General features: G+C 52.5%; 1 protein-coding gene across 1 annotated transcript; it reads left to right on the top strand.

Moving 5' to 3' along the window:
* Nucleotides 1–19,747: 19,747 nt before the first annotated feature.
* Nucleotides 19,748–62,797, top strand: PTGS1 (prostaglandin-endoperoxide synthase 1; the record flags this gene model as incomplete). Its single annotated transcript, XM_080708898.1, has 21 exons — nucleotides 19,748–19,769; nucleotides 20,151–20,205; nucleotides 21,596–21,665; nucleotides 21,910–21,930; nucleotides 29,159–29,433; nucleotides 33,590–33,643; nucleotides 34,693–34,847; nucleotides 35,231–35,309; nucleotides 37,557–37,695; nucleotides 37,782–37,842; nucleotides 38,283–38,316; nucleotides 38,622–38,818; nucleotides 45,276–45,392; nucleotides 45,725–45,865; nucleotides 46,062–46,205; nucleotides 48,354–48,535; nucleotides 48,645–48,728; nucleotides 50,891–51,137; nucleotides 52,841–53,127; nucleotides 60,055–60,202; nucleotides 62,442–62,797. 21 exons carry the CDS (start codon nucleotides 19,748–19,750, stop codon nucleotides 62,795–62,797), a joined length of 2,868 nt encoding a protein of 955 aa, XP_080565024.1.
* Nucleotides 62,798–70,215: the final 7,418 nt, after the last annotated feature.

Below are 70,215 nucleotides of genomic sequence, written 5' to 3'. Positions count from 1 at the left end.
TTTTTATATTCAGTATTAACTAAGTGATTTGGTGTCTCCACCCTCTGCAGACTAGGAGCTAAAGATGAGCCATAGAAGGCTAGTTTCTACATAGAGGTTCGGTTTTCATTGAACAAATGAGTTCATGATTCTTGTCTCCTATTCCATTTTCTGGACCCACCTTTAACCTGTCCTGTGCCGTTAAGTTAGATCAACCTGAAACGCGGCCCCTGTCATCTCTTCCACTCGGAAGCCTTCGGCGGTCACCCACTGCCTAGGGAACTATGTGACCGTCGCCCTGGCACTGGGTGACTTCTGCAGCGTGGACCTGAGGTATCTAACCGCTGCAGCTCTCACAGCCACCCTGATTCCATCGGTGCCAAAGCTAAGCGGAATTATCTGCAGCTCTTGCCTACCTCCAAGCCTTGCCCACCCGCAAGCCTTGCCCACCCCCAAGCCTTGCCCACCCCAAGCCTTTCCCACCCCCAAGCTTTGCCCACCTCCAAGCCTTTCCCACCTCCAAGCCTTGCCCACCTGTAAGCCTTTCCCACCCCCAAGCCTTGTCCACCTCCAAGCCTTGCCCACCTGCAAGCTTTTCCCACCTTCCAGCCTTTCCCACCTCCAAGCCTTGCCCACCCCAAGCCTTGCCCACCTGCAAGCCTTGCCTGCCTCCTTTCCTTAGTTTGTTGTTGTCTGCCTAGTATGTGGCCCCCTAAATCTCTGTCCCATCCAAGAGGCAAAAATTATATCTCACAGCCCCTTAGTCTCTATCCTCCCTTGCAGCAACTCATTCATCCGTTTCTCGGTGTTTCCCTGCTCCCTAGACCTGCGCTCGCCTCATGAGCACCTCCGCCTGTAAGTGCTGTAGGCGCCCTGCACTTGGTGGCCCTTCTGCTTCCTTCTCAGGAACAGCATCAGCCCACCCAGGAGCCAGTCCAGGACATTGGGAGCCACTGGCATTGGACCCAGGGGTGTTTTATCTCTCCCAGCCCTTTTACTTTTTAATTTGAAACAGGATCTGGCTTAGTTGCTGAGGGCTTTACTAAAGTTGCCAAGGCTGGCCTTGAACCTACGGTCCTTCTGTCTCAGCCTCCCAACTACTAGGATTACAGACATGTGCAGCCAGCTTGGGAGCCACTTTTATCTCTCACCTCCATCCAAGAAGTTAATCCAGTATTGCCAATTCTCCCTGTAAAGCACGTTTCCTTTCTGGTGGTACTTACTGGGGAAGAGACAAGGCAAAGTCCCAGGCGGGGCTTGCCTGGCTCAGTGCTGGGCCCTGCCTCAGAGGTGGATGCCACTCACCCTAGATAGCCTTGTGTAAGTTCCTGGCCAGGAAGTGCCCCACTCATTAGAGTGTGGTGGTACACGTCTGCAATCCCAGTATGTGGGAGGTTGGGATAGGGTTGTAGGTTCAAGGCCAGCCTCAGCAATTTAGGCTGTAGCAATTTAACAGATCCTGTTTCAAAAAACAAATGTTAAAAGGGCTGGGGTATTAGGAAGTAGAATGCCCTGGGTTCAATCTCTAGTAACAACAAAAAAAAAGTGCCCTGGCCCTCTAACTCGTGCCTCCCCAGCAGCACAGAGCTGGGACTGAGCAGGCTGGAGGAAATACCTGTGGATTTTCAAGGGCCTGCCAGGCCTCCAGGACAAACGAAGCCACATTTGCATGTATGAACTCATTCCTCCGATTCCTCTCACCTGCTTGCTCAGGTCTCCCTCAAGGGGTCGTCTCCTAAGGGTCTCCTAAGGGCCCCATGGTGTCCACAGCCCCTGGCTTCAAGCCTCCTCCCCACCCAGGCTCCTGGCGGCAGGCACACAGAGCCAGAGGTGGGGGGTTGAGTGCTGCCCCTGGAGTCAGTGTCTGAGACTAGGTGCTGGCTCCTGGGCGCAGGACGCCAGAGCGGGCCAGGTGGGTCCCTGCAGAGTCAGGGAAGGTGCCTGTCTCTTCCCTCCCCTACATTTGCTGCACTCCAGGACCCTCAGGCCCCAGCTGGGCTTCTCCCCAGGCTGAACTCTGTCCACCCAGGGGCCAAGGCTCCACACCAGCCCCTCCCACTCCTTTCCAGGCCCTCTTAGACCCCAATAGCCCTTCTTCCAAGATGTAACTCCACTTCCTTCCTTCCTGATGAAAAGAGTAGCCAACAAGCCAGACGTGGTGGCGCACGCTTGTAATCCCAGTACTGAAACGGGGGGTTTCTTGAGAAAAAACCCAGCGTTTACTTAAGACGAAAAGGAATTTCTTGAGAAGAAACTCTGCATTTCCTTACCAGGTTCTTGTCTACGGTGAGCGAAGAATGACACCCACAGACCACAGGAAAGGGAGTAAAAGGTTTATTGGAAGCAGCAGGGAATAGGGAAAAGTGGCCAAACACCCCTAAGGGGCTGTCAGAACCCTGGAGTCCAGCAGCTGCCTTCAGGACAATACTTGAGGGTAGCCCAAGCCGAATGCCTTCTGTTGCAAGCTGCTTTCTCCCAAAGTCCACACGATCTGCCAGAAAGGAATAGGGAAAGTGGCAGAATACCTCTACGGGCTGTCGGGACTCTGGTGTCCAGTAGCTGCCTTCAGGTCACTACCCGAGTGTAGCCCGGGCCAAGTGCCGTCAGTTGCAAACTGCTTTCTCCCAAAGTCCACGCAATCTGCCAGAAAAGAAGTGCAGGTCACCTCTAGGGGCTCTGGTCGGCCTTGATGTCCAGCAGAGGCCTTCAGATCACTACCTGAGTGTAGCCCGGGCCAAGTGCTGTCAGTTGCACTCTGCCTTCTCTCAAAGCTAATGCGACCTGTGAGAGAGAGAGAAGCTCCCCAAAGAGGAGGGGTTCCCAGAGAGGGAAAAACCTTCCTGGTGACTGTGCTAGGGGTTTATATATGTCTGCATGTTCTCTGTTGGTTGGAGTTTAGGATTCTGGGAAGCAGCTCCCAGAATTTGCATAGGGTATTTGCATGTCCTTTGAGGGGTCTCCTTTCAGTAGGAGTGTGACTTGCTCTAGTGATGTCTCCTGGGTTTGTTGATTAGTAATCAGATGGTTTTGTGAAGCTTTGGTCATTCTTATCTCTGAGCCTTGGAAGTTAGTATTCCTCGCCCCTCAGGAAATTAAGGTTTTTTTCTACCGAGGCCTCTTCCCTATCTGCCTATTTCCTTTCTATCTCCTCAGTACAAGGGAGTCTGAGACAGGAGGATCACAGGTTCATGGCCAACCTCAGCTACTTAGTGAGGTCTTCTACAACTTAGTGAAACCCTGTTTAAAATTTAAAATAAAGATGGGCTGGTGGTGCACACTTGTAATCCCAGCATTTGGGAGACTGAGGCAGGAGGATCGCAGTTTGAGGACAGCCTCAGCTACCTAGTGAGACCCTTTGCAACTCAGTGAGATCCTGTTTCAAAATAAAGAATAAAAAAAAAATTGGGCTAGGGGTGTAGCTTGAAACCCCTGGGTTCCATCCCCAGTACTGAAAAAAACAAAAACAAAAAAACCGTAAAGATTAAAAATAGGTCTGGAGGTGGAGGTGGAGCTCAAAGGTAGAATGCCCCTGGGTTCCATCCCTAGTACCGAGAAAGAAAAAACAAAAAACAGTAGTAGCCAACAAGTACTGGGCTTGACTGCATGGGGCAGCTCTGGTTTTTATTTTGCACCTAGGACGGAAGCGCAAAGAGATGAAGTTATTTGGTCAAAGACACAGAGGAAGCTTGGACCGGGGCCTGTGTCTGACCCCAGCTGGGTGGCCACTAAGTTAAAGAAGCGACCAGCCTGTGCGGTGCTGAGTGGCCAAGCCTTCCAGCCCCTCCCAGCTTTGCTCTTTCTGCCACAAGTAAAGGCCACTCTTTTTCTGTGGGTGCAGGGAGAGACTGGACAAGATCAGTGTTTTCCAGCTGAGACAAAGACTGTGTTGGTCCCGAATGACAATGTGTTTTTTTTGGTGATTTTTTTTTTTTTTTTTTTTTTTTTTTTTGCGGTACCAGGGGCATTCTACCTCTGAGCTACACCCCCAGCCCTATTTTTTATTCTTTTATGTTTGAAACAGGTCTCTTACTGAGTTGCAAAGGACCTCACTAAGTAGCTGAGGCTGTCCGAAAATCGCAAGCCTACAAATGCTGGCATTACAAGCATGTGCCACCATGCCCAGCTCTAAATGACAATCGTGGTAAAATTAGAAAAATGAAGGCAATGTAGCAAATATTCTTATAAAATTAATGAGTTGGGGGTGGTGGCACATGCCTTTAATCCCAGCACTTGGGAGGCAGAGACAGGAGGGTTGAGCAGGTTCGAAGCCAGCCTCAGCTACTTAGTGAGGCTCTCTGCAACTTAGTGAGACCCCATTTCCAAATGAGAAACAAAATAGGGCTGTGGGTGTAGCTCAGAGGTACAATGCCCCTGGGCTCCACCCCCAGTACCACACACATACAAAAAACAAATCTGTGGACTTTGTCTAAATTTAATTGAAAAGTAATATTAAGGACCGTTGCATATTCCTAGACCTTGCTCGTGCTGCTTTTGTTTCTGGCATTAGTCTATTATGAAGAGATATGAAGTCGATGAGTCTCCAAGAAAGATTATCCTCATTAGAAAATCGAAGTGTTGGTCACTTGCTGTTTGCTCCGTTTGTTTGTTTGTTTGTTTGTTTGTTTGTTTGTTTTTAACTTGCAGATGCATGAATCTCAAAGTCTGGGAGCTATGGGAACAGTGTTCCCGGGGCTCATGCAGAAGCTGTAGAGGGAGAGAAAGGAGGAGGCGGGCTGACCCGTGCGGGTGCCAGGACCCCGGGCCAGCCGAGCCTGTGGTGGTGGTGAGACAGGGTCGGAAACAGGACAATAGTCAATCAGGAAGGTTCAGAGACTGACAGGGGGGAGGGTCAGGTGGGGGAGGTGAGTCAGTGAGGAGAGAGGGACACAGAGACAGATACGGGAACCAAGGGAGGGAGACAGGCAGAACCAGAGACAAAACACCCGCAAGCCCATGCACACATGGCAGGATCCGCAGATAGACAGGGGAGGCAGCGACAGGAGACCTCAAGGAGTGGCCAGCCCAGGGGCAGCTGAGCACCTTTTTTTTTTTTTTAACAGAGGGCGGGCTGCACGGCTGGAGCCCCAGGTCGGCAGGGTGTGGGTGGAGGAAGCTGCCAGGCCAGGCTGCTGCAGGGACTAGATAAGGACACTGCCTGAGGAGAGGGGGAAGGAAAGACGTTTACTGATGGGGAAGTGGGAGGCTGCGGCCTGAGAACAATGGGTACTTGACTTCAGTGGGTCATTAATGAGACAATTAATGGAAAGAGCAACAGAGGCCCCCCGGGAGGACGCCCAGGGGAGTTATTGAGGGCTGCGATGGCCCTGCGTGGGGACTGGACCTTGGCCACACCAGATGGCCTTGGCTTTGCTGGCCATTCCCTCTACCTGGACGGTCGCCCGTGCCGTGTCCATCTGTGGAAACCCCACCCTTTGGGGGGTCACGAAACATGGCACATGCATTCAATGTATGGTGAGCCAGGGCCTTGTGGTTCCAAGAACAGAGCCCCGAAACACAAGGGCAGCGCAGGAAGCGAGCAGGCGTACGTACAGTGCGAAGTCGCTTATATAAACGAGGATGTGCAAACAGAGCAATTCTTAAGATTATTCCTGACTCAACTGCGTTATTAAAGTCAGAAATAGGGGGTGGATTGTGAGGGCTACTTAGTGAATTCCTAATGGTGATTGCCACTGGGGAGGGGAGGAAGTCTTAAAGTGCAGCCTAAAGTTGTGTGTGTGTGTGTGTGTGTAGATGTGAAAGCTTGGCATGATGTTAATTTAGGGCTGTGAAATAGGAGTGGTGGTTACCTTATTTTCTGTTTTTCCCCCTTGTACTTTTAAACTTTTTTCCCAGAGAGAGCTATCGATTGAGCGAGCCTATCCTTCAGACCTGGCCCTAATAGCGCCCCCTCCCTAGGAAAGCCCTCCAGGAGCCCACCCACCTTTCCAGTGTGACCTCCCTTCTCCTGACAGCAGGTTCTCAGGGTTCTGAGCACTTTCCCCTGCGTTTCCCTTGATGTGAAGGACTGTCTTCCCCAGTGGGTGTCGGCCCCCAGAGGGCAGGGACCTCCGTGCATGCTGGGCCAGCCCCAGGGCCGCCCAGAGGTGTCTGAGACAGGAGTGCACTGTGGAAGCAAACCAGGAAGGCTCTGCTGGCATCCCAGATCCAACACGTGCAACTGACTTGGGGGCAGGGCTCCCGGGATGTAAAGCCTGGCTTCTAGACAGGAGATGGGGCCGCGGATAGGCAAGATGTCCAGGAGGATTTGCTGTGGCGAGGGAATCGCCCCATCGCCGGTTAGCAAGGAGGCAGCCTTGCTAAGGAAAGCCCCAGCGGTGCCCCCCACCTACCCCAGCAGGGCACAGAGGCATTTAAACCTTCTGCAGATTAAAGCAACCCCCAAACCCCACCAGCCCCTGCAGAATCCAGGCTGCCGGTGAAGAGGAGCTGTTGTAGAGAGGGGAGGCGAGGGACCACCCATCCTGGGTCACCTGTGCGGGCAGACATCATTTATAGAGTGCCCCTGAGCTATATTACTCAACTCATTCTCCCAGCAACCCTCTGGCCTCAGTCTCCTTTTTCCTGTGTTACAGATGAGGAAAAAGAGACAGAAAGGCTGACTGGCTTGTCAAAGTCGCAGCAGGCTGTAGTGTTGGGCCTGGGGTCAGGGCTGACCTGTGTGTGAGTGGGGGTCTGCGCTCTCCCCACTTCCAGGCAACTCCCCTGGTATGTCCTAGGGCAGAGTGGGGCCCAGGAGTGCGTGGCAGAGCTGGGGCTGGAACGCGAATCTCCTGAGGGCTGTGGGCTCCCTGGCTGCCTGTGGTGTCTCCGACACAGCAGAAACCGTGTGTTGGGATTTTTAAGTGGCTGGGTTTGGGTGTGTGTCATTGTGCCTTCATGGAACATAAAGTTACTGGGTGTGGGGAGCCGGGAAGGACCTGGAAGATCTTCTAGCCTGCCTTCCTATTTGTAGCGATGAATTTAAGACATAAAGAAGACAAATGGTTCACAAGGACTCTCTGATGTCAGAAAGCCCTTTTCTGAAAAGAGCATCCTCATGATCCCATCTCTTGGGTTCTCAGAACCAGCTGACTCTCGAAACCCACGTTAATATAGGTGACTGGCGTCCAAACCCAGAGCACCCTGGGGCCTGTGGAGTGTGAACTGGAGCAGAGGCGCACACCTATAATCCCACTACTCGGGAGGCTGGAACCAGAGAATTGCAGGTTTAAGGCCAGCTTCAGCAATTTAGCAAGACCCTTGGCAATGTAGTGAGACCCTGTTTCAAAATAAACAAATTGGCTGGGGTGGTGGTCACACCTGTAATCCCAGTGCTTGGAGGATCACAGTTTCAGTGATAGCCTTAGCAAACGGCTAGACTCAGCAACCTAGCGAGACCTTGTTTGGAAAACCTAAAAAAGCAAAAGGGCTGGGGGTGTAGCTCGGAGGTAGAATGCCCCTGGGTTCAGTCCCCAGTACCAAAAATAAATCAGTGGGAAGAAAAAGAAGTGGATGTGGAGAGGGGAGCTTGCCCTGGATGTCCAGAATGCTCACTACAGGATGGACCGACGGCTCCAGCCTGGGTTCCTGACCTCTCCTCCATCTCACCGTCAGAGTAACCATCTTAGAACAGCCTTTGCCACGACTTGGCCTGGCTCAAAAGTGTCAGTGGCTCCCCCTTGCCCAGAGGACTCAGTAGCCTCCTAATCCATCTCTTCTCTTGCTCAGGAGCTGGTCCTCTGATCGGTCTCCTTTCTATGAGCTCTTCAAAATGCAAATCATGCCTTTCCCGCCAAAAGCTCTCTAAGGCCCCCAGAGAAGTACCCCAATTTTTTTTTTTTTTTTGGTACTGGGGTTCCTGGAAGCCCTTCTACCTCCGGGCTACACTCCCAGACCTATTTTTACATTTTTTATTTGGAAACAGGGTCTCCTAAGCCAGCACATGCAGCTGGCTTCGAACCTGCGCGGTCCTCCTGTCTCTGCCTCCCAAGCGCAGGGATGACAAGCGTGCGCCACCACGCCTGGCTGTACCCCAAATTCTTAACCCAAGGTCTTAAAGTGCAAGGTTTGACCCTCCTTGCTCTGGCTCCAGCTGCACTCTGACTTCAGGGGCTTCGTGCAGTTTGTCCCCTCTGCCTGGGACACTAGCCCCTCCTGGCCTTGCTGAGTCCTGGGTCCTTTAGCTTCCACTGCAGGGACAGCCTTCGCTGACCTCCCTGGGTGGGTTAGTGGCTCTCTCCGCCATTCCCTTCATCCTCAGCTCTACACTGTGTGGTCTGACTACATTCGATGTCTTTCCATCTGTCTCCCGCCTAGACTGTGAGCTCACATCCCATCGCAGGCTCAGGGCCCCGCCGAGGCCCCACACGCTGTGCAGATGAGTATTTGCCCAGTGAGCACATAAATAAATACCTTTGGCCGCTTGTCAAATGGATTCAGTCATTCAACAAACATTTAAGCACCCGCAGCCCATGCCGGGGAGCATCTAGAGTGCGGTGCTGGGAGCTGGGAGCGCGTCTGCAGAGACCAAGCAGTCACAGGCAGCCCCTGTCTCCAGGGAGCACACAGTCTCTCTGGGAGAGGCAGACGTTTATTTTGGTTTAGATTTTGCAGTGCTGAGGATTGCAGCCAGGGTTGCTCCACCTCCGAGCTACACTCCTAGCCCTTTTTATTTTATTTTTGTATGGAAATTGGGTCTGGCTAAGTTATCACAGACTGACCTCCAACCTGTGATCCTCCTGTCTCAGCCTCCCAAGTGCTGAGATTATAGGTATGAGCTACTATTGGGCTAGGCAGAGGCCTGCGAAGGAAAACAAAGCCTGGGTGAGGGGCTAGAGAAGGGGCTGGGGTGGGCATTGAGATGGGGTAGTCAGGGAATGCCTCTGGGAGGAGGTGACGTTCCAGGGATGAGCCAGGACTCCTGAGATGCACTGGCCCTCTCCAGCCTGGGCCAGGGTGTGTCTAGATGTCTAGCCCCAGATCTTCCAAGCCTCCCTGCCTCCGGGTTGGAGCAAGGAACCCAGAAAGGCCTTTGAGGGGGGCGGCAGCTCTTCAGTGCAGCTGTGATTGGGTTCTCTGCGTGGCAGAGGCGGCGATTGCTTTGTGCACCGAGGACTGATTGTGGCCAGGCGATTGGCACCCACAGACCGTGGCCGCCAGGGTTTACCGCGCACCCCCAGCGCGGCGGCGGGGCCGTGCGCAGCGCGCCAGCCCAATCTCGCCTCCTGTATTCAGAGTTGATTAGACGCTATTTCTGCCTGGATTTTCAGAAGGCTCAAGAGCTTTTTTAATCACTACAGTGGCTCATTACGGTTTTGCAGTGACACTCATGTCCTTCAGTTCTCTTCTCAGATTAGATTCTATAGTCAGATGAATATTGGATGATTTCATTACATACAAATGCAATCAACAGTTTTGCATAAATTTCTTCTCTTTTCTTGAGTTTCAATTGACCCCAGCACCCATGGTGGCAGCTCGATCCACATGCAAATGAGCTGGATTTGCAACCGCGAGAGGGGCCGGGAGGAGGCGGGCACTCGCTGGCCTGCGAGCTGGAGCCTTGATTGCTCAGGCTTGGGGAGAGGGGCGCCCCGTGGTGGGCAGCCTCCGCGGCTGAGGCTGGGCTCCCGGCTCTGGGTGAGCTGAGGCACAAGGATGCCCAGAACCGACAGCCTCTCTCCCCCTGGGCAGAGGAGGCTGGCAAAGGCTTGCTGGGGAGCGCTCAGGGCCCTGGGGCCGTGATGTGGCGGTTCGGAGGGAAGATGGGATATTCTGACTACTTGGGACTACTTGGGACCACATCCTGCATTCCTGGTGCTGTCTCACGGCACAGCGGATGCTGGCTGGCGGTGTGGTTATTGTTGTATTAAGCACCCTCATTACTCTTTGGAGGTTACAGCCATGGCTCGGAGGTCAGTGAGAAAAATCCACAGCCAGCCTCAGGCAAAGGGAAGTTGGGAGACTGCTGCAGGCAGTATCTCAGCACCACTTTCTCGATTTCCCTACTTCTCTTGTGGCTGGGGGGCTGTATAGTCTCAGAATTGGGCCTCAGAAGATGGCTCCTAACCTATCCTCTATGGTATGCTTGGCCACCCAGCGCGAGGGTCTCCCTCCCTGCAGCCCCTTGTCCCTGCAGCTCCTTGATGACAAGGTGGTTTCTGTGACTCCTACAGGAGCTGTCCCCAGTGGTGACCCGTCTGCTGAGTTGCCTGCCTAGAGCTGGGCTTCTCTCTTCTTTCACCCTTCCAGGTCTGCCCTCTAGATGCTGCCTGCCCGTAGCTGTGGCCAGCTGTAGTCCAGGCCTGGACTCAGTGACAGGCACAAGCTGGAGGGGATGGGGATGGAGGGACTGGCCTGTGCACCCCGCGCCCCCTCCTGGGCAACACCAGAGCAGAGGTGTGCACCGTGCCAACCTCGCTTTCAGCTGCAAATGTGGACACAGACATGGTACTGGGTGTGAGTGTCCAGGACCCAGAGAGGCATGTGGATGCACAAGTGGTCCTTAGGATGTGGCCATCAGCGTCCTCACACATGATGGAACCCTGACATGGATGGAGCCACAGCCTGCCGCTGGCTCCTTTCTGTCCTGCCCTTGGTCCCAAGATGGGGCGTGTGGAGAACCAGGAATCTGCTCCGAAGCAGGGGCTCCCATGTAACTGAGGCCCAAAGAGGGTGAGGCCCAGAGGAGAGCCACGCAGCATAGAAGCCAGACTACCCTGCTGTGGTCTGGGGCTGCTCCCTGTTCCTCCGGCCGGCTGGGGACCACTGCCTCCATCCTGTCCTTCTGCGCGTAGTCAAGAGATCCTTTTCCCTAGCTGGATATGGTTAGCCTCCTGCCCATGCCTGCGTGCCTTGCTTCACTCTGCCCCTATCTCTGCCCCTGCATGGCTCTGCCTGCCCTATCTCCTTTCGCCCTGCCTCCCTTGGTGTCTCTTCTTCTTCTTCTTCTTCTTCTTCTTCTTCTTCTTCTTCTTCTTCTTCTTCTTCTTCTTCTTCTTCTTCTCTCTCTCTCTCTCTCTCTCTCTCTCTCTCTCTCTCTCTCTCCCCCCCCCCCTCCTACCTGGTCCATACTGTACCTGCTCCTTTGCTCTCTGGGGTATTTCCAGAGCTGGCCTCCATCTGAGACCAGGACATCTGAGACCCCAGGGCTATCTCTACAAAGGCTCTGGTCCTTGGAAGGAGGAGGTTGGGTGGGCTTGGTTTCTCAACTCTGGAGCCTCCCTGCGGGGCCGCACAGTGTCAGGGACAGCGGAAGCAGCCGCCTCTCAGTCATCACACAGGCCCAGGAGAGGGGCTGGGATTGGGGTGGGGAGGGCTCCCACGGACTCCATGAGCAGCCTGGGGCCCAGGCCCCTGCTTGGCTACCACAAGCCCGCTGCTGTCTGTGGCAGGCTCTGCCCATGGAGGCCAGAATCTGGCTGCACCCACCTTGCCTGCCTCCTGGCCCCCCTGCTACCTGGCCCACCCAGGCAGGACTGCTTCCTCAGAGAGGGAAGAACTGGGCTCCAGAGGCTCATCCGAGCCTTGTCACCTGCGCCCGGCTCATCCCATGCTAGCGCCCTCACCGCTCAGGGCCCAGTTTCCTCCTCCGTAAAATGCAGGCCACACCCCTTCCCTTGCAAGGCTGTCAGGAGGGTGAGCTCAGGTGAAAGTAGACGCTCCATGAAATCCACGAAGGAGTGCGTGATGGATGAGCTGTGGAGCTTAGACTGCACACGGCACGGGGAGGGAGAGCCGGGTGTCGGGACGGGCACAAGCAGGGCACGAGGGTAAAAACTGGGAGAGAAAATGGAACTGTGAGTGCTTGGAGTCCCCAGAGTAAGTCTCCGGAGAAGAGTCAGGCAGTCTGGAGGCTTGAGAGCTTAAAAAATATTTTTTAAAAATTGAGCATCCCTTGTTTCAGGGAAAGGCATGATCAGAGGACCTTGCTGAGTGCCAACTGTGCGCCAAGCACCTGAGAGTGATGAGAGCAGAGGCCTCGTGCTGCGGCTGTGTGCGCGTGTCACCGGGGGTTGAACCCAGGGGCAGTCTACCTCAGAGCTACGCCCGCAGTCTTGTTTTATTTTTATTTTGAAACAGAGTCTCGAGCATCCCTTAGGTAGGTAGGTTAATGAGAGTCTCACTATTTGCTGAGGCTATCCTCAAGCCTGTGAGCCTCCTGTCTCAGCCTCCCAAGTTCTGGGATTTCAAGCATGCACCACCATGCCCCGCAAGCCAAGGTTTTTTAATGAGCATTGCCTCTTCTAGTTGTCAGAAGAACCTGACAGGAAGATGATGATGTTGTTGTTGTTGTTGTTATTTGGTACTGGGGATTGGACCCAGGGGCATTCTACCACTGAGTTTCACCCCAGCCCTTTTTATTTATTTATTTTTAATCTTAAAATGGGGCCTCACTAAGTTGCTAAGGCTGGCCCCCAAACCTGCCTTCCTCCTGCCTCAGCCTCCCAAATACTGGTATTATAGGCATGTGCCCCGCACGTGGCTGGGAGGTGCCGTTATTCACCTCGCTCTTGAGATCCAGAAGAGAAGAGTAATTGGCCCAGATCACATGGCTGGGACCCCAGCCTGGTCTCACTTAGCTCCAGATCTGCCAAAAGGACCTTTCCAAGAGAGGCTCCCGTGCCCTGCGCAGAGGAGGCTGCGTGCACGAGATGACTCAACACGCTTCAGTTAGTGAAGGGGAGTCAAGGAGACATCGTCAGCAAGACGGAGACTCCTCTCCCTCCCTCTCTGTCTCTCTCTGTTCCTCCCTCCCTCCCCCCTCCCTCTACCCCCCCCCAAATGAACTCAGGGCATTCTACTTCTGAGCTACAGCCCCAGTCCTTTTAATGTAAAAATTTTTTTTTTTTTTTTTTTTTTTGCGGTACTGGGGATGGAACCCAGGGGCATTCTACTTCCAAGCTATACCCCCAGCCCTACTTTTTATTCTTTATTTTAAAACAGGGTCTTACTGAGTTGCAAAGTTCCTAAGTAGCTGAGGCTGTCTGTGAACCATGTTCGTCCCGTCTCAGCCTCCCAAATGCTGGGATTACAAGCATGCACCACCACGTCCGGCTTATTTTTTATTTTGAAACAGGAACTTGCTATATTGTTGAGGGCCTCACTAAGTTGCTGGGGCTGGCCTCAGACTGGCAATCCTCTGTCTCAGCCTCCCAAGTACTGGGATTACAGCATGTGACACCATACCTGTCTGGGACATTTCATATAAGCAAGCTCATAACTATTTTTTCCCCCAACAAAACATGAATATCCCTATCAGGTAGTGAGGGGGAGACCGCTTCAATAGCCTCTCCTTAGCTCATTCAGGTCGGTTTCAGCATCAGACCTAGGAAAATCCTTTTGGTCGCAGAAGTTTTTGAGTGTCACGTGGTGGGGGTAAGGGACTGCTGGCCTCTAGGCTCTGCCTCGTGGGCTGATGGGGTGTGTTACTACGTGCACGGCCCCTGGTGAATGCTCCTGACACTTATGTGTGAGCTCCTCTCTGGCTCAGAACCCTCAGACTCCTCCCCTGGTGGTCCCTGCCTGTGGTCCAGCTACCTGAGGGGTGGCGGCGGCGGAGGATTCCTGAGCCCAGGCCAGCCTAGGCCACGCAGTGAGACCTAGGCTCAAAGCAAAAGCAACAGAACCACCTTCCCAGGGCTCCCATGTCCTCAGGTGCAGACAAGTTAGCCTGGCATTCAAGGCCTGGTCCTGGTTCAGGTCTCGTCTCTGCCTCTCACAACCCAAATCTGGGCTTCTTTTTCAGTCCCTCCTGCACACCAGAGGCCCCCTCTGTGCAGGCACTGCTGCGTCTCCTGCCTGGGAGGCCTCTTCCCTGTCACTGTCAACCTTCTTAACTCTGGGTCTTCCTGCAGGTTTCAGGGCCCCGACCCAAGCACCCATCATGAGCTTTTCGAAGTCTCTCTGGGCATGGTGATGCATACGTGTAATCCCAGTACTTGGGAGGCTGAGACAGGAGGATCGTGGGTTCACAGATAGCCTCAGCTACTTATTGAGGCCTTCTGCTACTTAGACCCTGTTTCAAAATAAAGAATAAAAAAATAGGGCTGTAGGTCCCAGCACCCCCCCCCAAAAAAAAAGAAAGAAAGAAAAAAGAAAGAAAATCGAGGTCCCTTCCAGACTGATCTCCAGGAAGCCGGTCTTCATGTGTGTATTCTCCTCTGGCACACAGTGTGGGTGGGACCAGCGAATGCCCTAGCCTGGCAAGTTGCTGCTTTTAACTCACAGACTGGATACATGTTTGTTGAGTGAATAAATGAAACACAGCTTTGGGAGGAAGATCCCTTAGGAGCCCCTGTATGCACCCCAGGAGACGATGCTTGGAATGTGTTCCCTTCCCTCCCCAAATTCTTTAAGTGACTTTTTTTTTTTTTTTGGTGGTACTGGGGTTCCTGGAAGCCCTTCTACCTCTGGGCTACACTCCCAGACCTATTTTTACATTTTTATTTGGAAACAGGGTCTCCTAAGCCAGCGCGCGTGGCTAGCTTCGAACCTGCACGATCCTCCCGTCTCTGCCTCCCAAGCGCGGGGATTACAAGCGTGCGCCACCTCGCCCAGCTTTAAGTGACTTTTAAAAAGGGGGGCCCAGCCCATGCAGGAGGCCCCCAGGATTGCGGGCCCGGGGGATATGGCAGTGGTACATTAGGCAGAGACCACTTGTCCGGGGCTGGTAGAGGCCTCTGGGGTCTGGGGAGCAGCGGGGCGGGACGGAGGAGGCCTCTGGGGTCTGGGGAGTAGCGGGGCGGGACGGAGGAGGCCTCTGGGGTCTGGGGAGCAGCGGGGCGGGACGGAGGCCTCTGGGCTCTGGGGGAATTGCCATAAATTAAACTCCATAATCAGGTAAACGCGCTGGTGCAGGGGATGGTTCCCATGCAGCTGCGGGCGTCCTCTGGCCAGCCGGAGGGGACCTGTGTAATCTCAGGGTAATGAAAACGTGGGTCTAATTACCACAGCAAGCTGGGGCCTGGCTAGGCCAGAGTGGGGAAGTAGGGGCTCTGGCAACGGAATTAGAACATTTAAACTGTCAAGCCGAATCTGGGAGAGGCCTGATTACCTGGCCCGCGAAGAGGGTAATCGGTGTTGAATATAATTTTTCGGTGGCCGGCTGTGAAGCCCGGGACCACCTTCTCTGCCCTGTGATGGGGGTCCTGGCCCTGCTTCTCTGGCCCCCATTTCCTTGCTGAACACACCCAGAGGAGCTGGCCTGGGCCTCTCCAGCTTTCCGGTGGGACGGAGAGGGTAGCAGGCACAGGAGCCGCACCAGCTGGTGGCGGGCGATGCCGGCCTCGGGTTATAGGTGATTGGCGAAAAGAAAGAGCATACTGGCTGGTGTGAGGGACACATCGCGGGAGGTGTGTGTGACATGTGGACACTCGCGTGCACCGTACATGTGAATGCATATGACACACGCATATGGGCCATAAGGTAAAGCTTCACGAAGAAGCCCATCTATGCAAATGCATGTGTGTGTGCAAAGCTACAAGAGGCACGGATATGCGTGTAGATGGCACAGGGAATGTGTGTACATTGGTTAGCAGCAACTGGCTCATCAGTGAGGCACACGGAGGCTCACGTACGCACACTGCATGTTCATGATAATGGCCCATGGGATATGTGGATACACAGGTTGCACACGTGGTGTGTGCTGGGCCGTCGGTGCCACCAGGGCAAGGATCAAGTCCGCCTGGCTTACCCGCTGGGCACCTGGCATGTGGGGAAAGGTGTTGATCATTTAGCTGTTGAGTGAGTTTATGTTTTTGTGGTAGATACAAGGGAAAGTGCACGGTGCATGTTTAAAATATATGAGCAGCCAGGTGTGGTGGCGCACGCTTGTAATCCCCGCGCTTGGGAGGCAGAGACGGGAGGATCGCGCAGGTTCGAAGCCAGCCGCGCACGCTGGCTTAGGAGACCCTGTTTCCAAATAAAAATGTAAAAATAGGTCTGGGAGTGTAGCCCGGAGGTAGAAGGGCTTCCAGGAACCCCAGTACCACCAAAAATATATGAGCATGTGGAGCCCACCTGAAATGTGCCTGTGTGTGTCCACACGTGTGTGTGCCTGTGTGTGTGCACACGTGTGTGTGTGCACACGTGTGTGTCTGAGACTCATCCCCACTGTGTAACCTGAGCTCTGGAGACAACACCATGAAATGCTTCCAGAACCTCCGCTGTGTGGTCACCCAGCCGCTGCTCCACAGACCGATGGCGTGACCGCGAGCGAGGCTGTCGGCCTCTCGGAGCCTGACTTTTCTTGTCTGAAAGTGGGTAACAATCCCAGCTAACATTTGCTCGGCATTTACCAAGTGCCTCGCGCTGTGGTATATGTTGATTTCATGGACGTCACCGTGACCCTAAAAGGTAATTACTACCTAATTACTACCCCTGCCCCCACTTCTCGGGAAGCAGAAGCTCTCTGCAGGCCAGATCACGGTAAGGCAGGATTCTAAGCCAGGCATGCAGGCTGCAGATCACGGTGAGGCAGGATTCTTTTTTTTTTTTTTTTTTGGTGGTACTGGGGTTCCTGGAGCCCTTCTACCTCTGGGCTACACTCCCAGACCTATTTTTACATTTTTATTTGGAAACAGGGTCTCCTAAGCCAGCGCGCGCGGCTGGCTTCGAACCTGCGCGATCCTCCCATCTCTGCCTCCCAAGCGCGGGGATTACAAGCGTGCGCCACCACGCCCGGCCACGGTGAGGCAGGATTCCGAGCCAGGCGCGCAGACTGCTGTGGGAGCCTTGAGCTGCTCGGCTGCACAGCGGGACCTGCTACGGAGGCCCGTCCCCAGCACTGGATGATGACCCACCCTGCATGGTGCCCCGCGCTCAGCGAGAGCCCAGCCTGCGTTCCTGCTGTCACCGGCACGTGGTACACACATACGGGGCCTGAGGTACAGCTTCAAGACGAGGCCCATCTGTGCAAATGCGCAGAGGTGATACGAGTGGTAGAAACACGCGCCACTGATGCAGATACGCACCGAGTGGGTATTTACACTGAATAGCATGCGTGTATGTGGTCCTAAGTACATGTGGCCTGTTTATGCACAGCATATATGCGTATGTGTATATATATGCATGTATATATATGCACAGTGGTGTACACAGAGCGTGTGTTCATACTTGAGGATACTTCAGAGATGGATCTGCTTGTGATTTGTGCCTTGTGCATCTTTGCAAATGGCCTCAGTTCCCTGAGCCACTCTCTTCCTTCTTCTTCTCCTTACAAGTATTCTTTTCTTTTCCTTTTCTTCTTTTGTGGTACTGGGAGTTGACCCCAGGGGAGTTCTGCCTCTAAGCCCCCCCGCCGCCCAGCCCTGTTTTGTTTTTCAGTCTGGAACAGGGTCTCGCTGGGCTGCTGAGAGGCTTGTTTGGTCGTCGAGGCTGTCCTCAAACCTTCCATCCTCCCGTCTCCTTCTCCACTCCTGTCGGCGTGGAGCTCCGCGCCTGCGCTGCAGTCTCTGGACTTTGCAGGTGACGCAGGTTGGCACAGACACGTGCCTGTCAAGGGGCCGCGACCTCCATTGAGCCTGTGCGCCCGGAGGATGCTCGGGCAGTGGGCTTGGGCGTGTGGTGCATCCCAGCTGCAGCCGGCCATCTCTGGGTCGCCTGGCACCTGGGCCTGGCCCCTCCCCGGGGGTCTCCTGGGTGCCACAAGCTGCACCCTCTGCACCCACGGGGACCCCTGCTCCTCCGCCTGGCATCTGCAGGGCGGGGCGAGCTGGCCCCGTCAGGAAGCACCATTGTTGCCCAGCAGGGAGTGCCCAGCCACACAGACATTAAAGGAGAGAGCAGCAAAGGCCAAGAGGCCTGGTGGCGGGAGGAAGCGCTGTGGCGCTCCGCTGACCCTGGCATCAGCTCTCCACCCCGTCCTGCAGCCCGCCAGCCAGGGGTTCGAATTCCGGCTCGCCGCCTCCCGATGTCCAACGCAGTCCTGGGCCAACCCTTCCCTCCTGTTGTTCAGCCCCCCTGCGAACAACAGGTCCCTCGCGAAAGACGGACTGGAACCCCAGGTTTCTGGAAAGTTCTGCTGCTCACGTGTGCGCCCGGAAGACCTCTTCTGGGTGGGATCTCTCGGGCTCCTTGGTGGAGGGGGACAGCGAGGCCTGGAATGAGGCTTGCTCAGGATCATCATAATAGAGACACTGGCATACAGCCCGACTCAGGGGCACACACCTGCAAGCACAGTACTTGGGAGGCCGAGACAAGAGGATGGCGGATTGGAGGTCAGCCTCAACAATTTAGCTAGACCCTATTTCCAAGTAAAAAATAAAATAGGGCTGAGGGTGTGGCTCAGAGCTGGACCGCTCCTATGTTTAATCCCCAGTATAAAAACAAAAACAAACGCGCTAGCATGCAGACACAAACCCAGGGGCTTTCTCTCCCTGTACCTACAAGTACGTTCATTTTTGTGGTCGTTGTGGATTGTAAAGTTGATGGAATGGGCAGGCTACCGGGTGAAGTGCCTACCCTTGTTACTGATGAGCTCCTCACCGCCTTCTGGAGGAGGACGTAAGCCAGAGGCCCAGAGAGGTAAAGCTCTCTCTCCAGCAGGCAGAGGAGATGAGAATTCCCATAAGGCTGACTCTGTAATTTGGGGGCAGGGATGTATTTAAGGTCTAATAAAGGCAGAAAAAAGCCAGGCACGCTGGTACACACCTATAAACCTCGTACTCAAGACAGGAGGATTGTCGGTTCAAGCCCAGCTTCAGCAATTTAGTGACACTCTCAGCAACCTAGCAAGACCCTGTTTCAGAATAAAACAAAACTAAACTAAATGAGAAAGGCTGGGATTGTAGCTCAGAGGTAGAATGCCCCTGGGTTCAATCCCCAGTACCAAGGGGGGGGAAAAAAAGGCAAAAAAAAGTGAGGTCAGGGTTGGCAGAGTGGTAATTACTCTTCATTTTAGCCCAGCCCCCAGCCCCAAGCTTTACCTTCCTGGACTCTTGCTTCATTAGAAGGAAAAGCTTGGATCTTCAGGATTTCCCCAGGGCCCAGAGAGGTCAAGGGAGTGGTGCTAGGTCACACAGTAAAATGGTGTCAAGCAGAGGCCCTTGCCTCCACCCACAGTCTGACCTGTCTTTCTGGGGAGAACCTTCTTCCTGAATCCTGACACTGTGGAGACCTGTCCCGAGGTGCCTTCACCCGCTGCACCAGGAGATTCTGATTATGGAGAAAGGGCCTCCCCCCACCCCTGCCGCCCTGCCGCCCGGCCCGGGAACCCTACACCGGGGGTAATTGAGATCAGATGCGGCTGTGACCCGCGGAATGCTCCCCAGGAACCTGGAAGCATTTATAGTCTGGAAGAGAATTCAGGGCCAGCGAGCAGCCCGCTCTCTCCTCCCCCGGCGCTGAAGGTGGTGGGCCTGGAGGAGGCTCTGGGGCTCCTGCCTCGCCTTGATGAATAACTGCTGAAAGCCCTTCCTGGCTTCCTCCTTCCTGGGGATACGGTTACAGGGGGCCAGACTTCCTGCCCAGCCGCCGCCATCTCCGTCCAGAGCGGCCGCGCCGACTCTCAGGCCACAGCTCTGCCTGCCCGGCCCTGCCTGCAGCTGGCCCTGGCTCATTCCGAGCTTAGCTCAAATGTCACCTCCTCTGGGAGGCCCTCCCTGACCACCCTATACGAACTGGCCCACCTACGGGCAGTCTCTTCCACTCAGCCCGTTTTCTTTGTCACTTATCTCTCGCTGGCAGGTTCATTTATTTTCTTATAATAATGTTTGTTTCCTCTCTCTGTCGTGAGAATCTGAGCCCCATGAGGGCAAGGGTCTGGATCAGCATGGGGCCTGGAGCTGTGCCTGGTATTCAGTAAGTGCTCACTAAATGCTGGAGCATAGCGATGAATGAACCCCCCACCTTTGGCCTCCGAGCTTGACCTTGACTCTCTTTGCCCATTTCCAGCCTCTGGTCTGTCCCCTGATCTCCCGTTTTTTTGGTGTAAAATACTAAATCCCAGCGCTTACTCTTCTGCCTGCATTTTATTGCCTCTGGCCCTGGGCTGGGAGCTCCAGGCTGACCTCCGACCCCTCTCCTCTGCCCTCCTCTTCCCAGTCTCTGCCGTGTGAAGTCACTCGTCTTTCCTAAGCCAGCAGAATCCTGCAGGCCAGGATAGGAGACAGATAAAGGGAGAGTGGCGGGAAGGGCCCATCCCTGAGTGCCTGGCCTTTTCCTGCTGTCCCCAGGACACCCGTGCAAGTCCCTGCACTTTGAAGAACATGGTTTGAAAGCTGCAATTGGGTGATTGTTTTCGGTCTCTTTCAGCACCGTCGATCCGCAGTGGCCTGGCCTCCAGCGGCCACATGCTCGTTTATTCCATTCTGCACCAGCCTTTGTGCTGGTCCCTGGTCTCCAGTTTCTCGTGTGGAGGTTTCACTCCCTCTCCTCATGGGCTAAGCAGTCTGGAAGCACAGTGCCCACAGCGGGGCCATGACGTCTCAGGGGCTTGGGTAGGGCGCCTGCTGGCCAAGCATCTTTGTGTGACTTGGGAAGAGTCCCATTCTCTGGGAGGCTGCAGCCCGGCTAGACCAGCAAAAAGTGACCAGGTCATTGTTATCGTGACCACAGCCTCCCTGACACAGGTTGGCTGGGTTTCAGATGTCTTGTGTACTATGCAAACTTCAAGGGCAGCTTCCTGGGTGTGATATTGGTTCAATGTATTACTGTTATTACCTTAGATTTTTTTTTTTTTGTGTGTGTGTGTGTGGTAATAGGGATTGAGCCCAGGGCATTCTACCTTTGAGCTACACCCCCAGCCCTTTTTATTTTTTTTGCTTTGAAACAGAATCTCTCTACGTTGCTGAGAGTCACGATGTTGCTGAGACTGGTCTCAGATCTGATCCTGCAATCCTCCTGTCTCAGCTTCTCAAGTATAGGGATTACAGGTCTGTGCCACCACGCCCAGACTGAAATTTTTAATATTTACCCTGGGCCCTGCATGTGCTCCAGCCGCACATGTTCTGCTCTGGGGGAACCATCCATGCACCCCAATCCCCAGACACACAGGATCAGGATGGATCAGGGAGGAGGGAGGCACTGTTGGCCCCAGCTGGCTTTGGTGCTGGGAATGAAGTATCCAGCAGGGGGGTGGGGAGGGAGGGAGGGATTCTGGATGCCAGAGGCTCCCACTGCACAAGGCTTCCTGGAGGTCACAGGAGACCTGATGTTAGGGAGAAATCAGGAGGGGGAGAGGAAGGGCATGCCCACAGGAAAGTTCAGGATGGGCTCAGATGGCAGGTGGGGGAATGGGGGTGAGGTTTAGAGTGGGAGACAGGTCTGGAGAGGTGGGGAGTCATGGCCTTGATGGCAGGGTAACAGCCTCTACTCCAACCAGAGCAGACCAGCAACAACCTGGTCTCTGTTTTATGCACAAGGTAGAATTGGGAATGTGGTTCTGAGGATTTTGCTTGTTAAAAAAAAAAAAAATTAAAAAGATGTTGCCTCTAAAAATGTTTCAAGTAAGTCCATGGTTACCAGGAGTGGAAAAAACTAAGGGAGAAATTAAACTCCCAAACTGGAGCCCCAGGAAGGGGCAGGCTCCTGCTGCTGCTAGGTGGCAGGCAGGAGCTAGACCAGGACTCAGGCTGAGGCGGGTACATTTTCCCAGCTCTCTGGACAGATTTGCCTGTAGACTGCCAGAATCTCTTTGGAAAAAGGTGGCCTATGCTGCCACCTGGTGGTCAGACAGCAGCACTGTCCTGGTAATTGATGGTCCAGACAAGGGTCACTGTGACCTGGGGAGGGAGTGCCCCTGTTTGGGGGCATGGACTCCTGTGGGACTCTGGGACTGTTAATGGTGGTATGACCCACCTCAAATCTGATTTTTCATCTGTCTTCCACAGTTGTAGGACTTAGTACCATAATTGTCTAATCTAGAAGCATAGGTTTTATCCTTGGCTGTTTTTAGTCCCTTTTGCCCTGAATTTACCCTTCCGTCTGCCCTAGCTGGGCCGCACAGTGGTTAAGGTGTGGACTCCGGCTCCGAGCTTTCTGACCTCACCTGTGTTATTTGATAACTGTGTGATCTTGTTCAAGTTGCATAACTCAAGTCCCCAATTTCTAATGAAATATTGACTTATTGACTACTTCAGGAGGTTACTGTGAGTGTTAAACAAAACATCATGGAAGAAGTTGCATTAAGTCTCGAGGGCACTGGATCCACACAAAGCTACCCTTAGTTCTGATACCCAACTGGAAGTTTGTGCCAAAGGTCATTATCTTCCCAGTTGCAATTTATTACAGGGAGGATACATAGTAAGACTGGTCAAAGGAGTTTGGAACAGTGGCACATGCCTGTAATCTCAGTAATTGGGAGGCTGAGACAAGAGGATCACAGACTTGAGGCAAGCTGTATATAGGAACTTGGTAAAACCCTGTTTCAAACTGAAGAATAAGAAGCTGGGCGTGGTGGCACGCGCTTATAATCCCAGTACTTGGGAGGCTGAGACAGGAGGATCCGAATTTGCAGACAGCCTCAGCTACTTAGTGAGGCCCTTTGCAACTCAGTGAGACTCTGTTTCAAAATAAAGAATAAAAAATAGGGCTGTGGCATAGCTTGGAGGGACAAAGCCCCTGGGTTCCAACCCCAGTACTGCTAAAAAAAAAAAAAAAAAAAAGAATAAAATAGGGCTGGAGGTGTCACTTAGAGGTTCAATCCCCTGGGTTCAATCCCCAGTTTCTTTAAAAAAAAATGGTCAAAGGAAGAGTTGTGCAGAGTTGGATGGTTCCTTACAAATCACATTTTCCGAGGTCCTTTTCCCAGCATTGATGTGACAATATGTCTGAGCTCTTGTCAAGTAGGGAAGCCAGTGTAGGCCTCCATGTTCAATGTTCACTGTATAGGCATTGTTAGTTGCCTGGGTGTCTGGTTGGCTGGTTGGTTGGTTGTCTGGTTAGCTGACATCTGGTTGGTTGGTTGGTTGGTTGGTTGGCTGGCAAGCTGGCTTATTGGGCTGGCTGGCTGGTTGGTTGGTTGGCTGGCTAGCTGATTATCTGTCTGGTTGGCTGGCTGGCTGGTTAGCTGGCTGGCTGGCTGGCAGGTTGTTTGGTTGGCTGAATGACTAGCTGGCTGGCTAGTAGGTCAGTTAGCTGGTTGGATGGCTAGCTGGCTAGTTGGCTGATTGGCTGGCTGGCTGGCTAGTTGGCTGATTGGCTGGCTGGCTGGTTGGTTGGTTGGCTCGCTAGTTGGTTGATTGGTTGATTGGCTGGGTGTTTGTCCATGTTGCTAATCCCTGCCTTCAGGTTGACTGATATGATGTGATCCAAAGAGTCCACACATTACATTTTTGGTCTTTCAGACATGGCAAGTCCCACCCTAAGACTGTGTAGGTTTGGCCAGCCCATCCTAATCACATTCATTATACCGTCTCATGTGACCCAAGGTTCCCAGGAGAACAAAGTCTCTCCTATGAGGCATGACACTCAAATGGCCAGAAGCTCAGGGGAAAGCCAGACATTCTTTGTGTGCCAGACTGAATTCAAAAGTTTGGACACTAGAACACGGCTTGCCCGGAGTGCTGCCGGTGTACTAGCTGTTACCATGCACTAGTTGGACTCTGCTTCTCACTGTCTTCCTCACCTCTGGGCCTTCGCGCACGCTCTTCTCTCTGGAAAGAACACTCCTCTGAAGGGATCCTTGAGACTGAGTTAGGTGGGCTGCGTGTGCCTCTACCTCCAGAGTTCCTCCCATAGTCATGGCCTGGTCTGTGGGCAGTGCCTATATCTTCTGAGTGTGAGTACCTTGGGGCCAAGGGACACCTGTGCTGTTCTTCCCCATCCCCAGTGCCCAGCATAAACTAAGCACTAAAGAGCTAGTAATGAAGTTAAATTTTGAGTTTCCCACTAGAGGAGAGAACTTAAATAAACTAGATTAGACTCACAGAAAGGACCTGAAGATAGTATTGGTCCAGGGAGGAACCTTGGTGAGAACTAGGGAATTTCCTCTACCCCATGACAATATAAACATTATTATTACTATTATTATTATTTTTTATTTATTATTTTTTTGAAACAGGGTCTCACTGAGTTGCAAAGAGCATCACTAAGTAGCTGAGTCTGTCCACAAACCGCAATCCTACGGTCTCAGCCTCCTGAATGCTGGGATTACAAGCACGAGCCACTACGACAACTTTTTTATTATCATTGACTAAATGTCATGCTGTGTGCCAGAGCTTCTCATGCTATCTCTTCTCTCCTTTGAAAGCCAGGCATGTATCATTATGCTCTCGTGTCTTGGACGGACACACAGTTAGTAAGGGCTAAGGCATGAGGTGCAGTGGGAGTCTCTGGAGGAACTTGAACTCAGAGCCTCTCACGGCCATGTGAGACGGGATGTGGCCGCTGCCAGCCGGTCTCTGTGGGGCTGCTGGGCAGAGGAAGTGACCTGAGCTGTGTGTCTCAGCGGCAGCAGCAGGGCGAGTGGAGCGCCTGGGAAGCAGACTTCATTTTTGTATAACCAGAACCTTCCAGGAATGGATGCTATCTGGTGGGAAGAGAGAAAAATGAGCTCTGGCTTTCTGTGTCTTCCATAGGGACAGGGACAGAGACAGGGACAGGGAGGTGATGCATATTCAGGCCCAGATACAGCTGAGCATGGGGTCATGGGGCCGAGATCCCCTCTCCCTGCCTACCCCCATCTCTGCTGGGTCCAGGTTGGGAAAAGGGGAAGGAAGAGCCCCAGGGGCAGAGGTCAGTGGAGGAGCAGGGGAGGAGGGCAGGAGGGCTTGGCCTTCTCAAGGCTTCCGGGAGCAAGTGAGGATCAGGTTCCCTCTTAGACTGAACCCGGGTTCTCAGATATGGGGACTTCAAGGGCCAAGTGGGGAACCTGAAATAGACAGATGGGGTGGACATCAGCATCCCTGTTATGGTTAGACAGAATGTCCCCTGAAGAGCTCGTGTTTAATATTCAGAATAGCTGGACATGGTGGTGCACACTTATAATCCTAGTACTTGGGATCACAGGTTCCTGGTCAACCTCAGCTACTTAGTGAGGCCCTCTACAACTTAGTGAGAACCTGTTTCAAAAATAAAGAATAAAAGAATTAAGGCTGGAGGTGTGGTTCGGAGGTAGAATGTCCCTGGGTTCAATCCCCAGTACCCCTATGCTAATGTTCAGAGTTGATGCAAGTAAGTCATGGGTTGTTAACTCCACCAGTGGATGAATCCAATCTAATGGGTCTCGTGGTCAGTAACCGAGGCAGTGGCTGGAGGAAGTGGGTCCCTGGGGTGTGGCCTCAGGGACTGTGCTTTTGTCTTGGAATCATTGCTTGCTCTCTCTTGCTTATGGCCTCCATGATGTGAGGACAGAGTTGCACTTTTCCTCTCTCTGCTTCCTGCCCCAGTGCTCTAAGAGCTGCAGACCTGGCCTCACATGGACTGAACCTGAAATCTCCACAAAAACACCGTGAGCAAATACATCTTCCTTCCTCTAAGTTGTGTGGTCAGTCATGTGGATTATAGTCCAGAGAATGTTGACCAAGATAGTCCCAAACCACCTCTGTCCTGAGGGCCTACTGGGGAAGGATCAGATCTGGGGACCAGAGTCCTGGATTCCAGCTCCTTCTCTGCTGTGTCCCTGGGCAAGCTCCTTCCCTCTCTGGGCATTATTTTCGTGATCTGTTGTGTGGAGGTGTGGGCCCAGTGACTTGAGGCGCCTTCTGCAGAGTCAGAAGCTTGCGGGGGTCTCAGTGAATGTTGGAGAGGGAACCAGACGTCAGGGTGGGATGGTCCTGGTGGCCTTGGTCAGTGGGCCTAGGGCCCAGTTCCTCCCTGACCCATCCCAGCTTCTCCTCTGCCCACCACACAAACCACAGTCTTCTCTTCTCCTTTTCTATTTTTAGACATCCTCGAATTCTGAGGAAAGCCTGGCCGGCGACTGCCCAGGAACTCTGCGCTGCTGAGGGAGGCATCTCCACAGCCGACCAGAGAGGGTTAGAGGAAGGCCAGCGAGGCTGAGTGCAGGCGCCAGAGCTGGTCCTTACTCCTCCTGGGTCTGGGAGGGCTCTTTCCAACCCCTGGGGATGCTGGTTCCTGCTGACGTCTGACTGCCTGGGGGGAGGAGTAAGGATGGTTCTGTGGGCAGTGCTGGCCTGGGCAGGAGCCTGAGGCTGGGGGTCCCTGCCTGGCTTCTGGGTTGAGTCTGTTTAAACTCCAATGTTGTCCCTCATGGGCAGGCAGGGCCAGTGCTGGAGGTGAAACACCTGCTTCTGCTGCATGTGGGGGCCTAGGAGGGTGACCCTCTGCCCTGTCAGAACTGCATGCACTAGGTTCCAACCCCGGGGAGGGGGTGAACTCAGTGGTGGATTCTAGTCACCTCAGGACCACCCAGGATGCCTCCTGCCTCCTCCCTCCTCCCTCCCCAGCCTCCTAGAGGATGCGTTTTACTATGAGAAGCACAGAGCCAGGAGGGGGTGCCACCCTGACAGGCAGGGCTGGATGAGGCTGCCTGGCACAGGGATGGCCTCGGGCCCACCCTGACAGGCAGGGCTGGATGAGGCTGCCTGGCACAGGGATGGCCTCGGGCACGGCACTCCTACCCACCTCCCAGCCAGCTGACATGAAACTTCCTCCTCTGGGTTCCGAGCCTGGGTCTCCAGACTCAGGGCTGTGTTTCCATTCAAAAACTCCAGATGACCTTGGGCAAAGCTCCTTCCAGTCTCGGGGGTGTTTCCTCACCCAGAAAATGAGAAAATTTGTCGGGTGAAGGAATCCCAATATGTGGGATTGAAGGTTCAATAGCCTCATCAACTGAGTGAGACCCTGTTTCAAAACAAAGGATAAAAGGAGCTGGGATGTAACTTGGAGGCAGAATGCCCTGGGTCCAATTGTCAGTACCAAGAATGAAGAAAGAGAAGAAGGAAGGAAGAAAAAGAGGAAGGAAGGAAGGGAGGAAGGAAGATGATTGGCTTCCTGCTCTAGCCTGAGCGAAGCTGGTTCCTGCTGGACAGTAGTTTCAGTCCAGGCTCAGGAGGCCTGTGAGGTTCTTGGACAGCCTGGGGCCTGCTGTTCCCTTGGCAGAGGAAGGGAGGGGGTAAATGGAGGAATGGAGGTCTCTGTTCGGGAGCAACAACTCCCCAGCTGAAGTTTGGAACATGGTTTTTACAGAAATAGAGACAGAGACCAAGAGAGGGAAGAGTCAGTGTGAAAGAGAAAGCGATAGAGATATACAGAAAGAGGAAGAGAGTCCAAGACCGAGATGAAGATACAGGGCTGCATACAGACAGAAGCCGAGGAGGGAGGGAGGGAGGGAGGGAGGGAGAAAGGGCACATGCTCAAGTGCATGGGGTCGAGGCAGCTGAGGAAAGACAGGACACTGGCTCCAGGTGGCAGAGGTTTCTGCTCCCCATGGGTGCCACCAGGTGTGCAGGCGAGGTGGTTCCTCTTCTCTCCATCAGCCTTTGATGTCCAGCCCTTTCCTAGCCCCCCCCCCCCCGTTTGTACTCCTGCGGGCCTCTCACATGCCTGGGGACACATATGCTGAGGTGAGAGCCCTCCCAGGCCTGGAGGCCTCACCGAAGGGTTGTGGTAAACAGTACCATCAAGAACGAACATGGCGCATCACCCGTGTAGGAGGAGGTCAGGACTGGGAGCGGAACCCTTGTCCGCCATGTAGGGCAGATGGGAAATCTGGTAGCAGGGAGGCCTGTGAGAGGATCTAGTGTTGGAAGAAGGCGGAGATTCAAGGGAGAAGAACGGAGCTGGGCAGGCTGGGTTTGGTTGTGTTGAATTCTGTTGAGTTGGGTTGAGGGCGGTCAGTTTGTTTTGGGAAGAGGTGTAGAGTCCTGTCGTATCAGGTTGGGACAATTTGGGCTAAATTAAGGTTGGTATGGTTGAATGAATGGAGTTGGGTTTGGATTTAGTTGATTGGAGCTGGGTTGAGTTGGTTTGAGCTGAGTTGAATCTAGTTTAGTTAAACTGAGTTGGGCTGCCTGGGGATGGGTTGGGTTGGGTTGGGTAGAGCAGAGTTTGGCTGAGATGGGTCAGGGAGGGTTTAGGTAGATTCAGTGGAAAAATTTGAGCTGGGTTGGGTTGAGTTGAATTTAGGAGAGTTGAGATAGATTGGGTTGAATTGAATTAGATTGGGTAAATCTGGATAAGAAAGTTAAAAGGCTCTCAGCAGACAGGTATAAAAAGGAGCCCAGACCCAGAAGAACTACATCTCAAAAAGGTGGAGACCAGCAAGGAGACACCTGGGGAGGGGAGAGGTCCACAGCTGATTTCTAAGCAAATCTGTGAATCTGAGATGGTTTGCCACATAAACCATGTATTTTAGGGTCCCACTGGGAATGAAGGCTCACAATTGTGATTTGTATCTAGGGAGAAAGAAATCTGAATCTTATAGCATATATATGTACTCACACATGTGTGTTTGTGTGTATTTTATTTTGTGTGGTAATGGGGACTGAACCCAGGGGACTTCTATCACCAAGCTATACCCCTAGCCCTATTTTTTTGTTCTTTATTTTGAAATAGGAACTCACTAAATTACATTAATTAGCTGAGGCTGGCCACAAACCTACGATCCTCCTGTCTCAGCCTCCCAAGTACTGGAATTACAAGCATGGGCCACCATGCCCAGATCTGTGTGTAATTTTAAAAATTTAAATTATTTTATGGCTCTGTGGGTGAAATTAGGGAAGTTCTACCTTTGAGCTACATCCCCAGCCCTATTTCTTATTTTGAAACAGCTTCTGGCTAAGTTTTGGTGGGTCTCACTAAGTTGCCGTGGCTGGCCTTGAATCTGAGATCCTCCTGTCTCGGTCTCCCAAGAACTGGGATTACATGTGTGTGTGCCACCACACCTGGCTAGTTCGCATGTTCAAGTCTGAACACACGTTAGAGGTCATGCTTAAATGCTTTCCAGGCCAAGCCCTGCTCCAGTTGCAAATCGAGATCCCATAGACTCTCCACTCCTCCAGAAAAGGACTTCAATTTGGGTGAATTCCTGGCAGGAAGATATTTAATAAGCAGCTGAATGGGGAGAGCAAAGGTCAGAAGTTCTCAGTCTCTTAACCCATTTCTTGGTGGCAGCCTTAGGGGAAAGAAATGCTAAGGGTTTCCACACCCTTCGTTGTACCAAATCCTCACAAAACACTTCGGCCTTGTAGTAGAGACTCTGGTGCACGGAGTTCAGGCAGTGATGCCAAGGTCCGCAGCTGGTGTGCCGTAAGCCCAGGCTGGTGTGTCTTTACGCCAGGGGATGACAGAAGATCAGAGGAGGTGGGGAGGAGTGAAGAACCAGGGGGAAGGAGGGGTTGGAGAAGGAGAGCGAGCCGCAGAGGAGACTGACAGAGGCAAGGTGAGCCACAGCGCGGTGGAAGAAGAGAGAGGAGGGAAGCAGGAGCCCGGAGATACCGCGTTAATGCCGCCTAATCATGGAGCCTGCAACACAGCTGGCCGGAGGCAGGGCTGGGTGCTGGCCACTGGACCTCCAGCATTTGGGAACTGGGATCCTCCCAGGGATCTGGGCAGGTGAGTTCTTGCAAGAGGATTCCCAGGGCTCCTCCCTTACCCATTGTCTTCTGTTCCATTGCCTGAGAGCTCCTTGAGAGAGAAGAGCTGTCCACGGGAGGCTCTGGAGGTTGGCCAGGATGCCATGTTGGGAGTTTATAGGAAGGGTGGGGTAGGAGAGACAGGACTCAGAGCAGTGAGGTCACTCCTGTGTGCTGCGTGCCAAGTGCCCCAAAGAGGCACCCAGTTCCCGTTCAGAGAGGCCCTAAAGGAGGGGTTAAGGTTTTGGGGTTTGTACCTCTCCTCAGCAGTGGGTGGCTGTGGGCAGGCAGCTGACAGACCTATTTACCACCCAGTTCTTTCTTGTGGTCCTGTGGTCCTGGCGTCCTTCCCTGGGGCCAGGAGCTCACACGTATCCACATCCCACTGGCAGCCCCCCCCCCAGAGGGGCCCTGGTTGGAGAGAGGGAGGGGAGCCCGCTCCTCCCCACCACGCCGCGGTCAGGATGGCTCCTCCTTGTCCAGGGGATCTGACAGGTTGGTGGCCCCCTGTGGTCTTTCATGCACTCATTCATTCTTGGCTTTTTTTTTTAAAGTGTATATTTGCAGAGAATGGAAAATACAGAAAAGACTGGGTGAAATTCCAGAGCTGCAGGAGACCCTTGCTGGGCAGACCCACCTCACGATGTCTGAGTTTCTCATCCATAGGATGAGCCTGTTCTTTTACAGGGCAACAGAGAGGAGCCAATGAGCAAATACAAAGGCATGATGGGGAGCTTAGGGTTTGCAAACACACTTGCATATGTATAAATGATAGCCATCCATCATCCATCCATCCATCCATCCATCCGCTCACTTTTTAAACAAACAGTCCTTACTAAACTTAGCCTGAGTGTTTTCAGGGATCACCTCGTTCAGTTCTTATACCAAGCCCATGAGGAAGTTACTGGCGTTGCTTTCATTTTACAAATGTGGAAACTGAGGCCCAGAAGAACCAAGTGACTCGGCCAATGCCCTGTAGCTAGTAGGCGGTAGAGTTCGGATTTGTAAAAAAGAGTCCCATTTGGCTCCGGAGCATTTTCTTCAGTCACTCAACAAACTCTCATAAGTGCGTTCTTGGCGCAGGTATTGGGCCCACAGAAAGGAACAAGACTGGCTCAGGGGGCAGAGGCGTCTTGCGGGTGGAAGTTGGATACACAGGGGAGGAAGTTTTGGTTATTGCTATGATCAAGCCTGCTCCTGGCCAGCTGGAATTTCTGCCCTTTGCAGGATAGTCCTTCACAAGTCACTAGCACCCCTCTGAGAAACCTCGGGGGAATAGAGCACAGGCTTTGGGCTCCTTCCAGACCCAGGCTGAGTCCCGGCCCTGCCTTGGGGCTGTGTGACTTGAGCGAGCCTCTCCACCTCTCTGAGCCTCCACTCTCACCTCGGAGAACCCTGGTTGCAGGCATGATAGGCCTGCAGTGTCCAGCAGCCTGTGGCGTGCCTCGGTTGCTCAGCAACCACAAACATTGTTTCCTGCCCATACAAAGGGCAAGAAGTACACAGAAACATGGCCTTTGCGGCAAGCATCCTTGGAGATGAAAATGCCAGGGAGGCTGAAACAGGCTGGGCTCTGCGCTGCAGGAGCGCTCCCACCCACGCCCTCTGTCTCCTCTCCCTCCAGGCCCAAGACCCAGAGTCAACACCTGAGACTGGAGCTTCGGCTCCCTGTCTGTCCAGTGGAGTGAATAGACAGTGGGTGGGCTTCCATCCTCCCTGTCTCCTTGGCATGGCTCCCTTTTTATCTTTTCTCTTCCCTTCCCTTCTCTCTTCTTCTCGTTCTTCCTTAATTTTTCTCTTTGTAGTACTGGGAATTTAATCCAGGGGCATTCTACCTCTGAGTTAGACTTTCTTTCTTTCTTTCTTTCTTTCTTTCTTTCTTTCTTTCTTTCTTTCTTTCTTTCGGTGGTACCGGGGTTCCTGGAAGCCCTTTTACCTCCGGGCTACACTCCCAGACCTATTTTTACATTTTTATTTGGAAACAGGGTCTCCTAAGCCAGCACGCATGGCTGGCTTCGAACCTGTGCGATCCTCCTCCCAAGCGCGGGGATTACAAGCGCGCGCCACCACGCCTGGCTCTATTCTTTATTTTGAAATAGAGTTTCACTAAGTTGCTGAGGCTGGCTTTGAAACTGTGTTCCTCCTGTCTCAGCCTCCCAAGTACTAGGATTACAGATGTGTGTTGCCATGACCTGACGCTTCCTTCCTCCTTTAATACTGTACCCAGGTACATACTGCTCCCATTCTCAGTGTGGGTGAGTGGTCTAGGACCAGCCAGTCAGAATCTATCTTCTTAGTCATGGCAGTTGGTTCAAGGGCGAGCATGAGAGCTAAACTGATCAGAAATGTTCCATGAAGCCGGGCGTGGTGGCGCACACTTGTAATCCCAGTACTTGGGAGGCTGAGACTGGGGGATCGCGGTTCACAGCCAGCCTCAGCTACTTAGTGCGGCCCTCTGCAAATTAGTGAGACCCTGTTTTAAAAGAAAGAATAAAAAAATAAGGCTGGGGGTGTAGCTTGGAGGTAGAATGCCCCTGGGTTCCATCCCCAGTATTGCAAAAAAAAAAAAAAAAAGAAAAAAGAAAAAAAAGAAAAAGTGTTCCAGGAGCTTTTCTTGGGGCTGCCAGAAAGAGGTGTTCTCTTTAAAAAAATTTTTTTTTTCATTATTGGTGAATTGTATTTATACATATTAATGGGGTAAAAATCTTGTGTAGACATAAATGCACACATCACCCAGCCAGCCCCCAGCCAGTCCCCACCCCACTCCCTCCCCATCCCTCCCTCCCATGCTTGGCTTAGTAGTTGACTACGATATGAATAAGTACCTCTAACCTCGTGTGCTTTAAAGAGCTTCCTTCTCCCCCCTCCCATCCCCACAGTTAGGTTGCCTTATTTACTCCTCTATGGGATCTCCTTTTTAACCTGGAATTCCTCTATGACCCATTTCTCCTTAGCTTTCACATATTAGGGAAAGCATCCGATTTCCAACATTTTGTGACTGACTAATCTCACTTAGCATAATGTTCTCCAGTTCCATCCATTTCCCTGTAAATACTGCAATTGTGTTTTCTTTATGGTAGAGTAAAATTCCATTGTGTACATATCCCACAGTTTTGTAATCCATTCATCTGTTGATGGACACCTTGGCTGGTTCCATAGTTTGGCAATTGTGAATTGTGCAGCTATGAACATAGATACACATGCATTAGTTTGGTAGTTTGGTTTCTTTTCTTTTGGGTAGATACCCAGAAGTGGTATTGCTGGATCAAATGGTAGATTTGTTCCCATTCTTTTAAGGATTCTCCACACTGTTTTCCAAAGTGGTTGTACTAATTTGCAATCCTACCAACAATGTTTTAGAGTTCCCACTTTTCCACATCCTCGCCAGCATTTGTTGTTATTTATGTTTTAAATGGTTGCCATTCTAGTTGGGGTAAGGTGAAATCTCAGGGTAGATTTGATTTGCATTTCAGAAAGAGGTGTTCTCTTTTCTTTATGGAATTGGGGCACGGGAGCAGTGTAAACCCAAGATGCTGAGTTATCAGTAATGTCTCTTTGAGAGCACCTGCCGGAGGGAGGGGAGGGTAAAGCTGACAAGGGAGGGAGGGAGGAAAGGAGGGAGGGAGGGCGTACTTTGGATGCAGCCATATCCCCAGATTTTCAGCTGAAGAGATTATATTCCCTTTTATTTTGCCAGGATCAGTTGGAATTAGGTTAGGTATTGGAAATCACCCTGATTGATTTATTCAGGGGCTATATATTTATAGGTGATAACACCTGCATCAAAAGGTTGCCATGAAGCCAGGTGTGCTGGTGCAATCCTGGTACTTGGGAAGCTGAGACAGGAGGGTTGCAGGGTCAAAGACAGCTTTGGCAATTTAGTGAGGTTCTCAGAAATGAGACCTGGTTTCCAAATGAAAATAAAATAGGTCTGGGAGGGGGTGTAACCTGGAGGTAGAAGGCCCCTGGGTTCTATCCCCAGACCCCCCCCCAAAGGTTTCCATGTAGACCGATAGAGAAGATGAAGAGAGTGTCTTTCCAAGCTGCATGCGGCTAAATGGCCAGTTATTAATGAGGCATGAAGGCAAGACACGCGTTCGACATGCAGGGTGAGTCGGCCCATTTCTCTATGAAAGGCTCCAGAAATCAGACTTCTCTGGTTGCCTGAGAGCTGAAGAGTTGTACGAAGTGTGAGTCCTGCCCTGTTAATTCCCAGTTTGGGGGTGCAGGTTTGCAAAGGCAGAGGCAGTCCTGCATCGGCTGCTTCTTATGTAACTAGTCCCAGCCGGAGGACAACGGAAAGCTGTCCTGCCGTGCTCCAAGCCTCATCCTGCCGCCTGTGTGGGGCAGACCGGCCCTCCTCTGGGCTGCGATGGGGCAAAGCTGCGCGCTCCTCGAAGTTTGTTCCTGAATTCTCCGGAGAAGCGGCGCCTCAGAAGCCGCAGCCCCTCCTGCCTCAGCCGCCCAGCTACTGGGATTACAGGCATGCGCCACCACAAACCTGGCTATTTGGGGGCTTTTGCTAGGTGCAATCTAATTCAGTCTTTGCACACTAAGCAAACACTTGCCCGAGACTGTCCGCTCTTAATTCTTTCTGGGCGTCTAGAGCATTCTTTTCTTGCATCTAGGACCACGGAGAAAGAATTGGATTGATTATGTGATTATGAAGTATACTTATTCCAACAGTCACGATCATTTCCCAAGTGTCTTCTCAGGGCTAGGAACCGGGCTCAGTGAGCGCTTCCTCTACATGTCTCTGGAAATAGATGGGGGGATGAGGGATTTTCAGATGAGGACACGGAGGCTCTGAGATGACAGGTGACTTGCTCCAAGCGAGGATACTGAAACTGGCCTCCGAGGTCTCGCCTGACTCCAAAACCCCCGCCACTCACTTTCATGTCTGATTCAATAGACTTCTTTAATAAGTAGGGAAACTGAGGCCCAGGAGGGAGAGGAACTTGCTGAAGGTCACACAGTGATTTTAGAAGGGCCTGTTACAAGAAATCAGAGCCTCTGGGTCCACTCTTTCTGTGCTCGAAGTCAAGGCTAAGATCTGGGGCAGTGGGAACTATTGAAGTTTGAGCAGAGTGAAGAGGGTGTTTCACGCGCTGAAGGAGGGCTGTGAAAACGGCTCCTCTTCCTTCAACTACGGTGGAGGAAGGGAGGAAGGAACTGGCATTTTACAACCCCAGCCACCTCTTGGGTAACTCTCATCCCTTGGTTACTCTTTCCGTCACAGGCGGCTGGGCCCCCTGATCTCGGGAGCTGATGTCCGAGGTTGGGGTGGGGATGGGTACGGGGCGCATGCCACTGGCGTGACCGTGCAGCCATCCTGTGTCAATAAGATGGCGCCAGCCGCCTGGCAGAGAGGACTGCGGCACCGGGGACCCCGCAGTGGAAAGTCCCCAGATGAGCCTGGGGACTCTCCACTTACCAACCTCTGGCTTGTTTATCTTTTTTCTTGGCCCATCCCCACCAGGATCTGGGTGTTTGTTTTAAAGCTTGGGGATCCTGGAGAGCTAGCGATAGGGTGTAGCCGGGAGTTAAACTTGTAATGGTGAAATCAAACACATGGGCTTTCAACGCCCAGCGCTGCCACCTACAGCCCCAAGTAGCCGGTCAGCTTTCCTGTTTACAGACAAAGGGACAAGAAGAAAAGCTACTTCTCGGGGCTGTTATGAGTTACGAGGAAGATGACAACCCCAAAGCCCTTGGCATCCTGTCTGCTGCTGCTTAAAAAGTGCCCCGGCAGTGGCCATAGGCCTCTCTGTCCTCAGTACATGATCTGGGGGAACCTCTGAGCCCGTTTTCCCTGCTGTACAGTGGAGATCGCGATACCTTCCTCCTGGAGCTGATGTGAGGGTTTCAGACATTTTTGACCTTGTGGTTCGTAGCTTCTCAACTGAACTATGTTGATGTATTGGACTTCTCCCCACCCTTGCCTCGGCCCACCAACAGGGAGGTCTGTTTCGTTCTTACTGCAGCTTTGGGCAAACCACAGCTCTGGGCCTCAGTTTTTTCTTCTGTAAGTGGAGGTGACAATACTGACTTTATGGGGCTGTTGAGAAAGTTATATATAATAGTGCATATGATATAGTTATATATAATAGTGCAACTACACACTCAGCCCTGTTTAAATTTTGTTGTTGTTGTTTTGAAACAGGGTCTCACTGGGTTGCTGAGTGAGTATCTTGCTAAGCTGCTAAGGCTGGCCTCCAACCTGCAATCCTCCTGTCTCAGCCTCCCAAGCAGTGGGATCAGAGGTGTGCGCTGCCGGGCCTGTCTCGACATGAACCGTTATTGATTTTACCTCTGATGTTCAGTGCTGGCCTGGCACTGAGCAGGTGAAGAGGAGGAAGCAGACTCTGTGGAAGGGGGGTTCAGCACCCCCACTGAGCTCCCACCAGAGGCTGGGGGTGCTCACATAGGTCATCTCAGAACTGTCCTCACCACCACTCTTTCAAGAATGGAGTTGACCTCATTTTAAAGATGGGGAAACTGAGGCCCATAAAGGCCACTTGGTTGGGTCTGGCATGGGGACTCAGGGCTGGGATTTGAAGCGAGATTGAGGAGCTCTGCTGCCTGACTGCAGAGGTGGGGCTGGGTGGGGCTGGGTCTCTGGGTGATTCAGGTAAGAGTCAGCTCTGGATTTCCAAACAGTGGGTGGGGCCCAGCAGGGGTGAGACCTCCCCTCCTGGGCTCCAGCTAGGGTGAGCAGGAGGGCAAGTGTCTGGAGCACAGCAGGGGGAGGGGGCGGCAGAGAGAGAAACCTTGTCCCCCCCATCACCAGTGGGATCTGGGTGGGAGGTCCTTGCTGCCTTGGCCCTGCGGTGGACTTCGGGGGTGCTAGCCGATGAGCCCAACTGGGGAAACTGAGGCAGGCACTGACACTTTTGGGGGTCGTCACAGCAGACGGGTTGGCCGTCACGGATGAGCCTGGCCCTGGCGCCTCTCTCATAGAGGGTCTATATTTTTCTTGCATTCAACGATGCATGCGGGCGCTCATCTGCTTCTTCATCCAGGCAACCAACATGCTGGACGCCTTCTAACTGCAGACCCTGTGCTTGGCCTTCAGGATACTAGAGCCACCAAGACACTCACAGTCCAGTAAGGAGCAGAGGGGACAGCGTAAGCAGCCCTGCTATGACCAGGGCGGGCACAGGAGCCGCCCAGAGGAAGGAAAGAGGAGGAGGCAGGTCAGAGGAGGCTTTCCGGGGCCACTGGAACAGAGTGAAGGATTAGCAAATCTCCCTGCGCGATCAGGCTATAGGCTCCCGAGCAGGGGGGCAGGAAAGGCGACCCTGTGCGGTGGGCCCCGTCCCAGGGCTAGCCTGGATCTCTCCCCTGTGTATCCAGCTACGTGTTGGATGTGTCCCCGGAGGTGGATCCAGTCCAGACTCCACCTGGCCCAGCGGGCTTCCCTGGGCCTCCAGCACCAAGCCAGAGATGGAGGGGCCCTCACAGCTGTCTCCCCAAGCTCCGGTGCCAACGGGCAGCGGGGCCTGGCACTTGGGCCACCGTTTCCCTCAGCTACCTTCTCCTCCACCCCATCCACACTCCTGGTTAGGCTCCCTCCCTGGGGGACTACGCTGACCCTGAGTCTGCTCTCTGGGCCTCCGGCCTCCATCTTTCACTGCCTCCAGCTCGAGATCTGCAATGTTGGTCACAGGGCCTGTCGGAGGTCGCAGCACAGGAGAAGCGAGACTTGAACTCAGTTCTCCTGATCCCAGAGCGGGCGAAGTCTCTTCCCCCAGTGCCCGGGCCACACAAGCATTTGTTGTCTGGGGTGCAGGTGGGTGAGGTCACTGGCTGGGCGCAGGGCCCCAGGACAGACGGCCTGGGAGTGAAGGATGGCCTCGCACCCTGCTCCTATCCTGTCTTCATCACCAGATGCCCTTTCTCCTCTGGGCAGCTAGGCCTCCCAATCTCCACCTTGACTCCATCCCTTTTGCTGGTAACACATGACTCACATCTCCTTGCCCTGTCTGGGAAGTTAGCAGGATCTGGGTGGTGGGGAGGCTGAAGCTGGCCCCAGCTCCCCAGGGCCCCAGTCCCTCCCCGGGTCTGTCGTGGCTTGCTCAGTCCCCCTCCCCGCTCCCCCAGGCAGCTGGCTTCCATCCCAGTGGAGCATGGGAACAGCTCTGGAGGGCAGGGAGGACCAGCACTCCAACCTGGCGTGATTCCCACCCGCACCCAAAGGTGCCTGGGAGCCGGCACAAGATCTTGGCTCATGGGGGGCCAGGTGTGCTGGGAGAATCGAAGAGGAAACCTGTGGCTGTGGGGAGCAGGAGTCTGTGTGACCTTAGCCTTGTCTCTTACCCCCTCTAGGCTGTTTCCCCAGTTGTGAAAAAGAGCCAGATGCTGGGAGCCTGCAAGTTGGCAGGTGGATGTGAGTCCAGCTGGAGCAGTAGACCTGGCCTGGAGATCTTTGGGGTGTGTGTGTGTGTGTGTGTGTGTGTGTGTGTGTGTGTGGTGGGTGGGGGATAACTGAGCGGCTCCTGCAGGTGAGATTCGTGTGTATTGCCCCGTAGCCTGGCTGTCCCCAGAAACTGTTCTGAGATGGTTTTTGATGTTGTGCCTGTTCGATATATGAAAATACCCAGGCGCAGAGGGGCCAAGCGCCGTGTCCAAGGTGAGGGAGCTGGTAGGCTGTGAAGTCTGGATCTGAACTCAGGTGTCCTGGCTTTGAATCCCCGCGGTTCCCTTGTGGCAGAGGAGAGAATGCCTGAGAGGCCAGCTCGGCAGAAGTCCTCTCTCGGGTCTCTCTGAGGGGTAATGAAAGCAGGTGCGGGGTGGGGGCGGGCTGACTGCCCCTTCTCTGGGTGGCAGGTGTGCGGTTCAGGCTGGGGGCTCCCAGCCCCAGGTCAGCCCCCCAGCCCTGGCGTCCTCGGTCTTGCACAGACTCTGTGAGCCTCCGTTTCCTATCTCCCAAGTGGACGCGCGTCTGGCACCGATGGACTTTAAAAGGTCAAGTGCTTCGGGTGTCCTTTGAAAGAACGGCCTTAGTGAGACTCCTTGGATAATTAGTAAAATGCCTGGGCCGGGCGGGAGCGGAGGAAGTGAAGGGGCGGCGAGCAGGGAGGAGCCGGCGGGGTGGGGAGGGGGCGGGCCGGCCGGAGCTGGGGCAGTGTCAGCCCCGGGAGCCGCCGGCCATCGCGCACCCCGCAGCCCCGTGCACAGCGCCATGCGCCGTGAGTCCGACCCCGGCCCCTGGTGGCCTCCCAGCGGAGCCTTGAATGCCAGGCTCAGCCCCTCACCTCTCTCTTCTGCAGGGAGGAATCTCTCGCTCCGGTTTGCGCTGCTCCTGCTGTTGCTGCTGCCGCCGCCCCTGGTCCTGCCCGCGGACCCCGGGGCGCCCGCACCCGGTAGGCGCCCCTCAGTGCCCAGTGGGAGCCGGGAGCCTGCGCCCCTGGCCTCGTCCAGCGCCCTCTTCTCCCCTCCAGCGGGGGGCTCAGTTTCCCCTTTTCCCGCTCAGTGCCTGGGAGAGGGGAGGGGGCTGAGTCTGCTGATGGGGTGTGGGATCTCTGAGGACCCCCCTCCCCCAGCGGGGTGGCTTTGGCTTGGGGCCACCAGGGTGTTCTGGAGCAGGGTGGTGGCCGACTGGGGTCTCGCGCCAGCAGGGGGAGCAGAGGCAGCCCCTCTGCAGCCGAGTACCAGTCCTGGGCTCCCAGCTCTCCCAGCAGCCAGGCCTCCGCAGCCCCCTGCTTCCTGCGGGGGGCCTCCTTCTCAGGAAGCTCCTAGGGGAAAGTCGGCTGGCCACGGCTGGCCACGAGTTCTCTTTCTGTAGCCTCTAACTTTTCTAATTCCCAGCTCTAGTATCCTGTTTTCTCAGCCGTAGCAGCGAAGGGAGAAGTCCTTCCTGGGGAAACCGCTGTGGGAAGCTGGGAGGGGGCATTCACATACAGAGCCAGGCTGCTTTTCTGAGGGTTTTTAATCCTGGCCTCTGCGATCTCCATGGAGCGGACGAGGAAACCAAGGCTTAGTAGGTGCAGACACCCACAAGCTCACGAAGTACCTGGTGGGCGCAGGGTTGAACTCAGGTCTTTGCAAAGGCCACGGGAGGCGCCCCTCTGCGACTGGCCTGAGCGCCTTGGGGTTGCAACACCCCAGCACCTGGGGAAAGTGCAGTTGGACAGGCCTTCCCTCCCTCCCACTAGAAGGCACGGTGAAGGAATTCACTCCTCAGCCAGCCTGGTTCCTCCCACAGTGTGTGTGTGTGTGTGTGTGTGTGTGTGTGTGTGTGTGTGTGTGTGTATACACATACCCCTCCAACCTTGCTGACCCATCCCTGAGTCCCCTTTTCCCACAGGTAAAGTGGGGTCAAGGAAGGGGTGCAGAGGAGAGAGGGAGTCTGGGACCTGGTGTTGGGAGGAGCAGCTTGGGATGTGGGCTGTGAGTGGGACCAGGCCTCCAGGGGAGAGGCTGAGTAGGTGGCTTGGGGGAAGCCAAGGAAAGGATGGAGGATGCTTTGGGAAAGGTTTGGAGTTCGGTAGAAACCCGGTTCCTTTGCGGAAGAGGGAGGCAGACTCCTCCCTCTTCCCCGTACTTTGCAGTTTACAAAGGTTGGCTGTGGGATTCTGCCTCTACAGTGCTCACAACAGCTGTACCGGGAGAGAGTTAGACCCATTATGCAGAAGGGCACCTCAAGGCCCAGAGGCCGTGAGCCCATGTGTGACCCCACGGTGAGCTGATCACACAGCTGTGGCTGACTGTGTGAACCCAGCGGCATTCTACCTCTGAGCTACACCCCCAGCCCTTTTTCTTTTCTCGTTTGAAATGGTCTTGCTAAGGTGCTGAGTTTCTTGCTAAGTTAAGGCTGGCATCGTACCTGTGATCCTCCGGTCCCAGCCTCCCTAGTATTGGGATGACAGGTGTGTGCCACTGTGCCTGGCTCAGCTGCCTGTTCTGTCAGTCTGCGCTTCCTCTGAGGCCCCATCCAGGCCCCTGGGCACACAGGCCTGGCTTTCTTTGGTGCTTGTGCCACTCTCGTGCGGGAGGAGACTGGTCTGGCTTGGCGGTGAGGCTGTGCCAGGGGTGCACAGGGCTCCAGTCCATCCCCTGCCAGCTGGCTGGGATTGGTGCCCTCTCCCTTCCAGGTTCAGGCTGCACGGTGCACCACGGGGCCAACTTTATCGCTCTTCCACATCTTCTGCTTGCTTTTCTATCCTAAGTGTCTAAATGGTATTGTTTTTTCACCCCCAGGGTCTTGCTCCATGCCAGTCTTTGGGCACAGGAGACACAGATTGGTCCTCCTGCGATCAGGTCCTCAGCTCACAGTCCGATGGTGGGGACAGATGTCTACAGGCTGTCATCCAAGGGGCTGGGGCCGTGGGCAAGGGAAGCACAGGGCTTTCAGAGCTAGGGAGGAGCAGCTGCTGCTCTGTGAGGAACTGGGGAGGCGTCTAGAGGTGGTGACGCTGGACTGGACCTTGAAGGAGGTGGTGTGGGGGAAACAGGAAGACTTTCCAGGAAGGACCATGAAGGCTTTTCTGGTGGAAAGCAGTGGCTTGTGGGTGAGGCGCAAAGGTCTGAGCAGCCAGGGGGTTGGCAGGGTGCGAGGCCGGTGCTGGATACCAGGGCGAGGAGCTTGGACTGGGGTTGAGGGTCCCTGGGAGCAAGAGAAGGATGGATGGATGTTTTGTCCAGAAGCCTAGGAGGAAGGAATGCATGTCATAAAGATGGGGTGTGGGGCCCAGGCTCGGGCTGCCTTTGTACTTCCAACCTTGAGAGTAAACTGAGGCCCACCGCCACGTGGACATCTGCCCCAGGAAGCCAAGAGCTGTGCTTTGCCCTGGAGGGGAGCCAGAGGCTCCTCAAGAGAGCAGGTGGGGAGGAGATGGAGTCAGCTTGGAGGTGAGACTGTTTATCCCCTGACCCTGGATTTGGCTGGGTGCCTTCTTCCTAGATAGGGATAGGTCATGACCTGGGACCAGAGCCTTGTGCCAGGCAGAACAACCAGAGGCCAGCCAAGCCCGCGGTGGGGTGGGGCCAGCTGCCTCTATCCCTCTGCTGCCTCTATCTCCAGCTGCAGCTGGGGCTGTGGGCCAGAGGGGGCTTCCTCCCGGCTCCTCCAGCCATCTGGGCCTGGCCTGGTGGTTCTGGCAGGCTGGAGCCCAGGCCTGGCTCCTCAGGCCTCTCTTTTTCTCTTTGGCTTCCAGGCCCTGGGGCTTCTCTAAATATTACTCTAGGGGATTTGGGTGCAGCCTCTTGGGCCTGCTGCTGCCTCCTCATCCTGGAGGACTGGGTATCCTCCCAGCTGTTTCCGTCCCCTAGTTGTGCTTGACCTGGGCCTGGAGTCCCAATGCTTGGGCTGGGGACATTTTCTTGCCTAAATCTTTGGGAAAGTTCTAGAGCTGGGTGTCCCCGGCAGCTGGGGTCTGTGGGAACCTGGACTAGCTGCTTGGCCTCCAGGCCTGGGTGTCTGTCTCATGGGCAGTGCGGGTCCGGGACCTCTGGCTCAGGGTCCCCAGCACACAGAGAGGATAAGCTGTGGAGTTCTTTGCTGAGAAAGCACAGATGTGAACATGTAAATAACAGAGAGAGGGGTGGGCGGGCCCACCCACCGCAGGGAAGACGGCAGGGTGTCAGGTGTAAGGCCTTCTGTGCCATATACAGGAAAACAAGCCCCTTACCGGGATCATACAGCCAGTAAAAGCAGCTACTTTCTTTCTTTTTAAAGCACTCTTCTTGGTGTATTTAATAGTGCGTCGTAGTGCGGTTCGAGGTGTACAACGTGCTTGCACGCCACATCTGGTGTGTTTCCCCCGTAGCCCACTCTGCTGCCCTCACAGTGACACCTTCATACACGGACAGTGTTATTCCAGCGCCTTCCTTCCTCCGTCTTTCTTTCCCCCTTTGCATCCCCTCCACCCCCTCCCACTATTCTACTGGTCTCCCTCTTGATTTATTCAAAGTCCCGTTTGTCTCCTATTTTCTTTCTAGTTTCCACATATGAGAGTAAACATACCACTCCGGGCCCTCTGAGCTGGAAGGGCAGCCCCTTTCCTGTGTATCTCCTGGGGGCTCGGCCTGGGCCTGGGTGAGGAGGGCTGGAGGGGGATCAGACCCAGCGCCTCTCCAGATCTCTTGAAGGTGTTCTCAGTAGAGGGGCGTCCTCTGCTCAGCACAGAACTGGGTTGGCTTGAAAGCATGCAGGACTGAAGCGAGAGGGAAGGAAGGCCTTCCCTGTGAACAGTTTCTGGAGGTCTGCTTGCGGCAGGAGGTGGTGATGTCTGGAGTCCTGGTTTCATACATTCAGGGTTTTCAAGGTTTCCCTTAAAGGAATAGTAACAACTGACCTCCCCAGTGGGCATCCCCAGCTTGTGGACCAGAGTGACTCTCCTTCCCCAACCCTTCTCCAAGTCCGGGCTGGGGCAGCTCCAGGAGGAGGAAGGGAGGGGAAGAGGAGGGAGTTCAAGTCTTGACTCTGCAACTTGGAAGCGGGGGAGGGGTCCTCTGAGTTGTGCTCCTCACTGCAGTGGGGGGGCTCTCCCTCCCTCTGAGCGTAGGATGGCTTCCACAGCCCAGCGTGACAGTCCAGCATGGTCAGGCGGCACCAGTCTCCTCTCTGCCCCGGGAAGGAGGGTCCCGTCTTGCCAGGGCTGAAGCATGCCAGACTCAGCTCACAGCTCCTCTGAAAACCCAGCGGCTCCAGTGGCTCGGCCCAGGCAGAACTCGGGAGCTACAGCATGTCCTGCAGCTAGCCTCAGAGGGCGGCTTGGGAAGATGGGGGCGCCTCTTCAGTCAAGCTGGGAGTGGCCAGTCTCCTCTTGTCCTCTGAGCAATTCTACAGACATTTGCCAGGCTCTGGCCACCCCACCTGGCTTCCTTAGTGGCTGGCCCCCTTAGGACCTGGGCTGAGCCCCGCTGTGTGTCCGGCCTGTGGGGAGGAAGAAGGTGTGGTTGCTTCTCTGGCAAGCTTGTGGTGGAGGCCAGACAGAAGGGGAGAGAGGGTCCATTAGCGTGTGGACGCTGGCCGCAGCTTTGGGGGCTGGCTCAGTAGAAGTGACTGCTGAGGGCGGGCTACACCCGGATGGGCTTTGGGGTTAGTAGGGGCTGCGGCAGCTTGGGGGCATCTTTAGATCCACGTAGCTCTAGGGATGGGGATCAGGAGCCTTGTGTCTGCTGAGCGGAAGGCCTGGACCACTGTACTAGGGGACGGGGTGCAGGGGTTGGGCGCTGCGCCCTGGGGAGCCCAGGGGCCTCTAGGCAGGTGAATCTGCAGGAGGGTCCGTGAGCAGGGCTGAGGGGCTGGGTTCCCTGCCAGCTGCAGGGCCGCTCCTGAGCCTCCGGGCGGCTGAGCCCTGCCTGTCCTGCAGCCTGTGGCAGCCTGATAAGGCCTCTGGGCGCCTTCTTCCCCTCTGCACCTCCCTCCCATCCCTCTGCCACACAGATAGCATTGTGAGGCTGTGGGGAGTCACCGCGGATTAAACAAAACTATTTGCATGGTTCTTGCCATGTTTTTCTTATGTCTGCGTGTGCCAGGGTGCTGGGGCCCTCTCAGGAGGGTAGAGGCCCCAGCCCAGGCCGAGTCCCATGTCGCAGAGAGATGACCGGAGGCTGAGGGCACAGGGCTCACTTAGGGTCAGGCCCTTCTATCTTGGCACCCAAGAGTGTCATTCCAGTTTGCTCCAGCCTCTGGCTCCCCTCTTGACCTTCAGTAATCATTTGAACAAAGAGGAAGAGGTCCCTAAACACTGGCCCTGGGCCCAGAAAAAGACCCGCGCCTGCAGAAGGGACTGTGGGATTTGCTGTGGAGAGCAGCCTCCTGCCAGAAGCCAGGAGTCCTGAGTCTGCCCAGCGCTGTCTTTGTTCTCAGCCAAGTCTCCACATCCCCCCGAGCCTCTGCTTCCCCCAGTGAGCAGGGAGGGGACCCCACATGGCGTGTGTGGGAGGGTGGGCCTGAATAAGCCTCAAGAGTTTTAATTTTGCTGCTGAAGACTCACTGGGGCCATGCGGGTTTGAGCAGGGGGTGGTTGGAGGGGTTTGGGTTAGATATTTGGAGGGACTTCCCTGGGGGCTTCTCCTGGAGGCTGGAGGCGGGTACGGAGATCCATGGACCCTCTCAGGAGATTTTTTTGGCCACGTCCCTCCCGTTCCCTTGGTCCATGACCTTCCTCAGGGTGCAGCCTTAACTTGGACAAGTCTGGGCTGCTCAGGAACGGGGCGGCTGAGGCAGCTGGGACTTGGGGTCCCCCTCCTTCCTCCAACCCACACTCTGTCCTCTAGGTTCTGGAAAACTTCTTTCCTTGAACTTGATTGTCCAGCCCATGGCGGGGGGGGGGGTGAGGTGGAGAAGTGTAGGGATGGGCAGCTGGTCTGGTGTGACCGTTGTCCGGCAGCCTCTCGGGCTTAGTTTCTGACCTCAGTTTCCCACCTGCAGAGTGGGCATTATGATGCCTGCCTTCTGCAGACATGGAGGCATGGCGGCAGATCCTATTTTCTAGTGTCCATGTGCTCAGAGCTCACTTGGGGCTGGTCTGAGGGAAGCCCACCCTGCCCCTGCTGCTGGGCTCTGGCTGGGCAGGAAGCAAGCGCTTCGGTGCCCGCAGTGTCTCATCGCCTGCGCCTTTGGTGGCGGCTGGGAGGGAGGGGGCTTCCCCTGGGCCTGTGGGGGCTGGGCTGGAGGGCCAGAGCAGGGCCTGGGAACAGAGGGGTGGGGAGGGCACTGGAGGGAGGGTGGCTTTAGGGGAACTCTGACTTCCCGAGGGACGCTGGCAGTTTAAGACAGCTGCGACTCGGGTCTAGGCCTCTGCCCCATCAGGGGCTGGACGGAGTCAGGAGCCCCTGGCAGGGTGTTTGATGTGTGCATCTCCTCTGCAGTAAACCCCTGTTGCTACTATCCGTGCCAGAACCAGGGCGTCTGCGTCCGCTTTGGCCTTGACAGCTACCAGTGTGACTGCACACGTACGGGCTATTCGGGCCCCAACTGCACCAGCCGTGAGCCAGCCCCCCGCCCACCCCCTCTCCCGGGCCCTGGTGCTCCCCTGGACACTCCTCCCTGACCCCACTTCCTGCCTAGTCTCTGGCCCAGATGGCCTCTCCTTCCTTGCCTGGCTCTCGCCCTCTCCCTGACCCGGTGGCACAAGAGCCCCTTGTTCTGGGCTCTGCAGTCATTCCTCCTCACATTCCCCATCCCTGTCCCCATCCTCACATCTGGGTCTGGTGTCCTCGCTCCCACGGCCCCATCCCTACCCCTGTCCCGTGGGTACTGCCCTGTGTCCTCCCAGTTCTTGTTCCGGGTGCCCATCTTTCATCCGCCTCCACTGCAGCTGAGCTCTGGACCTGGCTCCGGAATTCCTTGCGGCCCGGTCCCGCTTTCGTCCACTTCCTGCTCACGCATGGGCGCTGGCTGTGGGAGTTTGTCAATGCCACCTTCATCCGCGACATGCTTATGCGCCTGGTACTCACAGGTGGGCCAGGGGCCGGGCCTCCTTCCTCTGGGGAGCAGGAACTGTTGCCAACTCTTGGGATTCTTGGCATCCAATGAAGGTGGTGGGTGGGGAGACTCTTCGATGCCAGATAAAACAAGTCTTGACCCAAGAGGGGGCGAAGAGGGGGACTGGGGCGGGAACACTCTTGTCCTCACGTTCTTTTTGCTCTCTGTAGTGCGGTCCAACCTTATCCCCAGCCCTCCCACCTACAACCTAGCACACAACTACATCAGCTGGGAGTCCTTCTCCAATGTGAGCTATTACACTCGAATTCTACCCTCGGTGCCCAAAGACTGCCCCATGCCCATGGGGACCAAAGGTAATGGGAGAGGATGTGGAGCCGACCTGGGGGCCATGGGAGGTGCTCGGTTTCCTTCTTGAGAAGGTACAGGCAGAAGAGCATTTATGGACCCATTTAACACAGATGGACCAAGGCAAGACAGCTGGCAGGTCCAGAGCCAGGGATGAGGATGGGAAGGGGGGGGATGAAGGTCTTACCTGAGGTCTCTTAAATAAAAGTCAGGGATAGGCTGACTAGTATTTCCATATTGTTAGGGCACCTTTCTGCTCGACCCTTGTCTACTGATGAGGGGGACTCTGACAGGTGGGTGCCTTTCAAGAGGAAATGCAGGAAGGAAGGTCGAGTGTACAATGTATGGGGTGCTGATTCTGCATTCGGCTCTTTACTAATGTAAATAGATTTCCATGCTTCACCAGGGTAGGGTACAAATAAGGTCAATTTTTTTTTTCTTTAGTTACCCATGTCCCGCTGGGTTTCATTGGCAGGAGTCTTCCTCTTAAGGCCTTCTTCCCATTCCACCCTCTGATTGTTGACAGCTATCCGTTCAGCTTCAAGAATCTAGGAGATGAGAGGCTCAGCCATCCACTACTGCTGTTGCTCCCATTCCTGCCACATGGTGTCGCTGTTGAACGCTGGTCCTGTGCAGCCCCATGGCTGCTGGACTTCTGAGATCTGAACTTATCTTGCGTATTGATGCCCCTGTACGGGTCTCTAGGGCACTAGTGTGATGGTTTTCATTCACATGATTAGCTACTATTCCCAAAGCATGGGTAAATTCCACCAAGATAGTTGGGTCTCACCAACACCTCTGGAATCAATCCTTGTCAGTGAAGGGTGATTCCAAATGATGGGGTACAGACGTCTTCCTCTAACTTTCCTCTTGCTGAGTTTCCTTTGGGGTAACTCAACATTTCCTGCCAGAGGAACCCAATCGGCCATCCCAGTCCAAAGAGTGTCCATCTTCTGGACTCTTCAACATTGGGCCTCTCATAATGTATGGTGAAAGGACACCTTTCTCAGAACATAAGGAATTCTGCCGTTTCTTTCTGTGAGGGTATTGATTGCCAGCTCCCCTGACAGTGACATGATCTCAGACGGCCTTTCAGATCTTACTCTCATAATGACAGGCACCTGCTTCAGGATTGCTTACTGTTTTCACTGCAGATGTAGAAAGACTGGCATCTTTTTTTTTTTTTTTTTTGCGGGTCTGGGGATGGAACCCAGAGGCATTCTACCTCTGAGCTACAGCCCCTGCCCTATTTTTTATTCTTTATTTTGAAACCGGGTCTCACTGAGTTGCATAGGACCTCACTAAGTAGCTGAGGCTGTCCGCGAAACGCGATCCTCCAGGTCTCAGCCTCCCGAATGCTGGGATTACAAGCGTGCCCACCGCACCCGGCTGACTGGCATCATTTTAAAAAGGTTGGGAATCTGTAGTCTGCAGGTCAAATCAACCCAAGCCCCTGTTTTTACAAATAAGTTTTATTGGAACACAGTCACATCCATTCACTTGTGTGTTGTCTGTGGCTGTTTTCCTGCTTCGAAAGAAAATCTGAATAGATGTGACAGAGACCATATGGTCTATAAAACCTAAAATATTGACTGTCTGGCTTTTTATTAAAAAACGTGTTGACCCTTGTTGTAAAAAAAATTCAGCCTTACTAGTTCTCTGTTCATCTTACGTCATCTCGTGCAACCCTTGAATCCAGTTTGAAATATGTATCATCTGCCCTATCTTACACATAAGAAATCAAGGCTCAGAGAGGTGAGATGGCTTATCTGTGTTCACGTGGTTCGCAGTGGCATTGCCAGTTGCAAACACAGGCTACCTTGTCCCAGAGCTAGGGAGGTCGAAATCCTTTTTTTTTTTGTTGTTGTTTATTTTTTAATTATAAAAAATTACAAATATATACAGAAGTTAACAGGGAGATATAGTGAACTATGTACCCATCTTCCAGTTCCAGTACTTTCACACATTTGCTAATCTTATTTGATGTGTCCGTTTTCATTTGTCAATGGAGCATTTTAAAGCAAATTCTAAATGTCATGCCATTTTACCCATAAATACTTCTAGGTCTTTTGGTAGGGTGGGTACAGGGGCTGGAGGGCTCTGGAGGTCCAGACAGGATCCAGGCAGCGACTGCTCTTTCCTGCCTCCCCAACCAGGAAAGAAGCAGCTGCCAGATGCCCAGCTCCTGGGCCATCGCTTCCTGCTCAGAAGGAAGTTCATCCCTGCTCCCCAGGGCACCAACCTCATGTTTGCCTTCTTTGCACAACACTTCACCCACCAGTTCTTCAAAACTTCTGGCAAGCTGGGGCCTGGCTTCACCAAGGCCTTGGGTCATGGGGTGAGTATGTAGAGAGGCTCAGGACTGCTCTGGACCTAACCTGGTGCGTGCAGGTCACCACTGGTGGGGCAGAGCCGGGTGAACTGAGGGGACCTCTCTCCCTCCTCAGGTTGACCTTGGCCACATCTACGGAGACAATTTAGAGCGTCAGTATCACCTGCGGCTCTTTAAGGATGGGAAACTCAAGTACCAGGTAGTGCTGGGCCTGGGGATGGGGCAGTGGGAAGAGGTCCCACAGTCTCCCTGGAAGAGGCTGTCATGTCAGAGGGTCAGCTCTGGGAAATATGTACCAGGAGGAGAGGGAGCAAACTCTAGGAGAAGGTTCCAGTCATGGTATTCTGTGTCCTCCTAGGCTTTGGAGTGCATTAGGAGATGGACATTTGTAGTCTGCATAATCATTTCCACAATAGTAATTGGGTACTGTGGTGTGCCTTGCACCAGCAACTGAGCAGTGACCATGAGAGTGATGGGTCTTGCCTGCAAGGAACCATAACCTACCAGGGCTACACACGTAAACACTAGGATGTGAGTTTTATGAAGCCTTCTTGCCCACACTAGCATTGTCGAACACAAATACAACGTGGGCTACATACATAACTTACATTTTCTAGTGGCCACATTAAAAAAGAGAAGAAGAAACAGGTGTAATGAATTTTAACAATATTTTTTACTTGATGCAGTATACCCAGCTTATTATCAGCATGTAATCAATACAAAAATTATTAGTAAAAGATTTCAACTAGGCACAGTAGTGTATTCCTGTAGACCCAGCTACTTAGAGGTCTCAGGCAACTTAGCAAGACTCTGTCTTAGAATAGAACTTTTTGTTTTGTTTTGTTTTGTATTAGGAATTGAACCCAGAGGTATTCTACCTCTGAGCTATAGCCTCAGATTTATTTATTTATTTATTTATTTATTTATTTATTTATTTATTTTTAGTGGTACTGGAGATAGAACCCAGGGGCCTTGTACCTCTGGGCTACACTTCCAGGCCTATTTTATATTTTATTTGGAAACAGGGTCTCTTAAGCCCGCTGAGGCTGGCTTCAAACCTGGGCGATCCTCCTGTCTCAGCCTCCCAAGCACGGGGAATTACAAGTGTGCGCCACCACGTCTGGCTAGATTTTTATTTTTATTTTTTATTTTGAAATAGAGTCTCATTAAGTTGCTGAGGGTCTAAGTTGCTGAAGCTGGCTTTGAACCTGTGACTCCCCTCAGCCTCCCAAGTACTTGGATTACAGGCATATACCACCACACCTTGCTAAAATAAAATTAAAAATCAGCTGGGGACATAGCTCAGTGGTAGAGCACTAGCTTATCAAGCTCGATACCCTGAGTTCAATCCTCCATATAACAAGAACAAAGAAACAGAAACTCTTCACATTATTATTTTCAAAATAAATCTTCAAAACCTGATGTATATTTGTACTCACAGAACATTTCAAGCTGGATGCTAAATTTTCATTGGTGATACCTATATTTTGTTTCCCACATGCCCGGGTTGTTCCAAACATACATAAGGTTTTTTTAGTAGCTGAAGTATCTGTTTTAAAATTTAAATCTAAATCAAGTAAAGTCTAAATACATTTTAGATTCAACTCAATTCAGTTCTTCATTCACAGTAGCCAAATTCCTAGTATTTCACAGTTACACGTAGCTAGTGGCTGCCATATCGGAGCGTGTGAATCTAAAGAAATGAAAACCAAAACAAAGTTCACTGCTGAGTCTCTAAAACTAAGAACATTGCTTGGCACATGGTAGTTTGCCCATGTTATTTAATGAATGAACGAAAACAAGGCCACCTGACTAGTTTCATTTGTGAGGCTCGCCATCAAGGAGATGCTGCGGTGTCACCAAGGCACCTGGAGGCAGGAGGGGGGTGCTAAAAGGGGTGAGGGCTTTCCAGGGAGGGAGGGGTTCAGCATGTGCAGAGGCCCAGGGGACTTGGAGGAAGTGTAGGAACTGGAGGCAAGATGCCACGTCTGCCGGGGACAGCGTGAAGGATATCTGATTTCTGCCAAGAGCAGAGAAAGGACTCGGAAGGGTTTTGAGCTCGCCAGTGACACTAGATTTGAGTATTTTAAAGGATTACGCTGGCTGCGATGCAGAGAACAGACCTTCCGGGCACAAGAGTGGAGGTAGGGAGGGAGCTCATTTAGGTGTGGGGTCGGGGAGGGCGAGGAGGAAGAGGTCAGGAGTACAGTGGTCCTTGAAGCTGATTTGAAGAAGGATGCAGAGGGTAGAGTTGGCAGCCATGTTGGGATGACGGGCAGCGGAGGTGGGGGCGCGGGAGTCAGCTGGGCACAGCAGATGCCCCGCCCCGCCTCCAGGTTGCCAGGCGGCCCCCTCCCGCAGGTGCTGGACGGCGAGATGTACCCGCCATCGGTAGAAGCAGCGCCGGTGCCAATGCGCTACCCAAAGGGCGTCCCGCCCCAGAACCAGATGGCCGTGGGCCAGGAGGTGTTTGGGCTGCTCCCGGGGCTCATGCTGTATGCCACGCTCTGGCTGCGGGAGCACAACCGCGTGTGTGACCTGCTCAAAGCCGAGCACCCGACCTGGGACGACGAGCAGCTCTTCCAGACCACCCGCCTCGTCCTCATAGGTGAGGGCTCCGACCCAGCCCTGGGGCAGCCAGCCACTGCGTCCAGAGAGGCAGGAGTGAGTGGGGGCTAGAATCCCGGCTCCTCTGCTGGCCATAGTGAGACCGCCGGCTGATCCGCGGCTGTGCACCTCAGCCTCCAAATCTATGCCTGGGCACAGTTAATCGTTGAAAGGGTTTGCTGAGGTGATAAAAGGGAAGGCATCTGGCACACAGTAGGCCTTCAGAGAAGGGATAGCTATGAGGAGTGGTTACTAGACCAACGACCCCAAACCTCAGTTTACCCTCACCAGGTGCACAGCCGTCCTCCCTGGCACACACAGGGCCGAGCCCCGGCTCACCCAGCCTTTAGGAAGCTTCCTGTTTCCTGTTCCACGTGTCTTGGCCTTTTTGGAGTTTGCTAGCTTCTAGGTGACTCAGGACAGAATATTTTTGCGTCCCCTACGGGGGCGAGTCTGTAACTTAAAATGTCACCTGGCTTCTTGCCTGGGAACTTGGCTCCTGACACCCCTGTTTAGACCATGCTTTCTCTGAGTCACCGGTAGCCCCTACTCCCACCCTGGGGCACTACTGGGCAGGGCTGGCCCCAATTAGATTGCCTAATTCACTGGAGCCTGGAAGCCCCAGGCACTGGGATGAGGACAGCCCGAGGGGGGCGGAGGGGCCAGCTCTGAAGTCCCAGCTTCTTGGAGACCTAGAGCGCAGGGGCCAGGGGAATGGCCGGAGGCCTCCTGCTGCACTGTCTGGCTGGCGATAAAGCTGTGAGCAATAGCAGGACTCTTAGGGCGAGGCCTCCCAGTGCTCCATTAACTCTCCAGCAGCCTTTTAAATCAGATATGATTTCACTTGCAAAAAAAATTAAGATTCTGAAAGATTACACGAATTCTCCAAGGCCACCCCCCAGCAGAGAGAGACTTGAGCCAAGTCTGGCCCCCATCAAAGTCCATCACCAGGGCCTCAGTGTGGATGCCCACACTGGGTACCCCTCCTTCTAGCCAACACGTGTGGACATCGCCCCTTACAGGGCCTGCACCGACATTTAGATACATTTGTTGTCTGTTCCTCACATGACCCAATGAATATTATTGTACTGATGTTAATATACGTGAAAAAATTTGTTTTGTGGTACTTGTATTGAACCTCCGCGATGTAACCCCAGGTCTTTTTATTGTTTTGTTTTGAAAACAGGGTATCACTAAGTTGCTAACGGTCTTGCTACGTTGCCGAGGCTGGTGTCCAACCTACGAGCCTCCTGTCTTAACTTCCCAAGTACTGGGATTACCGGCACGTGACACCATGCCTGGCTAGCAGCCTCCTTCAACGGGCTGAAGGAGGGTGGTCACCCGAGAGTCACAAAACCAGTTCGCGAACACCGGGCACCTCTCTTGCATGTTCTGCTTATCTGGGTATAGAAAAGTGCTGCCTCTGTGCGCAGCTTCATCACCAGCCAGTGTGACGGGCAGCCTCTCCCTATTCCCAGGCCCTTCCTTTGGAATGTGGGACTTAGCAGTGCTCTTGTCTTGGGACCTCAGTCAAAACTGAGACAGAAAGTTCTGTGGTCACATCCCATTACAGGGGGACAAAGAGGAACTGGCCAAAACAAAACAAAACAGTAAGGGAGGCAAAAAGCAAGCGCTTTTCTGGGGTTGGCCTGCATCTGAGGCCCCCGTCCTCTGCTGACCATGTGCCCAATCCTCCCTGTGCAGGGGAGACCATCAAGATTGTCATTGAGGAATACGTGCAGCATCTGAGCGGCTACTTCCTGCAGCTGAAGTTTGACCCGGAGCTGCTGTTCAGAGCCCAGTTCCAGTACCGCAACCGCATCGCATTGGAGTTCAACCATCTGTACCACTGGCATCCGCTCATGCCGGACTCCTTCAGGGTGGGCGCCCGCGAGTTCAGCTATGAACAGTTCCTGTTCAACACCTCCATGCTGGTGGACTATGGGGTCGAGGCCCTGGTGGACGCCTTCTCTCACCAGAGAGCTGGCCGGGTGAGTCTCCGGGGAGTTCGGGTGAGTGCAGGTGGGCTCCCGCAGCCTCCAGACCCAGGTCAGAATCCCAGCGTCCTCTCCTGTCAAGTAGGGTGACATCACTTGGACAGGGTGGTTGTGGGTGTTACTTTGCGAATCCTTTTGCTCTTTTGTTCATTCAGTAATACCAGGCATCAGCTGGGCATGGTGGTGCACGCTCGTAATCCCAGAACTAGGGAGGCTGAGACAGGAGGATCTCAGTTTCTCAGATTGCCTCAGCTAGTTAGTGCGACATTGTTTAAAAAAAAAATTAGGGTTGAGGGTGTAGCTTGGAGGTAGAATGCCCCTGGGTTCCAGCCCTAGTACTGCACAAACAAACAAACAAACACAAAACAACAACAACAATAACAACAACAACAACAACAACAACAACAAAACAAACCGAAAAACCCAAAAGGCATCACTCCAGGTGCTGGGGGTATAGTGGAGAACGGTGACCAATGTAGCTCTTGGGACCCTTGTCCCTTTGGTGTTTATACTTTAGTAAGGGATACGGTCACAAGACAGCTAACATTATTCAAGTACTTGCCATGAGGGAGACAGCATGCTTAATGAAATTTTTTTGTATGTTATCAGATTTTTCTTTTTCTCATGGTACTAGGGATTAAGAGGCTTTCTACCTCTGAACTATACCCCCAGCCCTATTTTATTTTTTATTTTGAAACAGGGTCTTGCTAGGTTTCTGAGGCTTTCCTCAAACCTGTGATCCTCCTGCTCAGCTTCCTAAGTACTGGGATTATAGGCATGTGCCACCATGCCCAGCTTGTTATCATATTTGTATGTTAAGTATGTTAAAGCCACAAGACAGGAATCCTACTAGGTCCTGGGAATTCCAGGGCTGGAAATGGATAAGGAAGTAGGAATGGATACCTCGCCCAGGATGCTATGGATAAGGACGTGGTTGGAGGGATGGACGGGTGTTTCCCAGGGAAAGAGGTGATGCTGGTGGCAGAAGGTGTTTGTGCTCCAGAGAGAATGAGAGGACAGCATGGGCAGAGCCGGGCACGGTGACTTGAGAAGTCAGGGGCCAATCAGGGCCTGGTCATCTATGTGAAACGCCTGCATCTAGTCAGTGTCCACTAAACCAGAGCCGGTCACGGGCTGAAACGTGTCTTTCCCCCAAATCTGGATGTTGAAAGACGAACCCTCGGAACTTCAGAATATGACTGCTTTTGGAAATAATGTCTTTAAAGTGGCGATTATAGCTAAATGAGGAAATTAGGGTAGGCCCTAATCTAATATGAACAGTTTCCTAATAGGAAGAAATAAAGCCAGGTGGGGGAAACACACATCTGCAGTCTCAGTACTTGGGAGGCTGAGACAGGAGGATCGCAGGTTCAAAGCCAGCCTTGCAACTCCGCCTCTTGGAAACCTCATGAGACCTTGTTTCTAAATAAATAAAATTGGGCCCTAGGTGTAGCCTGGAGATACAATGCCTCTGGGTTCAATCCCCGGTAACAAACACAACAACAATGACAACAACAACAACACCCAACAAAAACAAAACAAAACAAAACAAAAAAAAAAAACAGAGGGGACTCTAGGGGTGTAGCTCTTACCCAAAAGGAAGACCATGGGGAGCCACAGGGAGACAGCCGTCTACTAGCCGAGGAGCTAGGCCGCAGAGGAATCCATCCCGCTGCCACTTTCGTCTTGGCCTTCTAGCCTCCAAACTGTGAGGATCTAAATTCCTATCATTTAAGCCATGTGCCTGTAGTACTTTGTCTTGATGGCCTTGGCAAAGGAATACGTCGTTTTTTCTTGGAATTCTTTTTTTTTTTTTCTTTTGCGGGTATAGGGATGGAACCCAGGGGCATTCTACCTCCGAGCTACACCCCCTGCCCTATTTTTTATTCTTTAGTTTGAAACCGGGCCTCACTGAGTTGCAGAGGACCTCACTAAGTAGCTGAGGCTGTCCACGAACCGCAATCCTCCAGGTCTCAGCCTCCCAAATGCTGGGATTACAAGCGTGTGCCACCACGCCCGGCTCTTTTTCTTGGAATTCTTAACCAACTCCCTCTTATATCATTTCTTCTCCAGTTTGGAAGCTCCACCTTACCGAGCTCTCCGTCTCTTTAATCCAATCCTTGTTCCTAAGCCTGTCTCGTAAGGTTGTGGCACTGTGAATTCAGCCAGCATGTGGCCCCGGCACATGGCTCCTGTTCTCTGTGGGGACACATAGCGCTTGGGCAGGACAGATGCTACTGTGGGTTGTATATTTCCCAAAGCTTTTTATTTTCTGCTTTTTCTGTGGAACTGGATTGAACACAGGGGCATTCTACCTCAAAGCTGTAATGCCAGCCCTGTGTTTTATTCTGTATTTTGAAACAGGGCCTCAGTAAGTTGTGGAGGGCCTCACTAAGTAGCTGAGGCTGGCTGAGAACCTTCAGTCCTCTTGTCTCAGCCTCCCAAATACTGAGATTACAGGTGTATGCCGCCACGCCTGGCTTATTTTTTTTATTTTGAAACTAAGCTAAGTAGCCAAGAGTGTCCCTAAGTTGTTGAGCTCATGAACTTATGATCCTCCTATCTCAGCCTCCCAAGCACTAGGATTACAGGAAGACAGCATCACACTCAGTTTCCAAGCATTTTTTAAAGAACAACCAGGGTGATAGTATGAAAGGCCTGGTGTTGAACCTGGCAGGGGTGCATGATGTGCTGACTCTCAAGATATTAAAAAGAGCAGGAGAAGAGCTAAAACAGGGCTTCCCCTGATAATCATCTTGCCTGTTACCCTTTTGGGAGTTACTGTGTGACCTAGCTGTAATAAGTGCTTTGCGTCTTTATCCTCTTTACGTTTCTACAACCGTATCAGGTAGACACTTTTACCTTTCCCATTTTTGCATGTGAGGAAACAAAAATTTAGCTCAAGTAACCATCTGAGGTCCTGGTATTCATCTTCTAGCAATGCTATAGCAAAATACCACAGACTGGGTTTTTTCTTGTTGTTTGTTTGTTTTTGGTGGTACTGGGGTTCCTGGAAACCCCTCTACCTCTGGGCTACACTCCCAGACACCTATTTTTTTATTTGTAAACAGGGTCTCTTAAGCCAGCGCGTCTGGCTTCAAACCTGCGCGATCCTCCTGTCTCCGCTTCCCAAGCACGAGGATTACAAACGTGCGCCACCACGCCCGGCTACAAACTGGGTGTTTTAAAACAGTAGAAATGGATTCTTTCACTGTGCTGGAATGGTGGAAGTATCGACAGGGCCACGCCGTCTCTGAACACTCTCGGGAGCGATCTGCTCCGTCTCTTTCTTAGTTTCTGTTGGTTGCTGACAATCCCCGGTGATCCCTGCCTCGTGGACGCATCGCGCCAAGCTCTGTCTCCACGGTCACATGGTGTTTTCCCTGAGTCTCCAGTGTGATGTTATAACGACACCACCTATTGGATTAGGGCCCACCCGAAACACGTATGGCCTCATCTTAGCTTCGTTGCATCTGTGAAGATTCTAAAGCAGTCCTCTCAATCTGCGGGGGACACATTACAAGATCCCCGGTGAATGGCTGAAACTTCAGATAGTACCTAAAACCCTATATTTACTATGTTTTTCACACACACACACACACACACACACACACACACACACACACACACATTATATCTGTATCTATGATAGTGTTTAATATGTAAATGAGGTACCATAAGGAATTTGTAGTAATGCTTACACTAAAGTGGAATATTTATGAGAATATTCTATAATTTAAGCACGTGACTGTCGTCTCTTCTCTCTCTCCCGCAAATATCTTACCCTCTCGGGGTGGAGTAAGATGACCCAGTACCCCTGCGATGGGACGAAGCAAGGTGGGCGATGCAGGCGTCTTGTGCAGGGTTATTTCACTGTCTGAGTGTCACTCTGACGTAAGCGCCCCGCGGTCATGGCAGTTGATCTGATAACCGGGAGGCGGTCAAGTGACTGCCAGGCGGGAGCTTGTGCACTGTGGATGCTGGACGAAGGGATGATTCACATCCTGGGCAGGACCGAGTGGGGCTGTGCTAGATTTCATCATGCTGCTAGAACAGCACGCAATTTAAAACTTAGGAATTGTTTATTTCTGGAATTTTCCATCAAGTGTTTCTGGACTGCAGCTAACTGAAATGGTGGAGCAAAACCACCCATAAAGGTGCTGCCGTCTTCATCAAACAAGGTCACACGGGCAGGTGCTGCTGGCTAGACCTCAGTGCACCCCTTTTAGGGGGTGTGATTCAACCCCCAGCAGCACCACGGCCCGTCACTGGTAGAGCCAGAACTGGGGCTCACCCGCTTGCTCTTGCCAAGGCTCTCTGCTCCGAGTTGTAAGATTTCCTCCGGCGGCTTCTTTGCTGCCCGATCACCTTTGTTCTGTTGGAACAGAACTGTCTCTTGACGTTGTCATTTCATCTTGAACAACAGAGCTTTCTCGAGGCCGATGCTCCTTAAATGTTAGGAATCAAAGCCTTTTTCTGGAGCCTTCCTCACCTTATCGGGTTATCTGGGCGTTGAACCCTATTTTTCTTTCATTCCCTAGGGATTGTTCCACCCATTGGTGTGATTCAAAGGTTTGGGGAACAGTGTAGCTTTCAAGACGTTTGAGAGAGGTCCTACTAGCCCATTCCACATAACGTCGGGACGCTGAGACTCTGATGTGTCCCAGAGAGAGAGAGAGAGAGAGAGAGAGCGAGAGAGAGCGAGAGTGAGCGAGAGAGAGCGAGAGAGAGCGAGAGGAGAGAGAGAGAGAGTGAGCGAGAGAGAGAGAGAGAGAGCGAGAGTGAGAGAGAGAGAGAGAGCGAGAGAGAGCGAGAGAGAGCGAGAGAGAGCGAGAGTGAGCGAGAGAGAGCGAGAGTGAGCGAGAGGAGAGAGAGAGAGAGTGAGAGCGAGAGCGAGAGAGAGCGAGAGCGAGGAGAGAGAGAGAGCGAGAGCAAGAGAGAGAGAGCGAGAGAGAGCGAGAGAGAGCGAGAGTGAGAGCGAGAGAGAGCGAGAGTGAGAGAGAGGAGAGAGAGAGAGCGAGAGAGAGCGAGAGAGAGAGAGTGAGAGAGAGTGAGAGCGAGAGCAAGAAAGAGGAGAGAGAGAGAGAGCGAGAGAGAGAGAGAGAGCGAGAGCGAGAACAAGAGAGAGAGAGAGAGCGAGAGCGAGAGAGAGGAGAGAGAGAGAGCGAGAGCGAGCGAGAGAGAGAGAGCGAGAGCGAGAACAAGAGAGAGAGAGAGAGCGAGAGCGAGAGAGAGGAGAGAGAGAGAGCGAGAGCGAGAACAAGAGAGAGAGCGAGAGAGAGCGAGAGAGAGCGAGAGAGAGCGAGAGAGAGTGAGAGCGAGAGCAAGAGAGAGGAGAGAGAGAGCGAGAGAGAGCGAGAGAGAGAGAGAGAGCGAGAGCGAGAACAAGAGAGAGAGAGAGCGAGAGCGAGAGAGAGGAGAGAGAGAGAGAGCGAGAGCGAGAGCAAGAGAGAGGAGAGAGAGAGAGAGAGAGCGAGAGAGAGCAAGAGAGAGAGCGAGAGAGAGCGAGAGAGAGCGAGAGAGAGCGAGAGCGAGAGAGAGGAGAGAGAGCGAGAGCAAGAGAGAGAGCGAGAGAGAGCGAGAGAGAGCGAGAGAGAGCGAGAGTGAGAGAGAGGAGAGAGAGCGAGAGAGAGCGAGAGAGAGCGAGAGTGAGAGAGAGGAGAGAGAGCGAGAGAGAGCGAGAGAGAGCGAGAGTGAGAGAGAGGAGAGAGAGCGAGAGAGAGCGAGAGAGAGCGAGAGAGAGCGAGAGAGAGCGAGAGCGAGAGAGAGGAGAGAGAGAGAGCGAGAGCGAGAGAGAACGAGAGAGAGCGAGAGAGAGCGAGAGAGAGAGAGAGAGTAAGAGAGAGGAGAGAGAGCGAGAGAGAGCGAGAGAGAGCGAGAGCGAGAGCAAGAGAGAGAGAGAGCGAGAGAGAGCGAGAGAGAGCGAGAGAGAGCGAGAGTGAGAGCGAGAGCGAGAAAGAGGAGAGAGAGAGAGCGAGAGCAAGAGAGAGAGAGAGAGAGAGAGAGAGCGAGAGCGAGAGAGAGGAGAGAGAGAGAGAGGGGCATGCACGCACACACGTACGCACACATGGTGGATCTAGGGCCAAATACCTAGTATTAAAGTACTAACTGCAAGCCGGGAGTGGTGGCGCACGCTTGTAATCCCCGCGCTTGTGAGGTGGAGACAGGAAGATCACGCAGGCTCAACGCTAGCCTCGCTGGCTTAGGAGACCCTGTTTCCAAATAAAAATGTAAAGAAAAAATAGGTCTGGGAGTGTAGCCCGGAGGTAGAAGGGTTTCCAGGAACCCCAGCACCACCAAAAAAAGTACTAACCGCATTATTTTCTGTCCTGGCTCAGAAGGGACTCATGACTTGAAGTTCTTTTTTTTTTGGGGGGGGGAGTTCTAATGATTGAACTCAGGGGCATTTTAACTTCAAGCTTTACCCTCAGCGCGATCTCTCTGTCTCTCTCTCTCTCTCTCTCTCTCTCTCTCTCTCTCTCTCTCTTTTTGGGTGGTGGGGACTGGGGATTGAACCCAAGGGCATTGTACCTCTGAGCTACACCCTCAGCCCTATTTTTTATTCTTTATTTTGAAACAAGGTCTCATTAAGTTGTGGAGGGCCTCACTAAGGAGCTGAGGCTGGCCATGAACCTGCAATCCTCCTATATCAGCCTTCCAAGTACTGGGATTACAAGTATGCACAACCACGTCCGACTACCCTCAGCCCTTCTTATTTTTTGTTTTAAATCAGGGTCTTGCAAAGTTGCTGAGGCTGGCCTCGAACCTGCAATCCTCCTGTCTCAACCTCCCAAGTACTGGGTCCTGGGATTACAGGCGTGCATCACTGCTCCTGGCTCTTGAAGTTCTTTTCCTAGGACCTTATGTGGGTCCCCAGTCTGGCCAGCCCTCAGACCAACAGCTGTGCTAATCTCCTGGCAGATCGGCGGGGGCAGGAACATAGACCATCACGTGCTGCACGTAGCCGTGGACGTCATCAAGGAGTCCCGAGAGATGCGGCTGCAGCCCTTCAACGAATACCGCAAGCGGTTTGGCTTGAAGGCCTACACCTCTTTCCAGGAGCTCACAGGTGAGCGGCCCTTACCTGGGCACAGTCGCTGCCCGGAGGCACTTAGAGGGAAGCAAGGGAGACACCGAGGAAACGGGACGGGGCAATCCCATACGTGTGGCTAGCACTGCGCGGTCCTGAGGGCCGTGAGTGTGGCCCAGGAGTCGCCGGGAGAGGACGTGGCTTTTCATCTGGGTTGGAAGGATGAGTAGGAATTTTCCACCTGAGGAATAGAGGGAGGAGCATTTTAGGTGACAGGGCAAGAGGAAGTCCCGAGGCACAGGAGTCAGAAAGTAGGTGCCCATTTGGGAGAGCGGTCGTGTGTGGGACTTGTGCACGGGACTTAACACAGAGACAGGGGTTGTCGCCAAACTATAGAATCCTGAACTTTATCCTATATATTCTGAGTTTTATTCTGTCTGGTGAGTCTTAAATACTCATTTATGGACCAGCTGCATACAAATCACTTAGAAAGTTTATTTAAAAGCCAGGCATGGTGGTGCAAGTAATTCCTTTACTTGGGAGGCCAAACCAGGAGGATGGCAGGTTTGAGGGCAGCCTCATCCACTTAGTGAGACCCCTAGCAATGTAGCAAGACCCTATTACGAAACGAAAAGTAAAAGCCGGATATGGTGGTCCATGTCTGTAAGCTCTGTACTTGGGAGGCTGAGACAGGAGGATCACAGGTTTGAGGACAGCCTCAGCAAGTAGTGAGACTTTCATCAGCCTAGTGAGACCCTATTTCCAAATAAGAAATAAAATCAGTTTGGGGGTATAGCTCTAAGGTAGAATGCCTCTGGGTTCAATCCCCAGTATCACAAAACAACAAACAAACAAAACAAAATGAAAAATAAGCCTGGCATGGCAGTGTATGCTTGTAATCCCAGAACTTGGGAGGCAGAGACAGGAGGATTGCAGGTTCAAGATCAGACTCAGCAATGTAGGGAAACTCTTAGCAACCTAGCAAGATCCCATTTCAAAATAAAAAAATAAAATAAAATAAAAAGGGCTAGGGGTGTAGCTCAAAGGTAAAATGTCCCTGGGGTTGATCCTTTGTACCTAACATAAAATTAAATAAAAAAACAAAATAGGACTGGGGGTATAGCTCAGAGGCAGAATGCTCCTGGGAAAAAATCTCCATATCAAAATAAATAAATGAATAAATAAATAAATAAATAAGCCGGGAGTGGTGGCACACACTTGTAATCCCCGCGCTTGGGAGGCGGAGACAGGAGGATCGCGCAGGTTCGAAGCCAGCATCCCTGGTTTAGGAGACCCTATTTCCAAAAAAAAAAAAAAAAGTATAAAATAGGTCTGGGAGTGTAGCCCGGAGGTAGAAGGGCTTCCAGGAACCCCAGTACCACATAAATAAATAAATAAACAAATAAATAAATAAAAGCTTATTAAAATATCAGATTTGGTTGGGAGCATAGCTCCGTGGTAGTGTGTGTGCTTTGCATGCACCAAGCCTTGGATTCAGTCCCCAGAATAAAAATAATCCAAATCTCAGATGCTTCTCAGAGATCTTGGTGCTCAAGAATCTATACACACACACACACACACACACACACACACACACACACACACACCCTTCAAAGTCCTCAGATACTGGGCAGCCAAGTTGGGAACCCTTGTCACAGCTAATGGGGAGCCCCTGGAGCCAGGTGTGATGTGATGTCTGTACGTGCCTTATCGGGGAAGGGTTTGAGGAAACAGGGAGACTCCAGGCTGGTCTCCAGTGGCCACCCTGAACACTTGGGGCTCAGAGTGCAGCAGATCCCAGTATCAGTGGATGAGTTCCCCATGTTCCTGGGACAGCAAACTTTATCCCCCTTCAATCTCCCAGACAAAATGTTCTAGAGAGGGCAGAAAGAAGACTGTCTCCGAACATCTGTGAACTTGGACACATTATGTTGCACACTTGAGCTCGAGCATAATAAATAAAGGGGCATGATAAGGCCTTGGAATCACCTGTGAAGGAGCAACACAGGCAGCCCCTCCGTTATCATGGCCAGGTGATTAGGGCGCAGGGTAGGCCCCTGGACTCCTTCAGTAGCGCATTCCTTCCCGAGGTTCAGTCCAACGTGAGGGTCCATTTGTGTTTTCCTTCCTGACTCTTTCCAAATCTCATGGGCCACCTGCCCAGCTGCCCCAACCATTTTCTGGCGTTCCATTATCCCCACAAGATGGACCTTGAAAGTCCCGTCCCTGACTGAGCTTGGTGGCACGGTGGCTCTGACTTCAGTATCTCCCTCCGTAGGAGAGAAGGAGGTGGCGGCTGAGCTGGAGGAGTTGTACGGAGACATCGATGCCTTGGAGTTCTACCCGGGGCTGCTGCTTGAGAAGTGCCTACCCAACTCCATCTTCGGGGAGAGTATGATCGAGATTGGGGCTCCCTTTTCCCTCAAGGGCCTCCTAGGGAACCCCATCTGTTCTCCGGAGTACTGGAAGCCAAGCACTTTTGGGGGTGAGGTGGGCTTCAACATTGTCAACACGGCCACCCTGAAGAAGCTGGTTTGCCTCAACACCAAGACCTGTCCCTATGTCTCCTTCCAAGTGCCGGATTCCACGCAGGACGATGGACCTTCTGTAGAGCGACCATCCACGGAGCTTTGAGCGGGGCAAGGAAGCAGCCCTCTGGAGAGGAGGGAAGCAGCCATCTGGAGGAGAGGGCTTTGGCCCTGTTATTCCAGAATGCCGAGGCCAGCACCACAGTCCTGAATGTCGGTTTTGGGGTTTGGGCTTTGTAAGTGTTGAGGTTGCCATTTAGAACTTTGGGTCTTACCCCTCTTCTGGAATGTTGTGATTTTTGTCATTCTAGAACCCCGAATTCCTTGTTCATCCTTGAGGACGTTAGGAACGGTTCTCGTTTGGCTTTCAGAACGCTGGGCTCCTGGCTGACAACCTGGAATGTCAGATTTCTAGTCGGTTTGGAATACAGGCATTCTAGAATAAGAGATAAGAGCTCCCGCTAAAATCTTCAAGAATTGAGGGGGTTCTTATTTTGTATTCCAGAACCTGGGTAGCCCTCCAGAACGTTGGCTGTCTGATTCGTGATTCAGAACATTATGTTCCTGGTCGATGATCCAGAGCAGAGGCTGGTCCCGACCTGAATGTCAGGACTGTTCATGTAATTCAGTTTCCTGTTCAGTGGGATAGCTGCAGAGCAGAAGAACCTAATGTTCAACAATAACATATTGCCTGAGTCTGTCCCTGCACCGAGGGGCAAGGAAGCAGGGGGTTCTTCTTGGTACCCCCCCTCCCCACTTAGGCCCTGGATTTTCTTAGGACCCCCACTTGGGTCCTGGTTCAATGTAGAGAGAACAGGTGAACTTTTTCATGCCACTGGTTGGAGGCCATCATGTCCTTGCCCAGGATTTGACTCTTGGCAGCTGTTTCTCATGAAGCTAATAAAATTCTGTTTCCAAAGTTGCCTGCTCTGTATCTCTTGTGATCCCATTCCCAAGTGCAGGAGCTCCGCCGAAGTGGCGATTTCATTGCCACGAGCTAGGTGCGCTAGAGACTCGGTGTGAGCCTCTCCGTGGTGGCCCCTGGGGTCTGTCCTTGTCTTCATGTTTTACCTCGGATGCTTTATTTCTCCCCAGGGGTCAGACACTTCCTTCTTCAGTCCACTTTCCTAAAATAACCAAGTCCCAGGCCCTGGAGACGCAGCATCCATTCCCCGCCTGCTGATTAAAAAGCTTTGCAAAGCCGATAATGGAGACCAGGGGCCCCTGGGGAGGAGAGGGCCAGAGTGTGTTCATTTTGCACCCTTAATTCTCCTGGCTTTTCACACCAACAGTGAGAAGTGAGTGGTATAATCCTAGCTCAAAACCAAAGAGACTGAACCTCAGAGCGGGCAGGTGACACACCAGGCCTCCAGGCGCCAGATCTGGGTTTGGAACTCAGCTCTGACTGAGTCTAGAGATCATTCTTTTCTCCCTGCTTGGACTCAGGGCCAGTCCCGATCTTGCCTGTCTTGTTCAGGATCAAGGCAGAGGATGGTGCAGGCTCAGCTTATGTGCTGGCTACCCCGGCTATTCAGTCACAGATGTTTATTTTCCTAAGTGCTACCTGTGTGCCAGTTATTGTGATGGGCTTGGGGATAAGGCAGTGAGTAATCAATACAGATAAGGCTTCTGTCCTTATGGAACTCCCACTCCAGTGTGTGTGTGTGTGTGTGTGTGTGTGTGTGTGTGTGTGTGTGTATGTAGGGGGGCAGAACAGACAATAAATAGGAAGACAGTGAAAGAAGGTAAATATGCAACTTCCTTCCCACCCAACCTGCTCTGTCTGCCCCTTCTTTACAACCAAGACCAGAACTGGAGCAGCAGCAATCAGACAGCTCCTTTTCCCTCTCTCCTAGCCTGAAGCCCTTTCCCCAGCCACACAGACCCTTGTAGCCAGCAAAGAGAGGGGCAAGGACAGAGGGGTACGCTGGGCATGGTGGCGCACGCCTGTAATCCCTGTTCTTAGGCGGCTGAGGCAGGAGGATCACAGGTTCAAGGTCCCTCAGCAACTTAGTGAGACCCTGTTTCAAAAGAAAAAATAGGGCTAGAAGTCTAGCTCAGAGGCAGAATGTCTCTGGGTTCAACCCGTAGTGTCAAAACAACAAAAAACAACAAACAAAATCAGAGGGGTTAGGGAAAGGTCTTGGAGCACTACTCTCTGGACTTGGCATTCCTCAGGAAGAAATGTGGTTATGAAATGACAGGGGAAAATGGGGTTCAAGCTAACAGGCTTTGGGGCTGGGCCCACTGTCTCATAGTCCAAAGTCCTTGTATCCCCTTGGTTCATTAGCGGCTGCTCCAGCCATTCCTTCCTGGCGCTGCCTTGTGCAGAGAATTCAACAGAATTTTGCTCCCCCCCGTTGCTCTGACGTAGAAGGGTCCTTTGGCGCTGGGAGTGGATATGAAGTTGTTGTATCTTGTCCTTCCTCGCCCAGTATCTGTTTCCCTTCTGATATCCCCTACTTTGCCAATTTCCTGCCCTGTCTCATTAATTTCAGGTTTTATCAAAAACATATCCTGGATCCTGGGCCATCAGACACCCTGTCTTTGAAAGCCTGCCCCTGAGCAGCGTTCCACGGAGATTAAAATTCCCAACTCTGATTCATCCCTGCAGCTGGGATCTGGAACGACCGCTAGTTCCTCTTCCAAGAACCCCAGGGCAGTCCGGATCTTGACTTTCTCAAGACTTGAGCTTTTCTTTCCACCCTATGGGTGGTTCTAGGAGTCCTCTTTTGTTTCCATTAGAGTTGGGGTTTGTTGATTGTGACTGGCTGCTGATCCGAGGGGACAGAAGGACCACAAAGGCTCTAGAGGTGGGGCTTGATCAGAGAAGACACAATTACGCTAGTGTTTTTTAAAGAGTAGCCTCTGTAGGGATGGACAGTAGAGGGGAGATTATGGCCATGGTCTGACCAAGAGATGGTGGTAGCTGGGTCCAGGTGAAGGGCTGTGCTGATGGTGGGTGGGGCGGGTTCCCAGAGGGATTCCTCTCTTGAATACAGGTTTCTCGACTGGGTGGACTTGGCCTCCTATGGACAACTGCATGAGTCATGGCAAGTGAAATTGTCTCAGACACATCAAAAGGCTTAGCCAGAGTGAAGGGTCTTAATGTTCACACTTTGAACACCCATTCCTGGAGTTCTGGTTTGGTGGGTGTGACAGTTAGTTTTATGTGCCAATTTGGCTGGCACATAAAACTATAGTTTTCATTTATTTAATCAAGCAGTAATCAAGGTATGTCTCAGAAGGCATTTTGTAGATGTAGCTAACATGTCCAATGGGTTGAATCTAAGTGAAGGTTACTCTCGGTAATGTGGCAGGCGTTGTTGAATCACTTGAAAGCCCTTCAGAGAAAACAGAAGTTTTCTGGCAAAGCAGAAATTCAGCTTCACAACTGCAGTGTTAACTCCAAGGGGTCTGTCCTGCCATCTTGCCTTGGGCTTTCATGCTTGACAACCTGAAAAACTGTGTGAGTCAATTTCCCCAAATAAAGATATGCCTGTCTCTTGATAGCTTTGTCTCTATGTGTCTTCCCTGTGTATGTAATATGTGTACACTCATATGCTATTTGTTCTGCTCTTCTGGAGAATCCCGACTGATACAGTGGGTGATTCATTCAGGGGTCTCAGTGCAAATAAGGTAATCCTCTCTAGCCCTTTTAAGCATGAAGGAATATAGAACATTGTGTAACTCCTGGAATAAGAAAGACCAGAGAATTAATCTTGGAGGCTTTGTGCCTAGAAACAGCAGCCACTGATCCCACGAAGATGTCTCCGCTCTGGCCACAGGATGCGGGCATCTCAAATGGCACCATTGCTGCCCAAACCCACTACTGCTGCCACCAAACCCAGCAGCAGTGATAGTTACCCTTGCCCCAAAATTAGATTCTGCCTGGTGCCCATTTCTTACTTTACTTAGAGTCTTCTAGCTGGGGTCTTGGAGAGGAGGAAAATAGTGTGGGCATTTCCCAGACGTAGGAAAGTTATCCATAGGGGCTGAGAGACCTCAAAAGTCTGCCTCAGTGGGTGTAAGTTTTCCTAGTTCTCTTTGCTTCTGTGGGTCCCATCCTTAGAATAGGGCAAAGACTGCTAACATATATAAAGGGCTTTGAGCCATTTGTACAACTGTGGGCTTGCTATTTGGGGTTTTAGGGCAATGTGGCAGGACCTCCTTGCAGAATTCCATGGCAGGTGCCCTCCCATCCCCTCCTTTGCAACATAATATTCAGTGAAGTACACTCATCTTAAGAATATACCTCACAAAATTTTACACATGCATCAACCCAAGTAACTGCCAAAGAGATCAAGATACAGAACATCTCCAGCAGTCTAGAATTCTCTTTTGTGCTTCTTTCTAGTTACCCTGCCCCAAGATAATGGCTATTATGCCTCCTTCTATCACCACTGATTGGCCTTGTATTCTTATGAACTTTATTTGAATACAGTCATACAGTATGTGCTTTTTATCTCTGGATCTTTTTCAATAGAATGTTGCCATCCATGCTGCTGTGTGCATCAGTCGTTTTATTGTTTTATTGCTGTGTAGGTATTTAATGTATGCCACATTGATTTATTTATCTAGTCTGCTGTTGATGGACATTTGGGCTGTCTTCTTTTTTTTTTTTTACTATTATGTATAAAGTGGTCTCTATGGATCTATGTAAAATATCATCTTTTGCACACATTTATTATGGGTAACAGATCCTATTTTCTATTTGGAAATCTACTTCTGAGCTGGGTACAGTAGTGCATGCCTGTAATCCCAGTAACTGAGGTACTGAGGCAGGAGGATCACAGTTTTATAGATAGCCTCAGCAACTTAGTGAAGCCCTCAGCAACTTAGTAAGATCTTGTTTCAAGATATAAAATAGGGCTAGGGTTGTAGCTCAGAAATAGGATACCCTTGGGTTCAATTCTTAGTACTATGAAAATAAAATCCACTTCTATGGATCTTACGGCCAAATGGAAGAGAATGGATTCACAAGTGCACACATACTGTAGGAGACAGGGAAAGAGAACATGTATTTAATAGGAGACTGCTCTGTGCCTGCACTTAACCTATTATTTCATCAGCCCTTGATATTAGCATCTTTTAATCTATGAGCATCTTTTCCCACCTCACAAAGGAAGAAACCTAACTAGGGATGAAGCACAATCGTCCTGCCATGCACGCACTGTCGGAGGCAGCTGTGAAATTCTAAAGCATGGCATTTCCCCACCACATGCCTCTCCTGGGCCACCCAGAACCAGAGTCACAGTAGTGCTGGTGGCTGGAGGGTGCAGTGCCGTGATGGGCAGTGGGAGTGTTGACACACTTCTGGATAATTCTATCGATGAACATTGGATGGCGCCTGCGGCACCACATCTCACCTCCAGGCTATTCTTCTCTATGGGGACCAGAGGCCCTTTCTCTCCTCTCCCCATGACTCACGTTTTCCAGCTTGCCACCTTCTTTCTGATCTATGACTCACACTCTGCGCACTGTGGTGACGTTCGCTGGACAGAGCTGGTTCCAGCTGTGCCATCAGACTCTTTCCGGTCCCTTGCCCACCCCTCTGTTCTCTCTAGCTGCAGTCAGCGAGGCCCAGCCCCCCTCAGCCTCCCCCAACTCAGCACTCAGCGCCTGCTCTTGTCTGTCCTTAGTTCTTGCCCCATGGGAGGGGCTCATGACAGACTCTGTTTCCTTTTTCCTCTCTTCTCACAGGGTGGAGAAGGGTCTGATAGTTTTTTTTTTTTTAAATTATGTCAAAATGTCTGTAACATAAAGTTGACCATTTGTTTTGGTTTTGTGGCACTGGGAATTGAAGCCAGGGCCAGTCTACCTCTGAGCTACACCACCAGCCCTATTTTATTTTTATTTGAAAACAGGATCTTGTTAGGTAATGAGAGTCTCACTCCTTGCTAAGGCTGTTCTTAAACCTGTGATCCTCCTATCTCAGTCTCCCAAGTACTGGGATTATAAGCCTCTACCACTATGCCCAGAAGTTGACCATTTAAATAATTTTAAAGTGTACCATTGAGCTGAGAGGCTGTGACAGGAGGATTATGGGTTTGAGGTCAGCCTCAGCAACTTAGAGAGCTATTTCGAAATAAAAAATAAAAGGGCTGGGGAGTAGCTCCAGAGGTAGTATGCTTCTGGGTTCAATCCCCAGTATCAAAAGAAAGCAAAATGTAAAATGTGTATAACTGAGTGGCATTTACTGCATTTACCATGTTGTGCAATCATCACTAATATTTACTTCCAGAACATTCTTATCATTCCACAAGGAAATTGGTTCCCACTAAGCAGCCACTACCTGTTTTCCACTCCCCCGTCCCCTGGCAACCATCATTTTCTTTCTGTCTGACAGAAGGAGCTTACTCTATGTCAGGCACTTGGCTGATCTTTCTTGCTGAACACATACCTTCTTAATTCTCAAGAAAGCAGCTTTGGGAAATTGGGGTTCTTCCATTTCACAGATGAGATGACTGCGGCTGAGAAAGAAAAGGTTTATGTGGGGTCAGAAGGCCTATCAACAGAAGCTGGAGCAGAACCCCAACCCCATGCTTTTCGCAGCCCATGCTAAGTGATGAGGAAGATCTGAGAGACTTCTCGTGGGATAAACATGAGTGACAGGTCTGGGTGACTCCCAAGCCCATATCATCTCCATTTAGAAGGACCATCTATGCCTTCCATTCGACCGTGAAGGTCAGTGGGCCCAAAGAATGAAGCCCACATTCAAATGACTTACGCTTTAGGACTTTTCCAGGATGGGGATGCTGGGTTGAGGGAAGTGTCTTGACAGCACGAGCACAGATCTGTGGCCCAAGGAACCATCGGCAGCTCTCCATAATCTTGGGATGGCATGTGGGGCGGCAGAATAAGACGGGGGCTCCCCATGTGCCTTAGGCCGAGGAGTCTCCTGAAGGGAGAGGCTCTGATAAGTGTCGGGTGCCTCGTTCTGTCCCCCGGGCACTGCAGGCTCTCTGTTTGGGAGCTTGGGCTCCTGGTTCCCAGGATCATTTAGGCTGACTTCCTTGTGATTGCAGAAATGAAAGAAGCCATTGTGATCCCTAGGGCCACAAATCTTTCTGGATGCCTTATCTTTTGTCTTACTAGACGTATGAAAATGCATCTATGTGTCACATTTAGGATAACTTATGTGTCCATATACACACATATATGTGTGCACATATATGTATATATATATGTTGAGGTAATATCCAGTTGGCTAGATATTACTTTGTAAATATTTATTTCTTCTTTTTTAATTTTTTTTTTTTTTTGCAGGTCTGGGGATGGAACCCAGGGGCATTTGACCTCCAAGATACACTTCCTGCCCTATTTTTTATTCTTTATTTTGAAACCGGGTCTCACTAAGTTGCAGAGGGCCTCACTAAGTAGCTGAGGCTGTCCGCGAACTGCGATCCTCCGGTCTCAGCCTCCCAAATGCTGGGATTATAAGCGTGCGCCACCACGCCCGGCTCTTTTTTAAAATTTTGAAACAGGGTCTCACTGAGTTGCTGAGCCTGATGTCAAATCTGA

The sequence above is a fragment of the Muscardinus avellanarius genome (genome assembly GCF_963383645.1).
Source record: "Muscardinus avellanarius genome assembly, chromosome: 13".
Taxonomy (NCBI): domain Eukaryota; kingdom Metazoa; phylum Chordata; class Mammalia; order Rodentia; family Gliridae; genus Muscardinus; species Muscardinus avellanarius.
This window is presented reverse-complemented; position numbering and strand designations above follow the sequence as displayed.